The sequence below is a fragment of the Mytilus californianus genome, unplaced genomic scaffold, assembly GCF_021869535.1.
Source record: "Mytilus californianus isolate M0D057914Y unplaced genomic scaffold, xbMytCali1.0.p SCAF_3, whole genome shotgun sequence".
NCBI lineage: Eukaryota > Metazoa > Mollusca > Bivalvia > Mytilida > Mytilidae > Mytilus > Mytilus californianus.
This window is the reverse complement of record NW_026262679.1, coordinates 119746670-119818758: the sequence shown is the minus strand read 5'-3', so window position 1 is coordinate 119818758 and position 72089 is coordinate 119746670. Positions and strand designations below refer to the sequence as shown.

At 32.8% G+C, this 72089-nt stretch overlaps 1 protein-coding gene across 1 annotated transcript; it reads right to left on the bottom strand.

The window, feature by feature from the left end:
* Positions 1–55601: 55601 nt before the first annotated feature.
* On the bottom strand, positions 55602–60439 carry LOC127736007 (ctenidin-3-like). Its single transcript, XM_052246505.1, has 3 exons — positions 60382–60439; positions 56510–56910; positions 55602–55691 (listed from the first exon to the last, which is right to left on the bottom strand). The coding sequence occupies exons 2-3, from the start codon at positions 56907–56909 to the stop codon at positions 55684–55686; spliced, it is 408 nt and encodes a 135-aa protein (XP_052102465.1). The 5' UTR covers position 56910; positions 60382–60439; the 3' UTR covers positions 55602–55683.
* Between the last annotated feature and the right edge of the window lie 11650 nt (positions 60440–72089).

Below are 72089 nucleotides of genomic sequence, written 5' to 3'. Positions count from 1 at the left end.
CGGTTTGCATGTTGTCTCGATTATTATATTATTTGTTTGTGCGTTTATCTGTGACAAATGTTCTTGCGTGTGTTTGTGTTGTATTTCTGTCGCATAGTGTTGTCATTTTAGTGATATTTTTTAACATTGTCATAAAGCGGGACGTTTGGCTAGCCATTAAACCAGGTTCAACCCACCATTTTTTTTTAAAATGTCCTGTACCAAGTCAGGAATATGGCAGTTGTTATCAAATAGTTCGTTTCTATGTATGTTGGCGTTTGATTTTTTTGCACTTCAGAGTTCCTGTTGTTCATTTGTTTTTTTTCTTATAGTTGATGTGTTTCTCTCGGTTTTAGTTTGTAACCCGAATTTGTTTTCCCTCAATCGATTTACGACTTTTGAACACCGGTATACTTTTGTTGCCTTTATTTATTGCACCTCCTATAGAAAATACAGAAGACCAGGCTTTGTTGTATAGTGAAAATCATCAAATAAACTGCTCGGGTGATGATAGTTACTTAAATGAAAATCATTCATCTGACATCTGGCTGCATAGGTCACAACAATGACGCGATAACTTACACAGATCGATGCAGTTCATATTTCCAGGGGAGACATTACCATTTCGTCGTGATTGTCATTTGCTTGTTGACAACATGCATATATATACAGATGAACACCACATTGTTGTACCATATACTTAAAAAAAAAAATGCTATCAAGGTGCTATTATCACGACCAATGCAAACTTTTCAACGAAAAGACTTGAAAAGGAAGACGTAATCTAGAAATCCCAGCGATGTTCGTACGACGAACATTCTTCAATTATTTTGGCCTAGGGCACCACTGCAGAGACATTAATTGTCGAAATGAGCATCTGGTGCGGTAAAATTGGTACCGTAAATGTTATTGATGATTATTGTGCGTCATATATACAGTTATTCTGACATAATTAATCGTGTAAGTAATGGTTGAAATGATAATCTTCACTATCTAAATAAATTCATGTGAATTGATTTTGCATGTAACAATCGTTGTGATATTGTCAGTTTCAGAAATATATAGATGTATATACGGGTTGAGTTCAGTAAAAACTAAATAACACTTATATTTACACATGAAAATTTAACTCACAGATAATATTGAATATTATCAAGCGATAGTATAAAAAGAAGTTATCATGTGGGAACCAATATGCACGATTATCCTGAAAAATACTCTGTTTGCTTCAAGATGATGAAGTTACAGATGGGTAAGATTTTGAATTAACGTATCAAAAATCTCAGTAGTCTGATTTAGGACGCATGTTTCGCCTACACTTAAATCATCAAGGGCACTCGAGTCATACCAGTGAAAATGCCAAACTGATAAATGATACAGAACGTCATCAAATCTTTCAAAAAAAAAAAAAAAGTATGAACATATTATTTGACAGAAATTATCCTTCTGTAATTTCAGGTATTGTATGCATTTCTGAAAGAATCTACTATTCATATCTTAATCAGTCTTTAATTCTCAAAAGCCACATGTAGGAACAACATGATGGATTTGGGTATCGAAAGGAGAATTTTTAAGATAATTATCCGATAGAAAGAAAGCACACAAAACTAAAAAGTTGGTCAGCAGAATGACCATCCGATTTATCAATGAGGAGTAGAAAAAGTAGTACATGTCCCAGAAGGAGATAGACAGTAAGACAGTGGACCAGTGTTGGAGGCATTACCTTTACTTCAAAATGCACAGACCTGTTTTTGTGTGTCAACAATAACACAAATATGAGTTTGGTTGAAACTTACACGGATCGTTTAATGTCCTTTCTTTTAATTATAAGTTCAGATTGTCATGGAAATTGTTTAGAAGAGAAATTAATTTCCGAATGTCCTTTAAGTCACCTGATTCGAATTGATGTCAATACTTCCGTTATCAAAGTTATAAAACACTCAGTAATCTTATAACCAAACAACAATATTATATCCCAACAACAAGATACCTAAATGAGACAAAATTGGACTGAAAGCCTGGTTTTTATTCCATAAACGTGCACTACAGCGCATAGCATTCGTAATATATAATAAAACTAGTCTAACACTGCATAAAATTTGCTCATTGTTGAAGGTTTCTTAATTAGGTCTAAATATATATCAGTTTCATTGGCAATCATTTCTCCTTTGGTTATGTATCTTGCTCTTTGGATGTGTATGATTTGTTTACCCTATACACTACTCATAAATAAGCTGATAAAAAAGGTTTGATAATCAATTTGAATGAACATACAAGTATAAAAATCATTCTACCTTGACGTGTGTAGATATGATATGGGCTTTAGGGTAGATTAAGTGTATACCACCATCTTGAATTGTAAATAGCAGTACACAATCGGTCTAGTTCTTGGCTTAAATTTGCAAATTTTGAGACAATTTTGGCAATTAATATGGAGACTGTTTATTTGAATAAAGAAAAACAAGTGATTTATTGCATTATTTACACTAGATACTGTTTTAACAAATATTTGCTTTTGTTAGAATCAATTTTTCATTTAAGGATAGCTCTAAAAGTAAATTTTTTATGTAAAATGTTAATGAAATTTTCATTTAATACTTGTAGCAAGAAAACAAGTTAGGAGACACCATTTTTCATTTTTATTTTCTTAAAGCATATTATAAAACATATCTTCTCATATTTAATTTCATAGATCTTTTTTTATTTTCAAAAACGTTTTTTTTTAATAATGTAAGCAAAATTAAGCAATTAGCCTCAAAAATAGCACGGCGACTCATACTTTTTATTATAAGTTTGATAAAAAGCATGGTAAAATCTACATTTTGTTAAAGTATAAGAAAATTCTATCTGAGTAATTTTATACATATGATTAACCTTAAGCTTTGTTATGGTCAAATTATATATTGTGAAATTTTCCGGAATCTTATGACTTACTGTTCACGTCTTATTCTTGATCTTTTAATCTTGTTATGAATCTTCAATAATAGAAAAACTTCGGATAGTAAAACTAAGATTTGTGACATTTTTATCACCTAAAGCTGCAACCTTGATGGTAGTATTGTTTCCTCTGCCGTAGTATCAAACCAGCATATGTGTTCAACTGAGTAGTCATCCTGTCGGTACCTGCATTGTGCAGGGTTTATTTTATTGTGTGAATTACTTCCCTACATATTTTTGTGAAAGTAAAACTGGTTAAACTGATAAAATTTTGTCCCTATACCATGTCAGGAAATCTTGCCCTCGTGTTGTATCTTGTTGTTTGACTCTTTTTTTTCCCCGGAAAAGTTAGTGTGGTCTGTTGTTTTACTTTGTGATTCCTGTTATCTTTCTATATGTTAGGGGGAAATCAAAATAACAAAGAGGAAACCTATTAAAAAGAACATTATCTTACTTTTAATTGAACCAATATAATCACCGCCGGAACTACCGCTGCCACCACTGTACCCACCGTATCAACATCCGTATCCACTACCGTATCCGCCATATCGACCACCGTATCCACCACCATGACTTTCCCATCATTGTGCTCTAACAACATATATGTGTCCGACTCTTACGTAAGATCCATCATATCTTACTCCATATCCACCACTTTCGTAGTATCCTCCACCGTCATAATATAAGATTTTTTTTCAAATATTTCTAAACATCTGCACTGTGGGAATGTAGTGCTTTCAGAAACCAATATATCCTGAAAGAGAGGCGAAAGATACAAAAGGGACATTCAAACTCATAAGTCGAAAAATAAACTGACAACGCCATGACAAAAAAAAAGAAAAAGACCAATAGACAAACAAAAGTACATAAAACACAACATAGAAAACTAAAGACTGAGCAATACGAACCTCACAAAAAACTGGGGGTGATCTAAGGTGCTCCGGAAGGGTAAGCAGATCCTGCTCCACATGTGGCACCCGTCGTGTTACTCCATTCGGTACGTCACATTTGGAGAAAAGGGGACGGGATTGTAGTTACGACATTTGGAACATATCCGCTTTCATCTTTGAAACGGATATTCCATAACGGTCACCAACTCATGATGGCGTCTGTCAAATTTATGAAGAGATGATTTCAACTTCACCACTTGGAACTCTTGGTTTAATAGCTTCCTTGTGAGCAGCAACCCTGTATGAAGGAAATCATGACAGGAAATACAAGTACTGGAATATCGTATCAATTGGGAGATAAAATCCGTATGCAGGCACTGCTAGACTGTTGCTAATTAGAAATGGAAAGTTCACAATTGGGAAGCTGAAATCATCTCTTTTGTCGTAAAGTTCTGTTTTCAACCGACCCTGATTGTCAATTTTTAGATGTAAGTCAAGATATGAGGCAGACTTAACTGCATCTGTTGTATCCTTTATATCAAGTTCGTTCGATGGAATAGATGCGTTCAACATAGTCACCAAATTTTGAATAATGTCGCGAGAGAACATCAGCTATATAGCGGAAAGTAAAGTTAAAGGATACTGCTAACTTCTTTTTTGTTTGTTTCTAAGAAGTTTCTGTATGAAGTCAGCCTCACATGAATAAAGGAACAAGTCGGCAAGAAGAGGGGCACAGTTGATTCCCATGGGAATGCAGATTGTTTGTTGAAAAACACGTCCTCAAAACGAAAGCAAAATTTGTTGTCAATCAAACGTTTCTTTTATCCTAACACCAAATACTCAACTGCATTTAAACAGTCATCTAGTAGATTTCCAAATTGATGCTTAAAATTACATTATAATACGTTTTCTTTATAGTTTAGTAAACCTGATTTCTTTTTTACTTAATTAAACGTTGATATTGATCGGTGTCCTTTTTAATGCCTTTAAAATTTTTGAAAGCAAAGACATTTTATGGAAATATGCCAGAATTGACTGATATTATTTGTGACACGTAAATACGCAAATTTATAGTTTGAAACAGTACACAAATGTGTCTATTGTCCTTCTGTGTGGTTTGTTCTGGGCAATGCAAATGTGTTTGTCTATTCGGTTTATGACTGCTGTAAGAAATATATGAAGAACAGCAACCGATATAAAGGGGTAGGACGTTGTGATTTCTTGTGAAGCAGGTAAAGTACTGTGGATTCATTATTATTATTTGGATACCAATTTGTTTTCGTGGAATTTGAAGATATAGGTGAACCACGAATTAAAATGTTCAACAAATATATGCTGGTATGCAAACTTTGTCAAAACCACAAAATCAAATATCCACGAAAATTCAACTTTTCCTCAATCCACGAAAACTGATACACACGAAAATAAATGAATTCACAGTACCTTGAGCTTGCTTTCATTGAATCACTTTCAATAACTGCGAATTTAGAAAAAAATAGTTGTGTATTATTTTGTGTTCGGTGTTATCTATACATTAACGCAAAATATTTAAAGGGTACATCCTGTTTGGGTTTTCATTTTTGTTTGTCATTTTATGTACGTTTTATTGGTCTACTGTTCGAAATCAGTAAAAAGAACTAATTTCAAAAACCTCGACACATATCCATGCGCCTGTCCTATCCCTAGACTGACGAGTTCTGCTCCCTGGCTGCTCACCCAATGTTTGTCTAGGAGTTTGGTATTTTTGTTCTACTTTATCAATACAACCGATAAGAGACAGATATCGATCAAATTTAAGGCATATATATATATATATAGGAAAAAAAAAAAAATAAAAAAAAAAAAACAGAACTCCAAGAAAAATTCAAAACGGAAAGTTCCCTCTCAAATGTATAAGTTTTGAGCTAGAAATCGATCAGATTTAAGGCCAGAGAGCAATCAGATTTGAGACAGATTTATCAGTCTAATTATATAACAAGATCCCCGTTATCTGTTGTCTTATGGCATATATCATAGTGAATATTTGCAGCCTTTAGTTTGATGCCAGATCTCTGATTTTGTTCTGTTTAACTTATTCATAAACTTTATAGATTCGAGGCGATTTAGAGCTTGAAATATGTTGTATAGACATTTGTCTGTCGTTGAATAAAATTGAGAATGGAAATGGGGAATGTGTCAAAGATACAACAACCCGACCAAAGAGCAAAAACTGATTGAAAGATTATGTCTTCATCATATGAAAATCAAGCACAACCCCTCCCGTTAGGTGTTAAGTATCATACCAACATAAAATATATGAGACGAACATAACCCGTATCATGCCAACCACTGGTTTTAGATGCAAAGATCCTATGAGTGAATCAATATTAATTCAAAAATATGCCATCTTTAATGAACTGACAACAGTATCGTAACTATATCCCTTTTGAATAAGTCTGTTTAAAGGTTTGGTTAGCTTTTGAGGTGAATGACGACATTTTTGTGCTTTTTTTTTAGAATATTACCGTGAAAGATTGATGTGAAATACCTGAACGTATAAGATGTCTGCATGTTGATTTATATTTACTAATGATTTCCTTGTACCGATGATAAAATTTAGTAAATGTTTTGACTAGTTTGTGATATCGAAAACCCTGGTGTAATAATTTTTGTCAGTAATACAGAGATTTCTTTCCTTAAAATAAAATACGTTGTAACATACACGAGCGAATCAAACAAGTTGAGTAACACCATGAGATGTTGACAAGGGAACGTCACCATCTAAAAATGGGTAGTTAACAAAAGAAAATGAAAAATCATCTCTTTTCGCAAATTTTGGTATTAAGCTTCCCGTTAAAGATATAGATATCAAGATCCAGGAAAGGGCAGTATTCATTGTTAGTATTAGCTTCACTTAAAGTCAGTTCAGCAGGATAAATTTCTTTGAGAGCCAATATAACATCCAAATATCTGAAAGTTTTATTAAATGTTTGTATCAGATGTTGTTTTCATGGATCTTTGCTAATTTTAGTCATAAATTGTAACTCATAACAATACAGAAACAGGTTCGCAATAAGTGGTGCACAGTTAGTCCCCATTGGAATTCCGATAACTTGACGATATACGGAATCTCCATAGCGAACAAAAATGTTATTTAGTAAAAATTCAAGTGCATTTATCGTATCAAAGCAGGTCCATATGACATAGTTCTTTTGTTTGTTGTTACTAAAAATTAACTTAAAGTGTTTGAACATATATATTCGCATTCTGACCTTTTAAATGCCCATTTGATTAGGTGTGTAAATTTTTTCTTAATGAGATTATGAGGCAAAGTGGTATATAGGATAGAAAAATCAAACTTTGAACAGATTCGAAATCACCAATATAAGTATGCAATTAATCGAACTTCCAACTTTCAACTATTATGGTAAAGAAATCACATTACACAATTCGAGTCAAAAAGCAGATGAAGGATGATTTAGAAATTTGATTAGAAATTTTAAAACAGTACAATAGCGTCACTGTTATCAATTACAATATATGAGTTTCGAATGTGAAGATAGAGTTTTTTACTGATAGTGCAGTGGGTCCAAATTAGGCTATGGAATCTATTTTGCAAGTCAGTTAGCGCAGGGCTTATGACCAAAGCATTAGGTTAGCACTGGAGTAGCCAGGGATGTGACACTGTTAGATTTATTTCCAGTAATAGCAGCTCTAATGTCCTGGAACCATACTTTTTATAAAAAAAATATTTTTCATGTTGATAATCAGACGGTTGTTCAAAACATTAATATGAAAACTAGCAAATCAAATTGAGTGAAGAATTTAGTGAGACGAATGGTTTTAATTAGCTTAAAAAATAATACTTCAGTTAAACTGTTTATATTCCTCCATAACAAAAACAAAATTGCTATTGGTAGTTTTCGTTCTCAATGGGAAACATTCAGAAACCTAGTCCCAGAAGCAGACCAGTGGCCAACTAAAATTTCAACATAGATCTGAACATTAACGTCGGGTTGCGGATTATATTGTCAATTAAGGTGTGTTAAAAATTACACAAAGTTCATACAATTTAGCTATATTTAAAACTTTAATGGCAAATAAAAACTAACACAAGTTATGACGATGCAGGCCACAGATGTGACAGTTTATGTTTCAAAATCAATCATATCGAAAGATACATGCATAAAATTTGCATACACTACAATTATAAGTACCAATTGTGAATTTAAATTTACAATAATTTTAGTACAACCTGAACCCATAAGCATAGTATGTAATATATGAAAAAGATAAATGTCATCAATTATTAAAATGGAAATTTTTGAAAAGTTAATTAATTTAGAGTTGTCTCCCCTTGACTATAAACTTGTTAATAATAGTGTAACATCTCCACTTTTGGGAGCAAATACCGCCTATTTTCATCACATTTACATCTAGAAATGATAGAAACTCTATTCTAGTTGGAAGAAGGGAAAGAGGAGGGGATTAAAATATTTTATTAAATTGAGTGTCACAAAATTTCTGTATGTTCTTCCTTCAGCAGCTTTTTCAAAAAGAGGCTGCATATTAAAATATGTGCTTGAAGTAGCGCCCCCATATTAATTACAAAAATGCCTTAAAATTTCATGTGAGATATAAACATATATGTACAAAACAATTTTCTGCATATTTCTAGAATTTACAATCATGATATCAAAAGACTTACAAATAAAAGTTACAATAAGTCACTTATCCTGCACATAAGTGTATTTATTTCAAAACATCTTACAAATTGAAACAGATCTGGCCAGAACCGGTAAATGCTTTGTAAAATTTTATAGCATAATGTCTTTACAAGGTTTTCAGGTTTTCTGATATCATCTTATCAGGAGTTTTATATCATAAAATCCAGGGCATTCAGAATACCACAAATTCTTTATAATTGGCAATACATTAGGGAGTATTCTAGGACGAAAACGCATTGACATTAAAGCACCAGTTTGTCTGCATTTTTGTCAGATATAATAGAGTGTTAAGATAAAGTTTGGAAGAATAAATAAGAAGCTAACTTATTTTCATTAGCATTTTCAATTGCCTTCTGTTGTCTACTTAAAGTTTGAGAAGTTACAACCACAAAGAAAAAGTCTTTTAATGGTTCAAACTTTATACTTGAGTATATTTCAGTTAAGAAAAAAAGCCCTGAAATTGAGAGTACGGTGGTTAAAAATTTCCAAAAGGATAAATCCGTCAAATTATTGATACCAGAAAATAGAAAATGCCCTGTCCGCTAAAACTCACAAAAGACTACCTTAGAGCACAACCTAGCTGTAATAATGAAGACCTTTTTAAACATAATAGTGGTATAACAAGGTACCAATTCAACTAGTAGTATACTGGAACAAGCTTAAAATTGTTTACATGTGAGTAAAGGCCATTATAGGTCACATAGTTTTAGAATTAAAGTGCCACTGAGCTTGTCCGACAAGGGGTCTCGGAGGAGGTATTATGAAATTAAGAAGATGGAAATCGCATTCACGCCTTAATAGATTGCAATTTTTCTAGTTACAAAAAGGTTACCAAACTACAAGTTATCACAGGTATATGAATTGATGGAAGTTCTCTAGTTCATTGAACCCATGTGGAAGCAAAGCAATATTGGAGGATCAATCTTGTACTGGAGTCTAAAGTAATCATTACTTACTAATCTTATTACTTAAAGATTTTGACTCTCTCATCGATCCTATTAGAAAACTTTTATCTTCTCTTAGTTTCATTTTTGTTCACAGCGAAGCTTATGATTTGATTGAAATTGAACTAACAGGGAAGGGTTTAATAGAAAATTTTAAGTGCTCAATTGATGGAAAAGCTATATTAAATGGAATAGTAAGGCTAGGGAAGTTTCCTTATACAGAACAGATGGGACACATTTCTCACAAATTAGCAATCAGGTTTTTCTAAATAATCTACAGGGGGTTTTGAGATTTTTCTAAGCACAACAAAAGCATTATTTTCATATTGCTTCAACAGTCAAAATTTTGTGGTCATATCAAAGGGTAGCTGAGTTAGGTTTCCATGTGGCTGTCCAGGGAGACTGGTATTGATTGGGGGGATTATTTCACTCGGCCCTTGCTTTGGACCTGACAAGTTCTACAATTTACAGGTTTGGTAAATGTGGTTATTCGTAACAATGGGGTCAACAGATGGGTAACTCTGTGACCTTATTTTTTTAGAGGGGAGCCAAACACCTGCCAACAGGTAAGGCACTTAAATCTGGAGGATTGATGAAAATATTTTCCCCCCTGTCACTCTCTATGGTAGGTGGTGATGTTTAACTTCTAGTTTTTCATGAAACTATGTCGAAATAGGTCAGCTGATAGCCATTGTCTATGTACAGTCTCCAATATGTGTACTTTCCTCAGTTCTGTGTTCCATGGCGTTATGACACTCAAATCTGTGGCCCTTTGTCAAGACTCAAAAATATGTCATTTTCTCTGTGGCCCGTTCCATGACGTTATGACACTCAAATCTGTGGTCCTTTGTCAAGCCTAAAAAATATATCATTTTCTCTGTTGCACCTCACTTTATGAACCCGAATTGTTTAGCCGTTTGTGTATTCTAATCCGTAAGTATGTATTTCAATGCTTCGTTACTTATTTGACGACACCAAAAAGAGTGTCCAAAGCTGCTGATTTATCTGTATTGAGAGAAAAACAAATTTTAATATTCTAACTGTTTTCACTACTACTGTTTAATTTTATGAAAAATAAAACTTGATAATCAGGCTTATTATACTGTCTGAAAGCTAGAAAGTATAAGTTATAAGAAGGTAATTCTTTGTTCTTCAATTGTAATATCCAATCCAAGAAGTTTTCCACCCTCATCTTTTTTAACTTTGTGAATTTGAAGATCAAAGTTTTCATTAAAAAAGATGGCCACGCCTCTCTGATTTGATGTAAATGAATTGAAAAGGCATTCTCCCTTCCACTGATTTTTAATGTTTAATTCGTCTTGTTCTGTAAAATGTGTGTCCTGAAGACAGTAGATATTAAAATTCTTTGACTTTAAATAATTCAAAACATCTCTCCGTTTCTCCTTACTATAAATACCTTGACAATTATAAGAAATTATTTTAAGAATATCACCCTTCATGCATGTGTTTAGTTTTATCAATATTTAAAACTCTAATGATGAGTGAGTATGCATGAATATACCATGATATTTGTGAAATCAAGGGACTTTTAGAATTCTTTTCCTTTAAAACTGTACAATTTTTCAAGATCTGTGACACCTTAAGACATATTTGTAATTTACAATAAATACATATATATGAAAACATAAAATACAATAGCAAGACAGAATCCAACATTAAAATCAAATATTAAATCTGCACTCTGAGACATTCACTGTTGTTGTGTAGGATATTCATTCTAAATGGTCTAAGGGAGATAACTCAGAATAAATTTTAATAAATACATTGGATTCAGATGGAAATTTAATTTGAGCAAACTCAACAGTGAATATCTGTATAGTTCATGTTATGTACATATTTTGAAAGAATATTTCATTCCTATAATTTCATAATACATTAAATTTCCTTACTGTCATTTTTTCCAACACACAAAGACATTTTTTCCATTCTATGTGGTTATGGCAAAAAAGAAAAGATCACACAAGAAGCACAAGTATACAAATGTCCATTGTTTTGCCTTCAAATCTGATCCAGTCAGATTTGTCAATATTTTTATAATAAGATGTTGTCTGTCTAACACGTTCATTCTTTTTGAAAAACATTTTTAGTTAAATGAACTATATATAATCTAAATAAGCCTATTATGTACAATATTTCAAGACTGTCAGAGTTGTTCAATTAACTACATGTAGATATTGGAGTTTCTATGTTTGTCCTTTGTATCTATGTATTAAAAACTCCCATGTCAAATGTACAAATTTATATAATCCTTTGTCTATTTAAGAAGGCAGAGATTTTTTTTACTCATTATATCTCTGATTAGTCTGCTTACTTTTATATTTTGTGAAACAAAATAGTTGTAAACAGTTGCTGCTACATGTATTTGAAGCTATATTGTTCATCTATGTATGACACAGGAGTTAAGTCGTAGATATGGCTCTTTACTCAAAGTTATGTATACTATATATAATTCATATCAAGTCGTCACGAAAGTCAAGCGTAAAATACAAAAACATTTTCAATAGTCATGATTGTGTACATGTAACATTGACATCGTAGCGATTGGGAATATCATTGAAAATCGTAAATTATGTCATTTTTTGTACTATATTGTTTTAACACGCACTGCCTTAACTGCACACAATGTAATCTAACAATACAAAGTGCCTCTGCCCCTCTCAACAGTATAAATGCCTCAAAAAATAACTCTTATAAAAATATCATTGGCGCATCCATTACAGGGGCGACATTTATTTATATTTTTTCCTAAAGAAACTGGATTGCCGACACTTAACAAAAAAAATATCTTTTGTTGCCAATAGCTGACATAAAACAGTAAATGTAAAACTGACAGGGAAAATGAATTTGGAAACGATACGATGACCAGTATGTTGCTGAATGATTGATTTTAAAAGCCTTGTATATTGTTTATTTGTTGAAAAATCAAGATGTATGAGACGTGTTGCAATAAACAAAGGGAGATGCATTATGGACTTTAAAACCACATATTCATAAATAAGACTTTTGTTTGTGACGGTAAACAATTGATCAAATTTGATAAGGGAATCATTTTCGGAAAAATAGTACGTTTTTGCCAAATAATAAATGTTTGAAATTCACAATCTGACGGAGATTGTAGTTTGTAAACATTTGATACTAATAATGCATCATTTGAAAAGCCACAGAAACATTTCTTTGTCCTTTATTACATAAAAGAAAAACGAAATCATAAACATACACACAATGAATCAACTAAATTTAAAACAAGTTTTGCATGAAATGATTTATTTATTATTTGTAATTCCCGGCTTTGAACTAGATTTAATTAAATGCAAGTACTTTTGTACTATAAAATGTAAATAACAAAAAATACCGAACTCCAAGGAAAATTCAAAACGGAAAGTACTTTATCAAATGGCAAAATCAAAAGCTCAAACACATTAAACAAATGGAAAACAACTGTCATATTCCTGACTTGGAACAGGCATTTCTTGATGTAGAAAAAGGTTGAATAAACCTGGTATTGTAGCTAGCTAAACCTCTCACTTGTATGACAGTCATATAGAATTCCATTATATGTACAGCAATGTGTGTTCAAAACAAACATACATAATAGGTAACAAGTTTGAGCTTTCTAAAAAGCTGTGGACTGCTTCGCTCTATCCTAGTTTAAGGTAATATGGGTGCATGAGGTTATTGATTCAGTATTGAAAATGTGGTATTTTTAGATATTGATTGATATAAAATGGATGTCTTAGACATGGAATATTAATTTTGTATATATATTAAGATGAACTTTCTGAAATTTGAAACTGGCTGTTCAGTTTTTAGTTGTCAATGTGTTTTTGTGGAGTGTGGTTTTCTAGTTATTTCAGCTGGTCATTGACTTGCGATTTTGATTGCTAGTTCTGAATAAAATTTATTTAGCTATATATAAATGTTTAGGTATGTTGATTAAGAGTAACATGATTTAGAGTGATGAAGACAATAACAATCAAAACCAAGGAGTAAACAAAGACTTGTACAACCAAAAGATATTTACAACAGTTAAAAATAAATAAGAAACAGTAATAAATATTTAGTTTCAGTGAAAATGATGATGTTTTAGTTTAAGAGTGTGCGTTATACATGTACACCAATCCTTTTAAAATTTTGTTCGCTTTACCTGTTGAAAGGAGTAGGTCCGGTAAGGGCCGATTTTGGCCTCAAATTTCAGGTTCATCTAATGAAAGAGTTTGAACACTTTTTAAACACTTAAGTGTCTATTTAAGTTGATTCAATTAGTTTATGTGAAAGATTTTAACTGATTTAGTCATTAAAAACGCTCCGATTCAAGCTTAAATATGAAAAATCTATCAAATATGCCAAAAAATGTTACTTTTCAGATGGTTTTTGTAAAAAATGAAAGTGGCCGCATCCGTGTTCATCCTCAACCTTTATATATGTTATGTATTATCATCAAATACAACTTACATTTCAATATTAAGAATGAACACGAATGCGGCCACTTTCATTTAAGCAGGAAACCGTCTACAATTTAACTAAAATACTAAAATTGTGAAGATTTCAGTAATTTAGCATGATTTAATGATGCTAGTACCCGATATATGTGCATTGTATTGTCAAAAACAGCCCATATTTATGAAGAAGAAGCATTCTTCTTTCCAATAAATAGCTAAAAGTTTACATTTTAACAATTTTGTAAAACTGCTATATTTTGGGGCCAAAAAGGGGTCTTACTGGACCTACTCCTTTAAAATATTTACACGTAGACACGACTCTGGAGGTGTGCTTCTCTGGAGGTGTGCCTAGATTGGCAGAAGTTATACAATACAGATAATGCATTTTTGTAAACATTGTATAAGAACATTGTTTATCAAAACAAATCGTGCATATTGCAGATTAACAAAGCAAATAAACACGTATTAATAATTGATATTTCAATATTGAATTTCAGTGTGCAATATATGCATAATAAAACGAACATGAATTAATGACAGTTGATCGGAACTGAAATACACATAGTTAATTTTCCGGCCTTTGGTGTCTTATCCTGAGACGAGAAAAGTCTGAAATTCTTTATCTCATTCAAGCCAATAGCTGTTGCTGTATCTCAGCCGCATCATAAAGCGACCAACCAGAATCTATATGTGATTATTTCAAGATGGCGTGTAAATCGACTGAAACTAATAGCTCCGCACCGTGAGGCGAAGCAAATATATCAAAAATTGGGGTACAGCAGTCAACATTGTGTTATAATCTTAAACACTATAAAAACAAATACATATTTCAATAAAGGAAAATAAAATGGCAAGTAGGCAAAGTACATAAGCAAAAATGAAAGACAAATATACAAAAATGATCATAGCACAACTAAACAATGGCTGAATGCTTTTGCCTTTACTTAGTTTTTATTTATGCCTCGTGCCAATCAAATAAGTCAAGCCATTTCCAACGTTTTTTTACAGTTCATTCGTTGTTTTGTTACACCACTGTTCCACTGGGCCATCACAAAAATGTTTAACCACTCCACATGTTTGTAGTTTTTCAGCAACAACATATGAACATGAATAGACGCTTTAATGAAAGTTTACAATCTTCTGCATGAGGAAAGTTGCTTTACCATTTATACACTCTGATTGCCTCTATTAAAGAGAAGTTGTGAATAAATTACAGAGACTAAAAAATCGGCCGTGAACCACAAATTCGTAAAAAAAGATCCCAAACTTAAATAAATAAAGAAAACAATTGTTCATTCTGGTCTAAATATCCGATGTTTTACGATACTGCTTAAATGGGGAAATTTGCTAATTTTTAAAAGTTCATATTTTCTCATGTGGCAAACATATTGGAATGCCATTTGGTTTTTCTTAAACCCTAATCATATATCTACAAAATATAAAAATCCAATTTCGGCAAATGATCATATAACTTAATGTAAAGTTATTAGTTTGGAAGGAATTGTGGTGTAGCAGGTGATAGGTGTTATCCTATATTAATGATATTTCTCCTATTTGGACCGGTCAATAATCCCCCCTCTGAAAAATTCATAGAAACTATAAACGACAATCCTTCTGCAATATATAAAAAAAATAGTTGTCAAAACTGATTGTTGCAAAACCTTTGTGCTCATGAAAATCAGCTACAAATGTCTGAGCACAGAGAAGTTTCACCTTGTAGAAAATACATTTATGAGGCAAAACTAAAATATTTATCTAGTATCTCATAAAAATTTCACGTTAAACTCTTTAGTAGTTGCGGAGGAGTTGCTGGCCGCAGGTAGTTACACTATAAAACTACTGATTTTTCTCCTTCTTGGTCCAAAGTTTTCCCCATAAACCCTCAATAGATAAAACATACATACGGTGCATAATTTCAGAACCCTTACAAGAAATATCATTAGTTTGGTTTAAATCCATCCTGTACTTTGAGAGGACTTAATGATTGTAGATATATAACAAACAAATAGACGAATGGACAGACAGACATACTGACATTATGATTATATACCTATATGGAGTTATTGCCTTTCAGAACGACAGGTCATTTTTGTTAAGAAACAACCTGGACGATACCAAATTTCAAAGACATATGCTTCAAGGCATAAAAAGATGGCGTTAGGTCATTATTTACCCTGATTAAATTGCAAGATACGGAGTTCTTCAACATTTAATTAGTGTATTGTCAATTGAGTTATATTGTAAAATTTTCTATCTTGAACAATTTTTTAAAGATTAGACAGAAACAATTTTACCTCCGTTTATTAGGCTGAAATAAATATCGTTTACTCTATAAAATGACAAAACTTATAAAGTGACTTGTATTTTTCGTAAATCTTAACAATTCATTTGCTTCTTACTTCATGCAACAACTGTAACATTTATATAGTAACTTGACAGTCATTTCGAACGTTTATATCTAGATTAGTTAGTGAGTTTTATTTTACATTAAAATAAGCCGTAGAGTGTGTTTTTACCCAAACGGGAAAGAAAAGAATATCCCACTTCAATGTGATCAGTAAAATAAGATACAATTCCTGAAAATCTTTGCAGAAAATAAAATGTTTTGACGGTATAAAAAATCAGATAATCCATATTTCAAGGTTTTTCTTGACGTATAACACACCTCGTGGTGTCAAGATTGCCCAAGGAAAGACCAACTTACGGTATTTCTTTCATTTGAACAGTCCTGACACCCCTAAAAGTCACAGTAATGCTTTCAACATTTACAAAAAGCTCACACCTCACTGAAAGTTCAAAATGGCTTCTTAGCACTGTTTAAATTCGTCTAGAAATCAACTGTCAGATTTTTATGTATACGAAATAACATGTTTCAATCATTTTCATTTGATATTAATTCAAAATACATGTATCTAGTCAATTAATACTTGAAAGTAAAATACTAATGCAATGACGGTGGCATTTTTTATAGTTACTAGTACACTGTACTGTATCTGCAACACGAATAAATGTAAAGTTGACATATCTATGCTCTTTGTATAATGATATATGTTGCCAAGTCTATAGAAACAGTATGTATCGGTATGCTATCACTTGACATTCTGCCAAGTTGTTTTGCACATCTTCATCATCAACTACATTCAAATTATCAATTTGAACTAAAGACAACTTTGCTGGATCTTTAGATCCAAGTTTGACATATTTGGCAAATACAATTTTATTGTTCCATCATCGTTCCTTAATAGTTTCAAATAATTTAAGGTTTGATAAAAAATTGTTTTTTTTCTGTAGCACTGCAGTTTACGTACGCATGCATTAACCCTTCTATTAAAACGTTTCAATGACTAATAGAAACTGTAAAAGAAATCCTTTTGCAATATGTAAATTAGTTGTCAAAACTGATTGTAGCAAAACCGTTGTGCTCATTAAAATCAGCTACAAATGTCTCAGCCCAGAGAAATTTCTCTTGTAATTGCTTTTGTCTTAATTTTTATATACATGCTTACCTATGCATATATAGTATTCTAAGAAGTGATGTTTCTGTTTAAACCTTTATGCAAATTTGTTCAGAAAAAAAGCAACTCATGGTTCATCATCTGAATTATGAAAGAAGTGAAGTGAAAGAGTGCAATAATATATCGCTTTTAGCAGCCAGTATGGTTAAATTTTGTCAAAATAAGCTAAGAAACATTGATGATAAATTACTCACTTGCAAGTGAATAATTCGACCTCATTGAATCCGTTTTCATGTGAACTTCAATATAACACCTTACCTAGAGTTGGATACCGCATGCTTTGTGCGTGTTCAATTATTGAAATGAAAAGAATGTCAACATTGAAAGTGAAACAAATGTAAATCATTTGATTGACTGATTCAATCCACAAAAAATCATTCTTATAAGGTAAAAACGATGATTAACATATATTCTTAATCTATAATATGAAATTAAACAGACCTAAAAAATCCAAATGCACGAGTCTGATATCTATTTATATCTATATTTATGTTTATATCGCTTATATGGCAACCGGAGGTGTTCGGAGGTCAACTCGATATTTAATTAGATGGCGTTTAGACTAAAATACACATGAAACAAAGCTACATATTGTCGAGCCCATGCCCGGTATATTGTTTATTTTAGACTTTTTATAATTTGGATAAATGTTTTACATTGTTATAAATCAAGTATGAGAATTTGAGTCAAATCGGTGAACATGAATTTGACAGCTAGTGCCCCTTTAAGCAGTACGTATATGTAAGGAAATATTGACAACATGTTAAAAGAAAAGTGTTCTAGCCAAATACAAACATGACCTGAGACATATTGTTGTCTCAAACAGGAATCATGGATCTGCTCAAGATTTGTTATTTTTGTTTGACGATTCTATAATAAAGTACAGTTTGACATGTAACTGCTTTTCTTTCGAAAAGGTATCCATGCTTCCAATAGCAATTTGTTACAATTTTAAGTGATCATTCATAAAATATACAGATATCTAATAACCCATACCAAATTTATGAACGTGTGCTAGTAAATTTTATCTTGCCCATGTCACAGTACTGACCTGGTGCAGAATATAACCATAGACAAAAAATCATCAAGAATTTGGTCCACCAAGGTTATGAAGACAATGTATATTTTCATTGACTATCCGAATAAATTAAGTTTTCTCCCTTTATTAGTTGATGTTTCTAAAATATGGCTCAAAGTATGAGAAACAGGGAAACAAATTTTAGTTTTGTCATATTCTATTGAAAATGAAATCAAAATCATACAACTCTTGTTATAAAAGTGAATAACAAAAATACCGAACTCCAAGGAACTGTCAAAACGGAATGTCCTTGATCAGATGGCAAAACAAATCAAACGAACTACTGTCATATTCCTGATTTGGTACAGGCATTTCCTTGTGCAGAAAATGGTGGATTAAACCTGGTTTTATAGCTAGCCAAACCTCTCACTTCTATGAAAGTTGCATATAATTCCACTATATTGACAACAATGTGTTGGCAGATTTTTACAGATCATTGTGATGTGAGGCTGGTCCTAGATACTTCGTTCACATGATATATGTAGTATAACACAATGAGAAGAAAAACTGAAAAGCTATAAATTGAAAATTGAAAAAAAAAAAGAAAATGTATGATACTAATATGTCTATATGGTTTATATTATTCCTAATATAAACAATGCAATTTGCCCCGTTAAAATGATAAAACCGTATTTATAGACAATATACTGACTCAAAGGAGAAACATGAATATAAGCCTATGGTATATGAAAATAAATAAAAAACAATTCACGGGAAAGGGTCGTCAAAATACACATTCATATGCACATAAAATGATTGTATTAATTAGAAAAAAAATTCAGAGCAGAGAAAACTTGTCAATAACCTTAAAGGGTGGGATTTTTTTAATATAAAGAAATACTGTCAAGAAATAGGAACCGTCTTAGAAAAGAGTGAAAAACCTTTACTGCCAGTTATGCAGTACTTTATTGTCTTTTCTCAATCATTCTGTAATGAAATTCAATCAAAATGTTATGTATGAGGCTCGTTAGAGAAAATGATTTTCGACATTTAAACATACACAAATTTTCAGACACACCAACAAAAAAATACCAGTCTTTTTCTTATAAAAGTTTTAGGGGAAAGATTTTAGATTATTGAGGGCAAAGGGAATATTTTAAAGAAAATTTGTAACATAATTTTGTTGAAATAAATTTTTAGTTGCAGAAGGGTTATAAGAAAATAGACAATTTCTTTGCCTCAGATTTTAGCTCATTTCCCAATTTGAATATTTAATTTATACCAGCCTATGGCAAAAATAAATTTTTTGGCCCCGAACACACTGAACATTAATATTTGATCCAAAAAATCTTCCAAGCTCGACCACATGCCCCCCTTTTCCCCAAAAAACAAATGGTCCCTAGGAATCTATCTAATGTGTGTGTATGGAGAGATAGTGTATTCTTACCTGTTCCTATGTTGATGACCTCTCTTGTCTTTCACTAGTAGGCCTTTCAGACCTTCGGAGAGGCACCTCTGTCTTCTGTTGCCTTGCTGGAAGCTGGATGTTTTAGGTAGGAAAATTTTAAGTTTATTTACGTTTCCTCTCTAGTAAATGCCCAATAAAGGCAACAGTAGTATACCGCTGTTCAAAAGTCATACATCGATTGAGGGAAAACAAATCCGGGTTACAAACTAAAACCGAAGGAAACACATCAACTATAAAAGGAAAACAACTGAACAACAGAAACACTGAAGTGCAACAAAAACAAACGCCAACATACATAGAAACGAACTATTTGATAACAACTGCTATATTCCTGACTTGGTACAGGACATTTTAAGAAAAAATGGTAGGTTGAACCTGGTTTTATGGCTAGCCAAACCTCCCGCTTATATGGCAATGTTAAAAAATATCGCTAAAATGACAAAACTACGTGACTGAAATACAGAACAAACTCACGCAAGAACACTCATCAAAGAAAAACGCACAAACAAATAATATAGTAGTCGACACAACATGCAAACCGCAGAACAACAAGTAACATCTTCCACCAACGACAGACACCACAGGACATCATAAACAGTAACACACTTACGGAACGAACATGCAATCTCGAATTTTATACAGTTATTTTCACAGTACCAGTCCAAACAATTTTGATGACAATGACAATAAAAAGTAAAATCACAAAAATACTGAGGAAAATTCTAAAAGGAAAGTCCCTAATCAAATAGCAAAATCAAAAACTCAAACACATCAAACGAATGGATAACAACTGTCAAATTCCTGACTTGGTACAGGCATTTTCTTATGTAGAAAATGGTGGATTGAACCTGGTTTTAAAGCTAGCTAAACCTCTCACTTATATGACAGTCGTATCAAAGTCCATTATATTGAAAACGATGTGTGAACAAAACAAACAAAAACAATAGGCAAAAATGTCACAAATAGGGGTAAATAGTCTAATTCGGTAATTCATTCCAGATCAACAATCTTATAATTGTGTTTTGTAGGATCTTTATATGAGACTACTGTTATTTTGTCGAAGTCTTAAGACCTTTAATAAAGAATCCTTACAATATTTACAACCGAGTGCTGTTACAATGATGCCTATTTCCACCCGGTTTCATATGTACCGATGACCCCAAAGGATGAATGGAGAATACAGATATGGTCACTTTGGTCTTCTTCCGACCGGCAGGGAAACCCTCACCAGTTGTTAGCCCGTTTAGCTGTGCGAGATGTACAAGTACGCAGCATCGTCTAGAAAGAATGGGAATGTTATATCTAATGCCTCGTGTAGAGAGAGTGCCACGCTCTCTGTACTTTAAGAACCCTTACAAAAACTCTATGAGAGGTCCGAAGTGGCCTGTTGCAAGGCAAAATGTGTGTCTCTATCCAAAATACCCTCATTTTATCCAGTGGCAGTCCAAACTTCCCCGACGTAATTCTGGACAACCACCATTACAGAACATACCTATTGTATGCATTGTTTAATTGTGCTCATCCTGAACAATCATGGAATATTTGCATGTTGACAACGTTAAACAACCAACAATTAACCATTACGTACCGGTGTCATTGACAAAGGGGCTCCAGAAAATGTTCATCAATACGAACTTTGAATTTTTTATTGATAATTATAAACACACGAAAGCATCAACAAACCAAATGTCTACGATTAGGTAAATGATTGATGTTTTACCCAACCGCATTATGTACCGATGACCCCATGGGTAACTGGGGAACATAAATATCGGTAGTAAGACTCTCGCTGAAGTGGCGCGTCAGTTTGGTTGTGTTGAGTGTCTTAATTAGCGGCCATGCCGATAAGATTTTGGACGTTCACTCCGATGCCTCGTGTATAGAGTGCCATGCCGTCTGCACGTTATGAACCATTGCAACAACTCTTTGAGGGCCCTTAGGTGGCATTTTGCAAGCTTAATTTTATTTTCCAATGCCAGTCTTAATCCTCCCCAACCACCACCACCATCTCATCCCGATCAACCCTTATCATAGGACCTACATATTTTATTTATTGTTAATTAATAATGTACATGCATGCAATATTTGCCATATGACGCTAGGAAAACAACAATTAATCATAGTGCACGTGCATCAGTCAATCCCTTTAGTGATTTCTGTCCTATTTTGTAAGTTAAAAATATATGCTGGAACTTGAGCTTCCTATTTAAATGCTAACATACTTATCTTGCTGACAATTTTTAAAATGGCAAATGTTTGGAAAGTCAAACTTTTGTGTTTCTAAATGCTTGTATTTGCTAACTTTGGTAACACTGAATTTGTGTTTCACCACAAATACAACCACACTTTATTTTCGAATGAAAGTTCACTCGGATTAAGCAAGTTCGGCTGACAAAAATCAAGAAATACTGAATTTGTCGGGGTTCTTGATATCCATTGCGGTAGTATAGATACGATCTTTTGTTTTATCATTTTTTAAATAGATCACGTATTTTTATTCTATACGTTCCTATAAGGTGTGGGATTTGCTCATTTTTAAATGTTTTTGGGTAAACATTTAGAAAAATGCTTTCAAATTGGCAGTCGGACGCGTATATCTGTCGAGCAATTGTATTTTCCTACCAATTTGCACTTTCAAATAGATAATAAAACATCTTACGTGTACAAAATACCTCCAAGAGTATTTCAACAATACAACGGATAGTATATGTTGCTTTATGCATGCTATGGTGGTAAATTATTTTTTAAACATGTATATAGGTTAAAAACACATGAAAGCATACTTTAATACGTACAAAGTTCATTTAACAAATACAATATTGTCGCAACGAATCGTACACTATAAAACAGTGTAACGATAACGAACATGAAAACAAATACACGTTTAAACATGTATTTCTTTGTTTCCAGATAACACATAAACCTACGATCTTAATTAGTTTGTTAATTTTAAATATAGTTTGGAAAAAAATGTTTTAAAAAATATGAGGCACGAGAAACTTGAAATTTTGATCATTTAAAAATAAATAGCAAGCATGCTTTTATCAGTGGCATGGTCGTGCGTTTCTTAATATTTCCCTTTAAGAACATCACATATTTGAAATACCTTGCAGTAAGTTATGAATAGTACGGCAAAGAATATATTCGAGCAAAATATCCGACGAATAAATATTGGACTTTCTTTAAAAGTGTAAATATTCCTCTGTCTGAACTCAGTGGTACACGGTGTGTTCGTTTCGAACGCGTCAACGTCCGGATTCATTTTTATCGAGGTTATACTGGTTGATAATAGTCACTGAAAAAATGTCCCAAATGTATCCGTTCGTTCATATTTCCTGCCACTGTTTCGTTAGTAGTGCGTAATTTGCATTGAAGCAATTTTTTAAAGATGAATACAATGTATTTTTTTTTTATAATTTTGATAGTTTATTCGCTAGTCTATAAAACCGTTGTAGTTAACAGTTCTTTTTTTGTTGGATCTTTTTTTACTTAATTTTTTAGGGGGGAGGAGGGAGGGGTTGTATAGAGAGTATAAATAAAAACATGATAAATTAATTGAAAAAGTAAGTCAAATTAACATTGAATATGATGTTTAATTCTGATAAATAGAAAAAAGTAAGCATCAGTAACGGGAATGAAATGATGCATTGTAAACAAAAGACACTATTTAAAATATAGAAAAGATAAGCAATTATTATCTACAAATTTGCATCAGCATGGAAAAGGATTCACCATATTGAACTAACGACACGCGAATTCACACAATCGAAAAAGTAATAAAACCATATTACATGTTCAATTGGAAAACAATTAATCGAACAATATCACAATTTGAAGTAATTTTATGAGATTGGACATTGATACGTATCTATATACGCTGCGATGTTTCAACTGGCTACCTGACAGATTAGTTTTTGAATATTGAATGACACTTTCATTTTTCTTACAGCTTATAGACATTTTATACAATTGCTAATTGTCTCTTCAGCTACGTTGTTTCAATAAGATTCAATTAGTAACAAAGAAAAGAATGTATATCATTTGACCAAATCTGTCTTTCAAGCTGAGAAACGGAGAGGAAAGGGATTATGAAACTATCACATCTAACTAGGCTGCTGTTTTTTTCAAAGTTTGTGATAATCTCAAAAGACGAAAGCTTAAAACGTTTCATATGATGCAATAGAACGATAAAACGTGAGGTTTTCATTTCTGTTTTAATGTATGCATAGCAAACATTAATATCTAATCTAGCTATTTTATACCAAAAAATATGTTTAAACTCCTCTCGAAATGTGATAGAAAAAAAGATCTCCAATGAACCCCGATTCTGAATAAATCAATGCATCGAACAATTTATATGCTACTTTTTAATACTGAAATGGATAACAATACATTATATTAATGTCTTGAATATTTTAACACACACACATTTTGATTCAAAATTATAAATCGTATAATATTTTTTATAGGCAGTGTCTATTGTGACGGCTCTAGGTAAGCGGAAGTCAAATTTTACAGTAAAAATGATTTAATTTACAGATATGCAATTCAAAGAACTGATTCTTACTTCAAAATCTAATTTAATTGAAATATTTTTGATTAATTTTGTTAGATTTTATCATGTGTTATCAAATTTATATGCAATGCGATTTTTAACTTCTAGTTTTTTTACAATATACTGTTAAAAATTCTGAGATTTTTATTTTATGTAGACATGTAGCATTAGACAGTGACTGATTTTAGAAATTATTTAGACATGAACTACATGTTTTTATACGATTTCATTGATACAAATCGATGCTCAATAATTTTATTTTTATTTCTTTTTTTACAATTTCCTTATTTCAAGCCAATCGTGCAAGACCCTCATGGGTAGTCAGGTCTTTAAAAAAAAAACTCGTCGTTATTTTCACTTTAACTAATAAATGATTTTAACGATTATATCTGGGACTATTATAATACAATGTACTGGTTTAACAGTCCCAGATTATATGTATATCAAATACTGTTACTGTTATCTTATAATATTTAACTATATGAGTAATTTATGTTGACAATATGAAAATAAGAATTGCCTATGAGATAATTCTCCACCAGAGATCAAATGACATAGAAGTTAACAACTATAGGTCACCATATAGTCTTCAAAAATGAGCAAAAACCATACTGCATAATTGATATAACTTAAAACCGATTTTGTTATTCAGCTTGTTGATATTAAATTAAATTCTAATATGCTGTTTTCTTTTTGTGATTCATGTTTACTGTCGAATAATGATATTAGACTTTCATTTTCACGGTATTAAACATTAAAACATAGCTTGTGTACTACCCTCAAAAAATTGTCGCAATGAAGATTTTATGAAATTACTTGATTTTTACCCGTTTTATCTTTGCATCATTCCATGTATTTGGTAAATAGCATAGCCTAATGTAAACAGTGCATAAACACACCCCAATCCCATAAACTGTCTTAAATGAAAGTTGTCTACCTAAAATTATTGACTGATAGGTAATAAAAATTGTTTTATGATCATAACTGAAATATTGATAAATCAAAAGTCCATTACTGACGACTGATGAAAAAACGGAGGTCAAAATTCCTTGACACTTCAATACCTTTATTTTTTTTTACTAAACTCAATGTTAAGGTTGTGCAGTCTTTAAAGCAGTAGGACAAACAAGGAAAATCAACCGAAATTGATCGTGATTGAAAATTTCTCTTCCTGTAGTCTGATATTAAATTTCATGTATTTTTCTATTAAAGTAATATATTACAGTCAGTTTAAATTGATCTGTGAAGTCGAATTATGCTCAGATAGTTTTTTTAAACTACAAAATGACCAAGGATTATTAATAAAGAAAAACAAAAGACTTCCTATAAACCACCAATTCACTCTCTCCAATTTAGAACGTATGTAAAAGTAGCCCTACTCTGACACAAAATAGCGCTTTTTAGGTCATTGTTTGCTTAAACTAACCAACAAATTTGCAGAAATGAAACTTTTGATGAAAGAGGAATATATTTAGACCATTTTGAGCCGAAATTAACTTGTCTATTAGTTTGCATTAACAATTAAGGATTATTACGCATTACTTTTCAATGTACATCAGAATACATCCACGCTCAGGAAGTTGGATGTGCCAATCTTCTAATACCATTATATGACTTTTTAGTGGACATCAGAATTAATCCACGCTCAGGACGTTGGATGTGCCAATCTTCTTTGACCATTATATGACTTATTAGTGGACATCAGATTTAATCCACGCTCAGGACGTTGGATGTGCCAATCTTCTATAACCATTATATGACTTTTTAGTTGACATCAGAATTAATCCACACTCAGGACGTTGGATGTGCCAATCTTCTATGACCATTATGTGACTTTTCAGTGGACATTAGAATTAATCCACGCTCAGGACGTTGGATGTGCTAATCTTCTATGACCATTATATGACTTTTCAATGTACATCAAAATAAATCCACGCTCAGGAAGTTGGATGTGCCAATCTTCTATGACCATTATATGACTTTTTAGTGGACATCAGAATTAAACCACGCTCAGGACGTTGGATGTGCCAATCTTCTATGACCATTAAATGAATTTTCAATGTACATCAGAATAAATCCACGCTCATGACGATGGATGTGCCAATCTTCTATGACCATTATATGACTTTTTAGTGGACATTAGAATTAATCCACGCTCAGGACGTTGGATGTGCTAATCTTCTATGACCATTATATGACTTTTCAATGTACATCAAAATAAATCCACGCTCAGGACGTTGGATGTGCCAATCTTCTATGACCATTATATGACTTTTTAGTGGACATCAGAATTAAACCACGCTCAGGACGTTAGATGTGCCAATCTTCTATGACCATTATATGACTTTTCAAAGTTCATCAGAATAAATACACGCTCAGGACGTTGGATGTGCCAATCTTCTATGGCCATTATATGACTTTTTAGTGGACATCAGAATTAATCCACGCTCAGGACGTTGGATGTGCCACACTTCTTTGACCATTATATGACTTATTAGTGGACATCAGAATTAATCCACGCTCAGGACGTTGGATTTGCCAATCTTCTATGACCATTAGATGGCTTTTTAGTGGACATTAGAAATAATCCACGCTCAGGACGTTGGATGTGCCAATCTTCTATGACCATTATATGACTTTTCAGTGGACATTAAAATTAATCCACGCTCAGGACGTTGGATGTGCCAATCTTCTATGACCACTATATGACTTTTCAATGTACATCAGAATAAATCTACGCTCAGGACGTTGGATGTGAGTAATTAAGTCTTCTATGAATAATTATATGACTTTTTTAGGACATCAGAAAAAATCCACGCTCAGGACGTTGGATATACATAACTTCTATGAGCATAATATGACTTTTCAGTCGATAACAAAAAAAAAAAAATCATGCTCAGGACATTGGATGTGTATACCTTCTATGACCATAGTATAACTTACCAGTCGATAGCAGAATCTTTTTGTACATTAATTAGGCCGTTAGTTTTCTCGTTTGAATTGATTTACGTTTCGATTTCGGGGCCTTTTATAGCTGACTATGCGATATGGGCTTTTCTCATTGTTTAAGGCTGTACGGTGACCTATAGCTGTTAATTTCTATGTCATTTGGTCTCTTGTAGAGAGTTGTCTCGTTGGCAATCATACCACATCTTCTTTTTTATATTCACAGTATATGACTTTATAATCAATTTTTAAAGGACATCAGAATAAATCCACGCTCAGGACGTTGGATGTGCGCACCTTTTATGGCCATAACAAGACATTTCAGTGGATACCGGAAAAATCAAAACTCAGGATGTTGAATATGCATCCCTGCTATGAACATTCTATTACTTAAAATTATAACAAAAGAAAACAGTAGTCCTCTCAATAAATCCACGCTCAGGACGTTCGGATAGCATACATCTTGTGAACATTTATGGACTGTTTAGTGAAAATCAAAATAAATCCATGCTGAAGACGTTGGGTGCATACCTTCTATAAGCGGAATTGACCTTTCAGTCGAAATTAAAAAACAAATAAAGCTCAGGAATGTTTCTAATACTTGTAGAAAAAAGTCTTAATTTTGACTACCCTGTATCATTAAATGATTGAATTTTTTGGCATAAAAAAATAGATCATCGCGCAGGTTGTTGTTTGTACATTGTTTATGGTATATGAGGACATTCTATAAAATTGTTTAGATATTTTGGCCAAAGGACGTTTTTCAAAATTTACATTTAAAAATTATATTGGAATTTATAATTTTTTTAGAAGAAGAAGATTTACAAAAGCTAGCTGGCATATTTATGCTGAAATCGCTGTCAAGTGTAAATACAGTATATATTTGTTTTCTTTCTTTGTAATCTTAAATATTACATAACATCTTTTTCTATTGCATTTTGGTTGCTGTCTTATGGAAACTTTATTTAGAGAGTTATTTAAAAAATGTTATAAAACCTCATGTTACTTCAAACATGTTAAAATCTCTTGTTATAAGCAGTCAACCTAAAACTTATCTAAAGCGAGATAACTATGACACATCTCAAATATATAATATAGACACAGTTATCTCTCCTTAGCGTCCTCTCCGTGGGCTTACGTGCTCAGCGATGACGTCCCCAGCGATGATTAGCTGTTGACCCCTTATCGATCATTATGCTGTTGACCACTGTTGAAATATATATTCAATAATATTGCATTCTGGGTAATATTTGTAATTACAGATTTTTTGGCTGTTGATATTTAACGAGTGCGGCCCAACTCGGCCCGGAGATAACTCGGACCGACTAATAAGTCAACTCGGACCGTCTATAATGACAACTCAGACAAATCATTAAAAGAGGATTTGAACTATATAAATGATTATAAATCATTAAAAGTTAAATTTAACATCTTTTTGTACTTGACAATATCATTTGCATGTTTCTGAATTTGCAAAATATAATAGAAAAATATTTTATAATGTGAATTCAAGTTTTTAATTATCTTTACAAATATATCAGTCCTTAGGGATGCTGTTTACCACATATAGTAAGCATGCAACCAATGACATGACAGTCAGTCACCTCCTGAAGAAGTGTGCCCGTATTTAAGGACCGTCAGTTTGAATACATTTTTTCAGTGTTCTGAGATTAAGTTTACATAGTAAAAACTTTAGTTCTTGGCTATATAAATGATTAATTCATAGCTTATGAGATGATTCGTACTGTTTAACTTTATAGTGCTTTTGAAATATGAACTTCATGAGATCACGTTTCTTTATTATACATGTCTTATGTTTCACTCACGTGTTATACTTAGTGCTCAAAGCATATGCATCTTATGTGAATGACATACTAGTTACTTATGTTTACTTGATTTGAAATTATTTTTTTGATTTAGTGTACGTCGTAGGTTTACTTAGTGCTTAAATTATGTGTTTCTTATTTAAATGAAATACTTGCTACTTGACTTGAAATTATTTAATTTTATTCTTTGATGAAATAAAGATATGTATGTATTATATATTATAGTTATAGTTTTATTTTAAAATTGAAGCCAGTATGTTTGAACTAATAACATCTATACTACAAAAATAACGAGGTCCAATTTGTTAGCCGGCATGACGTAAAAACGACGAACCAAAGTATTCAACTTTATATATAACTAATATAGGACAATGATGTCGTTTAAAAAACAACACCATTCCATGCCCTTTTGTTTACCACATAATTAATATTACCAATAATTAACAAGTTCCGGGTCGAATCCGATACCGATGACAATAGTATATGTCACATGTAGCTTCTTATCTGTTACCTTCTGTAATTCCTACCTCTATCATGGTAACATGGAATTCTTCCAGTAGTTGTTTTGTATCTATGTTACACTATAGTACACTATTTAACAAGTCTGTTTTCTTCCACCTCATTAACAAGTTAAAAAAAAAATTTAGTTTATAGTAAGTTTATTGTAGTAAGAAAACCAGAATGGGTTCAAACAGAAAGATTATGAAAGCAGATAAAACTGTGCATCTTACAATCAGCATGACTTTATTAGATGACAATACGAATACTTAAAATCCAGGCAAAAAATAAGGCATAGGTACTTTGATTCAGTCACGGATCCGTGACATGTCGCTTGTGTGTTCTAGTATTTCTTTAAAATAATCGATGATATAATATATATCAAACAAACAAACAAACAAAAGAAACTACCAAAACATTATAACGATATTTACTTATACAGCTTTCAAAGAACAAAATACAATATCTTTATACCCCCACCGTAGCAGATAGGGCATTAAGTGTTACCCTTATCCGTCCCGTCCGTACGTACCCAAAATTGGTTTCCGTTCTCAAACTTTAGTTTGCCTAAACCAAATGTTATAATACTTATACACAATGCTTATTACCACAAAACACAGATCAAGTTCGAAATTGTGTGTTGTCACTTTTACCGTTCATGAGTTAATGCCCTTTATAAAAGGAAAAAGATGAAATTTTCGTTTCCGTTCTCTAACTTTAGTTTGCCTCAACCAAATGTTATGAAACTTAGACACAATGCTTATTACCACAAAACGGTCTCAACTGTATGTGGAAGTTGACTCATGCATATTTAAAAGCGGGGGCATCTTTGGCCTATAGACAGATTCTCCATTTATTTTTATTATGTTTTGCAAATTCAGAAACATGCAAATGATATTGTCATGTAAAACATAACATTTAATGATGTATGATCATTTATATAGTCTATTCAATTCCTCTTTCAATACTTTGTTTGAGTTGTCATTATAGACAGTCCGAGTTGACTTTATAGACGGTCCGAGTTGACTTATTAGTCGATCGAGTTGTGCCGCACTCGTTAAATTGCAACAGCCAATGAAATCCGTAATTACAAATATTACCTAGAATGCAATATTATTGAATATATATTTTTTACCACATCTATATATAGAATATTGCACATAATTTTTTTATTTTTTGAATATATATATATAAAAATATTGCATGTATATTTGAAAGTTTTGAACATAATTTTGTATTTTTTTGAATATAATTATAAAAATATTTCTTTTTTTAATCAATATTTTGTTTAATATTGAAACGTTTGACGTGCCATAAGAAACTACGACGGTAAATTCATCTCACTCTCTACAGAAGAAAACAAAATTCAGCAAATTACCGATACATTTCAAGAAATAGTAGAACTTTTGAAACCATATCCTGCCTGTAAAATTACTTTCTTAGAAATTCCTCCATATTCAATAGTTGACACAGTGAGGAAAACAACATACCACCCGATATAGGCATAAACAAAAACCGGCAAAATCAGCAAATCTAAAACAACCTTTTAAAGAGAATGCTGAAGAACATCTAAGATTAACAACAATTAATATGGAAGGAAAGGGAAATGCATTATTTATAAACTCATTAGAATCATCATCTAACATTATTTGTATCCAAGAACACTGGCTAAATGAATTTCAAAAACAAACATTATGTAATGTTATACCTAATATGGACATGTTCATAAGATGCAGCGATACAAACGAGGAAATCTCAAATTTTATTCGGCCAAGAGGGAAAGGTGGTGTTGCAATAGCTTTGAAAAGATTGTTAACTCCATCCATCAATGAAATTCCATCTGGAAACAACAGGATAATTGCAATTGAGCTGAAATCACCAATGAAGATTTGCATCATCTGTGTATATATGCCTACAAATAACTCTGGGGATTCATATCTAGAATACACAGAATGTCTTGATATTATTAGCTCACTTCTATCAATGTACTCAGTATCTCATAGAATCGTTATAGTTAGAGACTGCAATGGCACTTTAAAGCCACCCAGAAACTATAACAAAAACGATTTACTTCTGCAAGCCTTCGTACAGGAAATGAATCTTCAATATCATCTAACTGAGGAATTAACCTTTTTTCATCACTCTGGAATGTCAGCCTCTCAAATTGACTATATTTTGCACAATGCCACAATTACCTTTCTTTCGGACTATAAGATACATGACCAATGTCACTCCAATACTTCAAGTCATGTTCCTGTGAGCGCAAAGATGAATGTTAAATCAAAACCAATGAATAAAGCAATCAAATCCGGCTATGTCAGTGAATTAAAACTCCAGTGGAAGGATCTAGATAGTGAGACATATTATAACCATATCAGTAATTAACTCTCTCGGCACAATATTGAAAGTCATTCAATAGAAGAAAGCATTCACTTCTTCTGCAACTGTCTTTAAAAAGCTGCTACAGTTGCTGTTCCATCAAAGATTATCAAATTAAAAGGTCCACAATTCAAGGCATCTCCAACCACTCTTACGCTGCTCAAAATAAGTAAAGAAAAATATCAACTCTGGAAATCTCATGGCAAGAAAAATGATCATCTCAAAACAGACAAAGTACTGGCTCAACGAAATCTTCGCAAACAACTCCGAAAGGAGCAGTATTTGGATAGAGCTCAATTCTATGATGAATTAGTGGATAATCCAAGCAATGATATGTTTCATAAGCTCATTCGACGAAACAGAGGCTCCAAAAATAAAGATTCAATCTGTATAATGGAAAAGGGAGAGCACCACTACTCTGCAACTGACGAAACAAACAGCTTCTCTAGATACTTCGAGAATCTGGCTGTTCCCAAAGACAATGGATATGATCCTAAATTCTTAGATCTCTGCAATATCCGTCATAACTTCTTCGATGAACTTTGCAAACAAAGCAGCAACGGACCACAATTTAGTTTTCAAAATATCTGTGATGCAATCCAACAGTTACATTCTGGCAAGGTGACAGATGAATAAGGTCTTGCGGCTGAACATTTTTAAAAATTCTCTTACAACGGTAATTCAATTTCTTACAAACTGTTTTAATAACATATTCAACAATCATCATTTACCTGATACATTTAAATCTGGTATCGTAACACCTGTACTCAAAAAAGGGAAAAATCCAATGCTAATGGACAACTACAGAGAAAAAACTCTTCGAATGTACCATTCTTCCTCGTCTAACAGTGAACTTTAATCAGTCAACACTCCAGTTCGAGTGAACAAAAGGCTTGTCGATGCTTATGGCCTGTCTCATTATCACTGAAGCTAGAGCAGAAGCAAAACAATGGAGCCTAATTACTGTGGACAGTCAGAAGGCCTTCGACGTGGTAGATCACACATCATATTACTAGATGCTTTACATGACCATACTCAGAATCATCCTCTTTGGTCAATAGTGAAAAATCTTAACTCAGGGCTAGTTGCAAGAGTCAAATGGAAGAGAAACATCAGTGATAGCTTCAATATTCATCAGGGAGTACGACAAGGAGGCATTCTTTCACCTTTTCTGTATAAAGTCTATGTGAACAATCTGCTTGAGGATCTTAAATTGCACAGCCTTGGTCTTAAAATCGACACAAATTATGTTGGCTGCCGAACTTATGAGGACGACATAGCCTTCTTAAGCAACTGCAGGAATTACAATGCATGATCTCTGTTGCAACTCATCATGCCAGACAGTCTAGAGTTTCAATAAATCCTACCAAAAACAAAGCTGTCATCCTCAAAAAACCGAAAAACATAAACAGGTCCGACTTAAATTGGACACTAGGCAATACCCCTGTTTATCCATCAGAAGACACAACACATCTTGGCTTGATGAGAGCAGAATTAAAAGAAAATAATCTTAATATTGATGCTCGCATCAGCATTGCGAGAAGAACTCTATACTCTCTGATGAATACTGTCTACATGGTACAAATGGACCAAACCCGCAGACATACTACAAGATACACCAGAGCTATGTTATTCCTCGTCTGTTATATGGAATGGAAATACTCCCTCTTAACCAGAGCCAACTTGATATTATGACCCGCTTCCACAAGAAAACATTGCATAATATTCAGTCTTTGCCTACACGAATAGCCACTGGATCGGTATTTATGCTGTTGGGTGCTCTAACAATTGAGGCAGAAATACATAAAAGGCAACTTTCATTCCTGTACAGTGTTATTTCTTGCAACAATTCGACAATTCAAAGCTTAGTAGACAGACAAATCATCATGAATATTGATAACCATCTCAACTTCTTCTGTAACGTCACAGGTGTGCTAGCTTTACACGATATGCCAAGTATCACTACACTTAGTCAAAATTTACCGTCAATATTAAAATGGAAAGCAACAGTAAAATTAGCAATTCAGGACTCCTGGACTAAAATCTTCATTAAAGAAATAGAAACAAAATCTTCGTTAACACATTTGGACAAAACCTTATTAAGAGTTGGATCTACACATCCTGTCTGGACCATCCTAACTTCAGCCGTCTCGGATGTTAAAAAGGGAGCGATAAAGTTCGGCTACTAACTGGGACTTTTTAACTAGAATCTCAAAGATCAAAATTTAGTGGTGGCAGAGAGTCAGTCTTATGTAAATGCTGTGGAACGTCGGATGAAGATCTAACCAATTTCCTGTTGTTGTGTCCGGCCTTACACCAGCAGAGAAAAGAAACATTCAGTAAACTTAAGTCTTAGGTAATAACAGTAATTGGCTCGGGATATTGGTCTTAAGAGATTAAGGGACATTTGGATGTGATAAGACTTATTATCAACAGCTCTTTTCTGCTGCCATTGCTTAGAAATAGGACCGAACTGGACAAAATACAAAGATTAGCTACGGACATGTGCTATAGACTCCATACCCAGCGTGTATGGAAATTACAAGGAAAATAATAACTGTCTCGCTAAATATATAAATCGTACAATCTGTGTAATAAAGAAAGATATGAGATTAACGTTAGTAGTTGTCGTTTGTTGATGTGGTTCATAAGTGTTTCTCGTTTCTCGTTTTTTGTATAGATTAGACCGTTGATTTTCCCGTTTGAATGGCTCCGTGTTGAAGACCGTACTTTGACCTATAGTGGTTTACTTTTATAAATTTTGACTTGGATGGAGAGTTGTCTCATTGGCACTAATACCACATCTTATATCTATATATTATGTACATATGTGTAAAGGTAGAGGCAGGGGTGTCCTGCTTTCCATTGTATAAAGCACCCTATATTTTTAGATTTTAGTAGTGTACAGTAAATATTAAAATACATATTGATAAGGCCCAGATATTTTTACCTTCTAATTGTGTACAAAGTTATTTTATAAGTCCTTAAATATTTGTAGATTTTATCCGTGTACAATGAATCTATTTTTTTTAGTTATTTGTGGAAAACTTTTAGTGCGTAATATTTAAATTATAATTAACTCCCCACTTGGATAATATCCATTGAGGAGGTGTTCCATAATTGGAAGGAAATACATAAAGAAGAAGAAGAAGAATGGTGTGAAATAAGCCATAAATAAGTTGATTTAATCCAATATAGTTTGTGATTACAGTAATTAGCATGATATATCGTTTGTTTTATTAATATTTTCATAACAGTTAATAATTATTTCCGCTGACTACTTGAGTTATGCCCGAGCCTTATACAGGATATCTTGGTAGTTTAAAATATTTTCATAAAAATAAATAAACATTTTCGCAGATTACTTGAGGTATGCCCGCAGGAGCGGATCCAGGATTTTAGGTTAGGGGGGGGGGGGGGGGGGGCGCAAACTTAAATTTTTTTTGAGGTAAAATTATCGAAATATTTTTTATATATTAAGCAGCAGGGAGTCGCACGCACGCCACGCCCCCACCTGAATCCGCCCCTGTCCCGAGCCTTGTGCAGTATATTTTGGTAATTTTGAATATTTTCATAACAGTAAATAATTATTTCCGCGGACTACTTTAGGTATACCCGAGCTTCGTGCAGGATATCTTGGTAGTTTTAAATATTTTCATAACAGTAAATAATTATTTCCGTGGACTACTTGAGGTATGCCCGAGCTTTGTACTGGATATCTTGGAAGTTTTAAATATTTTCATAACAGTAAATAATTGTTTCCGCGGACTTCTTGAGGTATGCCCGAGCCTTGTGTTTATCGTTTGTTAATATGTTTGATATTCGTTTACACGCATTACCTTTCAGCTATTCTTATAGGCAAGATAATTTCTATCCAATAATTTTGCTTTCTTATGCTTTCAAACATGGACGTAGTATTTTTTATTGTGATCTTTACATTTAAAGTTTACTTTTTTAAATTTTTTTACAAGTACATTTTTAATGATTTATTTGCATGTTTAATCCTACTTATTTTTTTTATTTCAGGGTGGGGTACATTGGTAGCTAGGTCTTCGTCCTGTACCCTGGGATGACTATAAATGTCATGCAGAATGCTAGCAAAACAGTCTGAATTATTCTACAGAATCAGTATTAGATTATACACAAATTTGAGATTTTAATTAAACGCTACTTTGACACGTCTTTCGGATATGCTCTGTATCTTCCTCCTTTATTAGGAGCAAATGTTGTCTCCCAAGACATTATTTCATGATTATATATCATAATATTTTCAAAATTCGTCCACATCTATGAAAAATGTAGCCACCAGTTTCTATAATTTTTACAACGAATTAACGTTGTGTCCACTTGTGTCCGCCTGTATTCCCCTGTTTCTTTAATTTGTATATAGGAATTGCAGTGTCCAGCTGTACTAGGTCGTCTGTAGCCACCAGTTTCTATATTTTTGATACAGATATAAAGTTGTGGTCACTTGTGTCTGCAAACTGAATAATCATAAGAATGGATGACAAATGCGACTATGCTTGGTACCTATAGGACACAAAGGCATGATGATTAATTTATTGGGGAAGGAAGAGAAGCGACACACAAAATGAGGTCTTCTCGTTTAATAGTATAGATATGGAAATAGCACGGGGTCCCCTGTTTCTTTAATTTTTATACAAATTTAACGTTGTGTCCATATTAGTACTAATTTGTTTACACAATACATCGATTGGGTTAATACGTGTCCGTGTGTTCCTGGACACAAAATGCATGTCAACTATATTTTGTACCGAAAATAGGACATTATAGATAGATTTATACTTTGTCTCGTTAAATTTTGCCTCGTTAAAGGAGGTTTTCCAAAATCACATTTTGGATTGAGTGAATTTTGTTTTCAAAATTGTCTTTAATTTGGTCATATAAAGCTTCTGTCCAACTTCCATTAAATTCAAAGAAGGTTTGACAAAGATTGATGTTTAGCTTTCCCTGTTTCAATTCTCAATTTTATTTGACAGAAAAAAAAAACCCAAATATGATACCATTTGATTAAAAAGTATATTTCGTCACGTTTTTCTCCAATTACAAGTCATTGAAGAAAGAATTAAAAGATTCCTGTGCTTTTAACTTCTTTAAATTTATTTATTAAAAAGTAAAATAACAAAAATACCGAACTCCAAGGAAAATTCAAAAGGCAAAGTCCCTTATCAAACGGCAAAATCAACAGCTCAAACACATCAAACAAATGGAAAACAACTGTCATATCCTTAAGCTCTTTTTTTTTCTAAATTCATGTGAATGCCCTTGCGTTTTGACGTAAACGTAAGTTGCTACGAGCCTTGTAACGATACGGTAAATTAAATCTGCAAAGTGTTGCAAAACAAAAACTAATCCTTCACTTTAATTATAGCATTTGTTTACCTCCCTCCCTTTCATAAGACAAACTTGAAAAGATTTCTTTTTATTATACTGATAAATGGTTTTTTTTACAGTTAAAATTTTGATACAGTCTAAGATTAAAGTTTTTCAGACATCAATCACTTTTTAAACCTTTATGAAATTTTACGGAAGTTGGACACAATCTTTTTGATGACCAAAAGTCAGTATCCAGAGAATAATTAAAATACATTTTCTATTTTATCGTATTTTGCTGATGAAAGGACTTTGCTGTTTTATAGGTGATAAGTAGATACAGTCTGAGGTTAAAGTTTGTTACACATAAATTATCAAACTTTCATCGAATTTATGAAAACTTGGCTGAAGCTTTTTTTATGATTAAGAGATAATGTCTGAAAGAAAATTTTGAAAGTATTTTTTTTATTATTTTTCCGTATTTTATTGACTAATTGCAATTAACAGACGGTCTGGGGTTATTTGTTTATTTTACATAATAAGTTTGTAAACCTTCATAGATTGTTATGAAACTTGGAAATAAACTACCTTTCAAGATAAAAAAAAAAGCATCTAAAGAAATAGATTTATTTGTTCCTAAATCTGTTTTTGACTAATAAATGGATTCACTTTTTACAGTCAATTTTACACTTTTACATAGATAGCAGCAATCCCAGGACAGACAGAGGGTTCCACGAAACTCTTTTGAATTGTTATATTACACCTGACAATCTATGAAAATTAATTATTTCATGTGCACGTGTTCATAACGAAATTTTAGCCTAAGAATGGGAGAAATTTAGATGAGGTCGACATAATAAATAGAACATCATTGAAATGAAGACTTGCTTTTTTACTATCTCTTAAGTTTTGGATTTTTTGTCGATTGATTGTTTTACCCCACATCTCCCTTTAAACATATTTCACTGTAACCGGTTGAACATTTTTCTCTAAGACCAACGATCATTGGATTGCAAATCAACACGATAGATAAACATAAAATGAAATAATTTAGTCTCTAAATTATGTTGCTATTGATGCATTTTAATGACAGAAATAGTATCTCTTTATCGAAAACGAGTCAGATTTGGGGGCTTCGCGCCTTCGAACCCACTACCAGTAGATCCTCTGCGCTGGACCCGCAGGTGTCCCTCAGCCCAATCGACGAGGTTCGGGCGTACACTTAAAAATGGCCTTTCAACGTCACTGGTTACCTATTGAACAAGACCAATACAGTGTCTGGAACTGCGTCGCTGAATGCAATTGATTAAAATAACATGTATACTGAAGTATAACCAATAAATCCATATAATAATTGAATATAAGAAACTTTGATGACAATCTAATAAAAATATAGATCTCTGATTTCATTATCCTTATGTATACGAGCACGCGAGTTAAGATAGATCTGAATTTCATTCATATGCTTTGATAAAATTTGTACAGCGAATGCGGAGCACCTGAGATCACCCCTAGTTTTTGGTGGGGTTCGTGTTGCTTAGTCTTTGGTTTTCTATGTTGTGTCATCTGTACTATTATGTGTCTGTTTGTCTTTTTATTTTTTATAAGTTTTCGATCTATAAGTTTGACTGTCCCTCTGGTATCTTTCGTCCCTCTTTTGTATAATTTCAATCTACTAGTATTTGCAAGCAGGAATTGTTAAGCTGCAGTCAGACCAAACCCAAATAAAAAAAATTCCCTTCCATGAAGGTCAACAATGAGTGTTGTCAAATTTCAAACTGATAAACATGAAGTGGTTGTACGGCAGATGTAAAAACTGTTTACACACTACAAATCAACTTATCAAGCTGGTGTCCAAATATAGATATTTGCCCTTTCATATAGAAATTTTCCCTTTCATATAGAAACTAAGAGAACATTCGCGAAAGTTTTCTGTTCAACGGGTCTTTCGAACGGACGGACTGGCAGATGGACGGGCGATGCAGGTTAAAAGCAAGGTTTAACTTTATCAAAATCTTCTACGGATATTTTATACAATGGTTAGTAAGTGTTACATATACTTTTAACATAATTATCTTACTATTATATACAAAGAAGCTGACTAATCTGGCTAAAAATAGGATTAGTACCATCATATAGAAAGAGCTGACTAATCTGGCTGAAAATAAGATTAGTACCATCATATAGAAAGAGCTGACTGATCTGGCTGAAAGTAAAATTAGTACCATCATATAGAAAGAGCTGGCTGATCTGGCTGAAAGTAAGATTAGTACCATCATATAGAAAAAAGCTGACTGATCTTGCTGAAATGAGGTTAGTACCATCATATAGAAAAATCGACTGATCTGGCTGAAAATGAGATAAGTAACGTTATATAGAAAGGACTGACTGATCTGGCTGAAAGTAAGATAAGTACCATTATTTATGCTTGTTTGATGTATTTTCCAATTCTTACTCGTCCAGAAATGCCTGAAATAACTTATCCTGAACGCGAAGCAAAACAAACATCTTGCTATTTCTCATGCAATGATTCATTTTCGTCTGACATCCTCCTGTTTTGAGTTTTTATTTCTGCTGAGTTGGCTTTTTTCTGTGACAATGATTGACTCATATGGCAAGCCGTTCTCGTCAAAACTATGTTTAAACCATTTTTTTCGAAAAAATTACACACTGAGATTTAAGAACCTAAAATAACACACTTAGAAATCGAAATTACACACTGAGATTTTAAAAATACACACTGAGATTTAAAAAAAAATGAAAAAAACACGTACTGAGAATTTGAAATTACACCCTGAGATTTTAAAAAGACACACTGAAATGAAATAAATTGAAAAACACACACTGAGAATTGTTAATTACACAATGAGATTTCAAAAAAACACACTGAGATTAATATGGAAATTACTAATGAATATTCATGAGATGAATAATTCAACAGATTGATATCTTGGTCTCCCGAACTCTTGTCATTATAATGATATGCGGTTCCTACAACCAACATTCGTAATAAATTTCAAGACTTAACAACTTTTTTTGCTAACCCATATTCATAAGTTTGTTGCCTATAATTCAGATTATTACTAACAGTATATCGGGATGTTTTGCTTAAAACTGTTTAAGCATGGTCCCTTTTCAAAAGTCTTTCAACTATTACCCTGATATCGCAAGGTAATCTTTTATATTTGTGTTACGTTTATATGCTATAATAGGCACTTTGGAAAAAAAATCACTGCATTGTTTGTATTTTTGCAGATTGTTTCAATGTTTTTCTTATAATTTTAATAAAATTTTTTTACCATTTGGTCATATTTTGAAATGATAGTAAGTGGGTATTTTCTTGTTATATTGGTCTTTAATAACGTAGTTTTTCTATACGTTGTATTTTTAATGTTTTTTATAAAGAAATTAGCGCCAAATTGAAGGACTAATGAGTTCTGTCCCCTAGTTGTTTAAAGCTTGTGTGTTTTCCGAGAGTGCAATGTCTGTATAGCCAGTCAAGGTCATTAAAAACTTTCATTTATATATATATATATTGTCCAGAATTCATACTTTTCTAGAAGGTAATTATCAGTAGTCAATACAGCCATGCTGTTTATTATTACTGTTCTGGACCATTTTCTACTCTTAAATGTTTTGGCATTATTTCGGGTTTAAAAGTTAGGACATGGTTATAAAAATGATTTTAAATGATATAGTTTTAAAACCCCTACTTACAATAAGACATTTCCCAACTTTATTTACCTTTTGTATTGTTGTTAAACTTAATGCCATATTAGTACCAAAAAATATTATCATTTATGTATTATTTCTTTAAGACTTCCTTTCCCAGAATGCTGGCTTATTCTGGTCCAAATTAATATCCGGTCGAGTATTAGCTTTGTCCTCCCAGAGAATTGTCTTTTATGTCGGTTGTTGTAGACACTTGTCCCCTAGTGTGACAAGGTGTTTAGGGTAGAACTTGTCTTCGTAGTTTATATACAGTACATAGAACCTGGGTTAGTTTGGTTATTTCGTGGCTGCGCTAACATTAAGTAAAAAGGTATCCAGAAAACGTTACTTTTAGTTGAATATTAGATCAGTCTGTTCACATTTTGGTTAATAGATTCAGATTAAGTATACTAATTAGATATGTGCGCATAAAAATTCTCAGTGTGTAATTTCAAATTCTCAGTGTCAGTTTATTTCATCTGAGTGTGTATTTTTTAAATCTTATTGTGTAATTTTCAATTCTCAGTGTGTGTTTTTCAGTTTTTTTTGTCACAGTGCGTTTTTATGAAGTTTCAGTGTGTAATCTTTTATTCTTTGTGTGTGTTTTTAGGGTTTTTAATCTCAGTGTGTGTTTTTTTAATTCTCAGTGTGTAAATTTTTCGAAAAATCGTTTAAATATATTTGACGAGAACGGCTTGCCATAGACTCACTTCAATAAGATATTTGAATAATATTTTTATCTGTACTAACATTGATTCTGTTATTAATAAATTACAACATAAATAAATATTTATTGCAATACAGTTATGAAAACGTAAGGTCCCACATCCTGTCGATACTTTTATCTTGACATTGCACAAGGTCATGTTTTCTCAGAATGTTAATTACGTCTTTTAAAAAGTTTACACTTAATCCACAATGTTCCGATTGATATCTTATTCTGAGAAACATGATTTATTTATTAGCTGTAATTAACTTTTAAAAAGTTTTCAGCAACTGCAAATACTCTTAGATCGGTACGTCGTTTCTTCAGTCTATTCGTTAATAGATTTTAGTGTTTCGTGTTTCTCTGCTAAGTCGAGCCCCTTTGAACTGAATTTATAGTTTGTTCTTATGTCGTGCTATTGCACCACTATCCCATGTTAGCCGAGGGAGAGTTTAGCAATCACAAACATGTGTACCCCGCCACATTCTATATATATCTTTATCAAGTCATTAGCCTGTAATTCAGTTGTTATCGTTCGTTGGTGTCTACCATATATGTTTTTTCGGTAATTGTTTTGTCATATATAAGGCCGTTGGTTTACTCATATGAATTGTTTCACATTTTTGCATGTCAAAGCCTTTTAAAGCTGATTATACGATATGATACAGTATGGGATTTGCTCATTGTTCAAGGCTGTACGTTGACCTATAACTGTTTACATCAACATCATTTGAACTCTGGTGGATACTTGTATCACTATTTTCTTTGCTTTTTATTCATTGATGTTACTTTTTTATGTCAAAGTATTTTCAACCTTTTTTTTAAAACTAAAAGTTGTTACGTAGATTAATTTTGCAGTCGTTAGTTCACTGGCTCATATATCAATAATTAAAACGTTAAGCAGCCCTACATCCGACAAGTTCACAGAAAAAAAGTCATATACTATAAGGCCGTATTACATACCTTATTTACTTACAGAAAACTCTAAATAAATAGATCGAAGATGTGCAATGCGCAAGAAATAAATTGTAGAAAAAATGAAAAAAAGGGAATGTCCAAAATCTTGTCAGAGTTTTGGTTTAGCCTGTTTGACCATACTTCTTAAAACGACATTTTATGTTGAACGAAAAGATATATTGATCATTTCACCCTGTGTTTTGGTTTTATTTCAGAATGGCAGCCATAAAACAGATATGTATAATAACAGGTTTATTACTGCTCTTCTGTATTATTAACATGATCATTACTAGTCCTAGATCAATACCTGATGACACAAAATTTGAAACGGTAAATTTATCTGATACAACGGCGATAATAAAAGATTCAAAATCTAACGCTCAACAAAACTTAAACGTGAAAACCACAAAAAGACGTAATATTTGTGTTTGGAGCCACGACCTTTTAGGAGTTTGGCATCCAAGAGTGGATGTTTGTAAAAGCTTTTACAAAGACACAGTGACTACATTAGAGACACCATTTGGCAATCGTCCAATGCACGTGCACCACAGAAGGATATATGGGTTTCTAGAAGAATTAAAAAACACCAGAAGTTTTGATAAAGACAAAATTATAACTATCTCAAAGTTTATGGAATCAGACCCAACTTCAAACTTCATAGATATTGGCGCAAATTTGGGAACATAGGCGCTATCAATTGCTAAACTTGGACGAAAGGTTATCACGATTGATGCTTTAAATCTAAATGTTCAAAAATTATGTGCGTCTGTGAAACAGTCACATTTCGAAGATGTTTACCTGATCATGAATGCAGTTTTGTCAAGACTCGAAACAGTAAGTCTAGGAGCAGACGATAAAAACTTTCATTGACCAAATGCAGACTATATAAAATCATTAAAAGGCAAAACTGTTTCTGGAAGACATTATAGTAATATTTCTACAATAATATTAGATGACCTCTTGACACTTCCGTATATCGATTTATTTCCAAGAGTTTTCATTAAAATGGACATTGAGGGATTTGAACATAAGGCTCTAGAAAGAGCATATCAGTTTTTTGATAAAATATTTGTGCAAGGCATACAAATAGAGTGGATCTTTCATCGAAACAAATCATCGGGACAAATTATTGTTATTTTTTATAGAACAACACTCATTTTTTCCTTATAATCCAAAAGACTTGCGACAACTTCGGAAGTCCAGTATGGGAAACTGGCCTACACAAGATGTTATTTGGCTACATAAATAACGCTTGAAAATAAAAACAAACTGTTCATCTTGTCTCAAGAATTATGCTTAATCAAATACAACATGGTTTAAAAATTCTTGAAATTCAATTACTAAAACTTTTGCAACATAATAAGATTGTTCGACTTCTCCACACATTATACTTTATTCGTAATTCGACAAGGACCTTAAACATGATATACACATGTACCGTTTCTGGTGTAAAATGATATTATACCTTGTTATTAAACAGACTGATTTCAATATCATTAGCAAGAACATAGCAGACAATAACACAAAATTCGTAGCAGACACAAATTACCACATCTTCTTATTTATACATACACAAATGTAAAACTTGTGACTTTTCAATTAGGATACATTTTTGCTTTTCATCCAGGTTCTTATTTTAAATCGAGAAAATTACAGTACTTTGTTATGAAACACATTGACTTCGAAAACGTTATAAAACCGACATTATATACAAATTGTTGCCTTTTCAATTGATAGCAAGTTTGTTCAGTTGGAAACATGTGCTTTGGTACTGACATGATTTATAACATATCTTTTTAAATTTATAAAATCCGAAATTATCAAGAAACTTAGGATCCATCTCCCTCAAGGCAAAAAAACCTTAGATCAATTTGGTTATTCATTTTATGTTTCTTTTGGGTATATTGCTCCAAAAGTTTCAAAATATATGTACACCTCTCCCTGGATTTCAAATATTAACTGAGGCTTGAGCGTACTCGATGAAGGTATATCTAGAAATGCGCTTAGAATGGAGGGAATATACAAACAGTTATTTTCATTGGACAGATTGATAAAACGCACATGTACTGATTGTGAACCCTATTCGACAAAAATTCATACTCATAAATTACTTAATAAAGAGATGAATAAAAAGCTATTCTTGATTGTTTGATTTCATTTTCATGTACATTAAGTCGACGCTAGGGGCCGTCTTGACCTTGTTGTAGGGTATGAATGATTCGTTCATTGTTGAAGACCCTACATCAACTGTCAAGATGAAGAACAAGAATAAAAGCCCTGTTCATTGATAAATTTCTATGTTTTCTATGTATTGTGTGCGATTTTGTCCCATGTACATTTACTCCATATCCTTTCATTTTACATTGAGTATAAGCACGTTAAAACCTGGCTCAGTGTTTCTATCAAGTACAAAGCAGAGTTCATTTTAATCTCGCATCAACATGTTCCCGTCCTGAATATACATTTAACTAGACGTTATCCATCGTGCATGCATGCATCCATTAATTCATCAAGGTAAACTTTTCCCTAAGGTGTTGGAAAATTAGTTTCTGAATAATTTCTTAATTTATCAACGAATTCAGAGTTTTAGAAAATATGTAAAATAAAATCATGTCGGTACCAAGCACCGACTACCTTGCTGACGATACCATCGGGGGTTAACAGTCAACCAGCAGTGGTATCGACCCAGTGCTACTACATGAAAGTAACACTTTATGAATTTAATTGTTGTTTTTGGTAATATTGATTGCCGGAATAATTTAGTAATAATGGCAGAACTTTTATAGACTTTCGAAAAGGTATTCATAACTTCGATTGATTAAGAGCTTGACACATTATACTGTGGATTGTTGAATATCGTAGGCGTCATTGACGGTGCACTCGACATCTCCTTTATTCAGATCGTCCTTTTAGGACAAACATCAGTCGTTTAGTCATTTCAATAATAACAGAAGGGATCAAATGTTTATCCAAATATATAATAAAGCAATAAAAATCGGGTCTAAGTGTCGACGGAAGCATTACTTATGAAATCATTGATTACTTCGAATTCTACATAACGGAATGGTTTTTTAAGACACAACAAGAGTTGTAAAACATTATGGAACAATGTAAAGTTTTCTGCAAAAACTGTCATTAGTGCCCTACAAAAATTCCATAATAAACGATTGCTACTAGTAACATAGATTATCATCGGGCATAATTTCATAAGGTATGATCTTATATATGACTTAGAGGTAGCGGATGGTAATTAAAACAATATATAGATAAACAGAACAACATGAATAAACTGCAGATTTTTTTTCAACACCTACCTCTCATTGTATAGTGAAGAAGTATCATTATCCAAAATACCTTCAAAACTACTTATTTGTAGCGAGATCAAATCGACATCTATACCATATATATGAAAATCTCAAAGAAATATCAAGGTGACCTCTACCTGCTCTACCGTGTATATGAGGACAAATAAGCAAAATCGTGGTGATGTGTACAATTTATATGACAACTCTAAATTAAGCAAGACCAATGTGACCTCAATCTTATATGAGACCACAACAAAGCAGGATGATGATGACCGCTGCATATGACGTTTGGTATCGTTCAAAATAGGTTCATCTGAAACTACACGAATCGTAACAAGTCAGTCAAGTTTGTTGCTATATATAAATAAGAAGATGTGGTATGAGTGCCAATGATACAACTATCCATCCAAGTCACAATGTGTAAAAAGTAAACAATTATAGGTAAAAGTACGGCCTTCAACACGGAGCCTTGGCTCACACCGAACAGCAAGCTTTACCTTCTTTAGCAAGGGCATAATAAAATGATTGAAGTATTTATTATAGATTGACGACCGTAAATGCATTTACGGCTGTCAATGATAGATAACTTTTTACGAATTAACGTATCTTATGCACAAAAACCGTAAGCTTTGAGTGGATTTAATCAGTTAATGAGTAAGGCGTGGCTATATATGATTTGTTATAATAATGGGCCGTCAAAGGTTAAATGCTGACCAATAACAGTTTACTGTGCTTTTCATGAATTAGATATATCAATCAAATAGTGGCGTGATTTCTATCTATCGTTTTCAGAAAAGTAACACATGCAGCAGATGTCAGTCATGCAGCAGATGTTAGTAGGATTTTTATTTCAGATACATGTACATGTAAATGAATTATTGCCGTGGGATTTACATAGAAGTTTACAGACTCGAGAGCCATTTATGTGTTATCGAATATTTTCTTCTCCCTGAAAATTCTTGAGGGTGATAGTTGCATGAGAAGGAAGTAAGAGCATTGGTGTAAACTCCTCCTATTCTTTGCTATTACAATGAAAAGCGGACAACGACGGGATTTGATAGTGGTCTAAAAATCTATTCAGTTTATGCACTCCTCTAAAATTATTACTCACCCGATGAACAAAGGAAAAATTGCGGGTAACCGTTCATTTTACAATGACTTTTATGGTACACAGGTTTATCCCGAAAAGCGCCCCAGACCCACCAAATTCATGAAGTCGCAGTAATTATTTTCTTTTTTCCAGCACTGGGTGGATACAGTTTCTGTTCGACTGTTTCTCTCCGAGGGTATCATCATCCCAGTAGTCAGTACTCCGCCATTGGCATTATTTACAACATACATTTCTTAAAAATTTTCCCTTGATTAATTTAGATAAATTAAGTATCTTAGATGGTACCTTTGATAACTATTTACACCACTGGGTCGATGCCACTGCTGGTGGACGTTTCGTCCCCGAGGGTATCACCAGCCCAGTAGTCAGCACTTCGGTGTTGACACGAATATCAATTATAAGGTCATTTTTATAAATTTCCTGTTACACAACTTTGAACTTTTCGAAAAACTAAGGATTTTCTTATCCCAGGAACAGATTACCTCAGCCGTATTTGGCACAACGTTTTGGAATTTTGGGTTCTCAATGTTCTTCAACTTTGTACTTGTTTGGCTTTATAACTATTTTGATCTGAGCGTCACTGATGAGTCTTATGTAGACGAAACGCGCGTGTGGCGTATTAAAGTATAATCCTGGTACCTTTGATAACTATTAGATGACTTTGGCTATTCTTCTTAGGTCTCTTTTTGGTCATTTACTAGCTTCTCCAGTATTTATACATCACGAGTTTTAACTGTTTTGGTTTTAATCTTCCCTGTGGAAATCAAGCTGCTCCAAAGAGTCTGACTGGCTCACTTGGATGCATTTGTTTTCTTCAGAACAAAAAGCGCTTTAGACGCAAGTAATTTGTTAAGTGTTGTGTTTTTTTTCATATATAGGGCAATATGCATACAAGTGAGCGATATAGAGATATAATTTCACCTATTTTAATACTTTAGATGACAACCAAAAATTAGTGTTTTAATTCTTATATGTAAACATGATACGTGTGTGTGCCAAACCTGTTATTTAATTTTAAGAAGTTGTAGATATTTTATTGATTGTAAATCGTATTTATTTTAATATGTTTAATCTAATGTAGTTACCTATGCATTTAAACAGTCTCTTATAATTCTGTATAGAATGACTCTCATTTTATGTAGTATCGATTTACAATTCATAAATATCCATTGTACGTGTTGAGTAATGAGACTTTAATAAAACATTGGAGTGAAGGTTTGCGCCTGATAAAACGTTTAGACCCGCTGCATTTTTATGCACCTGTCCTAAGTCAGGAGCCTGTTGTTCAGTGGTTGTCGTTTGTTGGTGTGGTTCATAGGTGTTTCTCGTTTCTCTTTTTTTATATATATAAATTAGACTTTCCTGTTTGAATTGTTTTACACTAGTCATTTTGGGGCCCTTTATAGCTTGCTGTTTGGTGTGAGCCAAGGCTCCATGTTAAAGGCCGTACTTTGACCTATAATTGTTAATTTTTTATACATTGTGAATTGGATGGAGAGTTGTATCATTGGCACTCATACCACATCTTCTTATTTATACTAATAGCATTAAAGCAAATCATGATTTCCAATTTCAGTTTTGAAATTACTTTGACGTCCACTGTCAGTAATTTTGAATTGTCGATAGCCCTCAATGCACATGTTAAGGACTTAACAGGAACATATCGGCAAGTTTGGTTTCAAATGGTTCAGCTGCTCCGGAGAAGAAGTTTTGACTAAGTTCAACCAATCAGAAATAATAAAAGTACATGAGGCCTTTTCCGTGTCTTAGAAGAGTCTAAAAATGTCCAGATATTCGAACAGAACTTGATACCCCCGACGAACTTAATATGGACAACTAAGATACACTTTCTGCATTTTCGTTTCGATATTATATGTGTGGGTAATACAAGCCGGGTACCACATGTGGAACAAGATCTGCTTACCCTACCGGAGCACTTGAGATCACCCTAACTTTTGGATGGGTACGTGTTGCTTAGTCATTACTTTTGTTTTCTATGTTGTGTATTGTCTTCGACTTATGAGTTTGAATATCTCGTATGGATCTTTCGCCTCTCTTTTTTTATGTGCTTTATACTTGGAAATGATTTTAACTATTTAATAATAATTTTACAACACCATATTATTTAAGGTCTCATGGACTAGCTATAGTGCCATACAAGATTTTGTGAGGTAGACGAAATTGACCTTAAAACGATCGTATTGGATTTTAATTTCCAAAAATAGGCAGATCGGACATATTTTGACTGTATTTATGGACTACTTTTGTTTGGGATTAATTGTAATTATAACATTATAATGAGACTGAAAAATGTTTTTTTTTAAGATAAACAATAATTTTACCTGGCGTAGCCGTGGGTGAAATGTATTTCGGCATTTCTCTTCGAAAAAATCACTTGTTTAATGGAATAAACGTCCGATTTGTAAATTGACTCTTTTTTTCTCGGGAATAAGATATCAAAAAGTAATTTATCTACTCTATATGTGGAAAACATTGTGAAAGTATAGGAAGTGGCAATTCTTACCGTTCACACCTTTAGTTTCATTGATAAAAAATAATATGGACTCTTCCAGTGTCCAGTTTGAAGGTCATTTATGTTACTGTTCACATTCATGCACGTTCTGATTTAATCAATGTACATGTATGAAAAAAATAAAAAGTTTGAAGGTAAACTAATAATAACTTAATCCAATCAAATTGTGTAAGATTCAATACAATGACCGGTCCACATCATAATAATTTAAAGGGGTAAACTGGTAGGGAGAAAATGACAGATATTTTAAGTTCATTTTTTATAATAACGAATAAAGATTTGTCAAACAAAAGTTTGCTATAATTCCAAAAACATGTTGTTCTATATTTGGATAGTTTTCGGATCTTTCATTTGTGCCTTTAAGGCAATAGAACGTTTGGGCATCAAAAGTCTCCATAAGTATTGACTTTATACAGAAAATTCCCCCTTTTAAAACATTTAAAGTTTTAAAAATAATACATGGATACAAAGCAAAGTCATTTCTTAAAACACTCCAAAAAATCATTCTGATTGGTATAGTGGTATTGTCATAAAAAGCGTTGAAATGAACCGTGGTATAGCAAACATCGAATTCCCTCACAAAATGTTATCATCCACTATAATATTCAGTCAGTCAAAGACTCGCCAAGTGTGTCAAGGATATTTGAAGTTTTCTCGAATTAAGTTCAAATTATAAGAAATAGAAATCATATGCTCTGACAAAGTTTAACCTCTTTTTATATTAAACCAACAAACAAAAATATGTCTATTCTGAAGACTGCAATCAAGCTCTTGAAGAAGTTATTTTCACATTGACAATTCATCAAATCAGTCCAGCAGATGAAGTTATCAGCGCTTGTATGAAGTTGAAAGGTTATGATTTTAAACTTATTAAGAAACATGTGTCTCAATCATAGGTTTTATTAGTTCAGATTAAATTTCTTAATATTTTACATAGTAAATGGAAAGAGTAATAGAGTAAACCGTGATGAATTGTCTAATCTACCTTTATAAACAGGATAACAAATATTTGTTTGAGCCAAATTCAAAACACAGGAAATGGTCGCTACTTTGGTGATAGTAAAACTTTGTATAAAGTTATTCTTAATTTCATTGGTACACGCTGAGAAAATAAAGAATAGAGAAATAGATGATGATAGTCAAAAATATAAAAAAAATAAAAAAATAATATAAACATTACAAACATAAAGAAAGGAAAGTCCACCAGTTCAATACTCTTCAACTTCGTACTTTATTTGGTATTTTTTACTTTTTTTATTCGAGAGTCAAAGACGAATCTTTTGTAGACGAAACGCGCGGCTAGCACACACAATTTTGAGTCTGGTATCTCAACCTCCGGCGCAGAGATCATATCCGTTCCGTTCAATACTACGTAATAATACACTCAATATATTGAATGCATATATTGCGGAGCATGTACGGAACGGATATGATCTCTGCGTCGGAGATTGCTGGTATTTATACAAGTTTATTCAGACCCTCAATAAAGAATGATTATATAATTCTGGTCAAAATATTCCAAACTGGTTTTGTAATTAAGTTGTGGGTATAATGTAATATAGATTTAAGTATACTGAGTGGTGTGCATATTAAAAAATCTTCAGATCATGAAATTCAAAACTCTGTTCCGTGTACATTCGGAAATATTCCATGATTTTATTTTCGACCAGTTCATCAGTTGAAAACACACATGTCAAACATGTAGGACCGTTGTGTTTAAGACAGAACAGGTAGACATGAGCTGTGTAGACTGATCACGACCTTCACAAAAACGAAGAGGAGTAAAACACACGAATACAAAAGAAAAACACAGGAACATGTTGATAGAAAAAAGTTTTACCTCGATCTGTGAAAATTGCTAAATCAAAAGAAAAACAGAAAGAGTTTTATCCAGCAAAGAGTAGAGGTCGTCAAAGTGGCTAATGGTACTGTAGGAGACGTGATTCCCGTTAAACCGGAAGTATGTAGAACAAAAGAAGGAGGGAACCGAGAAAAAAGGAACACAAGAACAGAATGCAAAACAGAAGAAAAACTATAGTACTTAGAAAGAAAAAAATACTAGAGAAGACACAAAGACACGGGGTACGGGACGATATAAAAGTGAGAAGATTTAGGAGAAAAAGAAAATACTAGGGATAATACATTTGGATTATTTGTAAATGTGAAGAATTCTCAATGTGCAACCCCGAGGATGGACGTTACCTGAATGAGAGATAAAAACCAAACAAATGTAACAGTCGCTGAGCAATTTTTTCTGCTCTCACCTGATAATCCATGCAAGATAAGTGCTAGTTTAACAAGAATATTAGCAGCTATAAGAAAAGTATCTTTAGTTACTTACACACAACTCCGATGAAGCAACTGAAACTAGATTAAAATACACCTGTGACGTAAATCGTTTGTTCAAACTCCCCATGATTTTTCAGGAATAGACAGTTATTTGGACTTTCTCTATAACCAGATAGAGGAAGGTCGACATACACATTTTGTTCTTATGATAGAAGTAACACATATAAAACCTCTGCATTCGTTAAAAAAAATGTCCGCCTTTATTGGCTGATATAATCAGAAGAGATTTGACCCGCTAAAATCAGACGAAGAAATTGTGCACGTGCAACATTTTTCCTCGCTATAGAGAATAAACTCTGGGTTGTACTTTATTAAAATATTTATTGTCAGTACATTGTATTTGTTTTACAATCATGAAATGGACATTGGGATGGACTTGCTGATTGATTTGTTCATCGCTGAACTGTTTCTGCTATGCATAGAACTCATCAAAGATAATGATTAAAATGTATTCTTAGAATATTACAGTATTACCTTAGAAAAGCCAAATGACATTCCAACTGATGCGTTATTTTAGTTCTATTCCCAGGTTTTACTGTTCAATATTTGATTATTTAATAAAAATTGTCTGATCCAAGTAACCAACATATAAATTTAGACAACAGTAGTTTACCGACGTTCAAATCCTGTAAATCGATTTAGAAGAGACGAATTTAGGTAACAGACAAAAACTTATTGAATCGCATGTACTCCGAAAGGAACGAGACTGGTTGGTGTCGACAGAGTCAGCGTCTCATGCTATGCATGTACCATCCGTCATGCGAATCAACATTCAGTCAAACTTTCACAATCTGTAACAGACGACTTACATAGTATCTAAAGATCTGAGGCCTCAAAAACATGGCACCAGTGAGTTGAGACACCGACAAATCGTATCGGTCGCCAAATACGTGATGTAAATATTTTCAACATCACACTACATTTTTCAAATTAAGTATAAAATAAAATATTTCAATAAATGTATGATTAGTCTTATGCATTTGGGGACAAATGCCTTATGATTAGTGGTTTATTTTGATTCACGACGGTTGTAACAAGTACGACAGTACCTGCGTACCATTACTAAGCACTTGATATCACACTCACTTTTTGAAGCGTTGCTGTAAGCAATTTTATTTTGCAGTGTACTGTTATTTTGGACTATTTCTCTGCCCATGTTGTCGTTGACTTTCGTCGATTTTCTTTTTTTAATGCTCCATAGTATCTTCTATGCCGTTTGATTGCTTTTCGTTCCGTATAAATAATATTGAAATGGTAAACCTTCTGTCATATTAACCTTAATATCAACCTTCAGAGAGGATCAAACTTTCCTTGACCTACCTTTTCGGATGATTAATATAAACCTTGTATTAAATTTTATATAAATGCATAAAACCTAGTTAGTAAATCAATTGCATAGCATTTGAATCTATAGATACTACATGATTTGGTAAGATATAAAAGAACTCCCTATTTTTTCAGGAGAAAATTACGTCTTTATATATTCGAATTTCTAGAGGTCACTACATAACAAAACATAATAAAAAATTAAGATTGATTTTATTTTTTTCTCTTTATACATCTACAGTTCTTTCAGAAACGAATATATCTTGAAACGAATCTATTATCCTAATATCTAATACTCGTCTGCATTTAAGCAGATTGCAGAAAAATTTATTTTGATTTCCAAATTTATGCTTCTAGCTACATTATGGATTTGTACACTTTTGTACAACTTTTGTAATTGTTGTTTTGCAAACATAGAAATTTATTATGGAAGTATGCAGGATTGATTGGTATAATTTGTGATACACGTTAGTGCGCAAATTTAAAGTTTGAAACGAAACTAAAATGTGTTCTTTGCCTTTCTGTGTGGTTTGTACTGGGAACTGCAAAAGTGTCTTTCTGTTCGGTTTATGACGTAGCTGTATGAAATCTGTGAAGAACAGCAACAGATATAAGGGCTTGGGACGGTGTGATTTCTTATCAGCAGGTAAAGTACAGCTTTAGGTAAAAAAAGTTTCACCTTTCGGAAATTCCCCTATTATTTGATATAAAAACACACTTTTAATAAAATTCAACCGAAGATATTTCAAGTCTAAATTGATTGATTTGTTTTCATTAAATGCATAAATATCTGCAGTTTCTTTCAATGTTTATGAAAAATATTTGTGATTTATATGTTTAGGAATATCACTGTTTAAAGACAGATATGAAATTCTACACGAAAAAATCATATGGCTATATAGAAAATATAACACTTTATTTCCATATTTGTATACAAATAATGATTTCTTAATAATGACATGTTATAAAAATATCTCATAATAACCATAAAAAACTGTACATATTTTTGAGTTGAACTTTCATTAAAATCAGACCTAAAATTATTTTTTGACAATGTTTTTAAAAAATGTGTTTTTATATGAAATGATAGGGGAATTTCCGATAGGTGAAACACTTTTGACTTAAGACTGTACTATGAGTTTGCTTTCAATAACTGTGAATTCAGTAAATAAAGTTGTTTATTATTTCGTGTTCGGTATTATCAATTGTACCGCGAGATATATAAGGTTTTTTTCTGATTGGAAAATCATTTTTTTTTTCATTTTATGAACGTTTTATAGGTCTACTGATCGAAATCAGTATAAACCTAATTAAACCTCGAGTGGCCGAGTGGTCTAAGTAGTCGAACTACTGTCAACACTGAGATTGTGAGTTAGAATCCCGCAAGTGGCAGGTGCACTCGACTCCAATCTTTATTAATTGGATTGTCAGTTTTCCTACCGAAGGTTGGTGGTTCTCTGCGGACACCCCGGCTTCCTCCACCAATAAAAACTGACGACCGCCAGGAAATAGCACAATAGTGCTGAAAGTTGCGGTAACCAGCAATCAATTAATCAATCAATCGATCCGATTTAAGACAGATATCGATCAGTTTGAGAGAGATTTATCAGTCTAGTCCTATCCCAGAATCCTCATTAGCTGTTGTCTTATGTCATATATAAATGAGAAAATATATTTGCAGACTGCAGTTTGATGCAAGATCTCTGAATGTTTCAGTCTTATTTATTCTTAAATTTTATAAATTCAAGATTTAGAGCTTTACATGTATTGTATAGACATTTGTATATCGTTGAATACTGTATGTTTCCCTCTAAATGTCTTGATATTCATTGTCATCGAAAGGCTGTTTCACATGCCCCACATCTACTTGACGTGACGTGACGTAATTTTCATTTTGAGTACGAACAATGAAATTGCCAACAACCCGTTAGATTCGGAAACGGTGAATATTGACGGTTTGATTAGAATGATATTTTGGGACTAATGAAATGAGACGTATTCGATGGAAACAGATAAAACATGAAGCTGATAACATTTTACTCAATATAGCCTACCCTCTTCCAAACGTCAATTCACTGCCTTTTGAATCTAGGTGTGCTATAGTCTAAGAAGTTACCATACATTTGGAATAGAAAATTTCAACATGAATTGAATGCTAAGACAATATTTAATATATTAAATGTTAAAAAAAGAACATTATCCGTTGTCCGTTGTGGGAAAGAATCTGCATCTAATATCCTACAAAAAAAAGTAAATAGAAAAAATATTTTAGTAATTTTACTAGTTGTATGTTAACTTCTCAAGTCTAGGAATCAATCAGTATTTTTGATATAGACAAACTTTTTCCATTCTTTGAAAGACAGAATTTTTAACCCCGCCGCAGTTTGCGCCTGTCCCAAGTCAGGAGCCTCTGGCCTTTGTTAGTCGTGTATGTGTCTTTAATTTTAGTTCAATGATATATTTGGAGTTTTTCCACTGAACTAGTACACTTTTTGTTTAAGGGCTGTTTTCTGCTCTTTGGTCGGATTGTTGTCTCTTTTACACTTTTCCCATTTTCATTCTTAATTTTGTTTCTTTACTTATTGGTTTTGTTTTGTCTGAATTTTGTCTCATAAACCTTTATCTATATGTCCTTTAATTCGTATTACATATAAACGCATCTTACAATGTTATAATAGTTCACTTTTAATAAGTCTGGAGTCTGTTACTACCCATGATGCCATATTTTTGTTTTGATTAGATGTAGTTGTATCGGATTTCAAAAAGAAAAAAAACCTTGGCATTCCTGGAACTTCTGTTTCAAACTAGCGTAATGTGAAAATGAGCTTCGAAGACAACTTTTATTGATTCATATATTCCTTTTGAGAAAGCATGTTATCTGGTGCAGAAAAACTGGCACCGTTTATGTTATTATCCATGATGATTCACAGTGTGAAACAATGGAGGAAACGTAAGTGAATAACATATCCTTATATTTGTTAAAACCAAATAGACAAACCACAGCGGTGCAGCTTTTATTTATCTAAAAAAAAAATATTCAAACAAAATTATCATACCTTTACGACTTCCGGAACCACCCCCGCGTCCATATCCACCACCGTATCCACCACTGTAACCACTATATCCACCATATCCACCATATCCACCATAACCACCATATCCACCGCCTCCACCACTGGAACCACCATATCCACCATATCCACCACTGTAACCACCATATCCACCACCATATCCACCACCATATCCACCGCCTCTACCACCATAGCTACCCCACCAAGGCTGTCTTTCAACATATACATGTCCGGATCCTACGTATCTTCTACTACCTCCCCATCCATCACCCCATCCACCTCCCCATCCACCACCGCGTCCTCCGCGTCCACCGCGTCCACCAGACCATCCGTGGGTACTGACTGCGCTACAGAGCACAAACAGCAGACAAATTGTAATCTTCATTCTACCAAAGAGGAAATTTATTTATTAGTTATGCATATTAGTTCTGACAAAAACCTTTGCACATGGATTTCCAGGATATCAAGAAGAAACTTTATTTGACTGTATTTGAATAGAGATCGTTTTAAGGTTACGAATACGATATAGTTTTAGGTGTTTGTCGGCTTAAACCTTTAAAAAGCATGTGGAAATCAGTTGATCGTATGTATAATTATTAGCATATTAAGGTCAGTCAACAATAACTTACAACCAAATGTTCTACCGTAGAAATAGATTAGCACAACCGTATTTGTCAAATCTTTCGGAGTTTTGGGTCCTCAATGCTTCTTAAATTCGTACTTTATTTGGCCAGTATTTAAACTTTTTTGATACGATTGTCACTGATGAGTATTTTGAAGACGAAACTCGCGCCTGGCGTACAAAATTATAATTTGGTATCTTTAAGGATGTTTTTTTATAGAGATGTTCAAATCTCATAAATCGATTAAGAAGATACAAATAAAGAAAAAAACAAAAACTGATTGGATCGCATGAATACCGAAAGGAGCAAATTATACTATATTTCCTATGTACAAACATGCAGATTATAGATATGCACCACTGCATATTATTTTACATCCATTTTTTGGTTTAAAAATCCATTTTGTCAATCTCAAATGTAATGGGGCTTTTTGATACTAATCTGAGTTATAAGAGAATCTTTTTCGTTTTTACGATTTGAGGCTTGTCGTAATTAGTATGATTTGGGATCATTAAAGCTACAAATAAAGATCAATCTAGAGAGTCATTGTGTTTTAATACTCAGAATAAAAAAGAAGATTGTCTTAGCAAACATAATTGAGAAGTTGGTTGATAATGAGGCTTGCTGACATATAGATATTTTGAAAGATTTTAATTCATACCACAGCTATCAAATAGACATCCACTTAACTAAAACCAATAATTATTATAATCATGAGTTCTTACACTGGAATTTGAAAAGCTGCGCAACGAGCAAGTACTATTTTGAGGGGAAGTAGCTATTACATGGACACACAAGGAACTAAATAACACTTCACTTATGAACAAATCTTAAAATAAATACTTTAATATGATGCATATGTTTTGTCATTGATGACAAAGTAATTTTTTTTATTTAATTTGTAGTAGAAGAGATCCGATAACCATATCCCCAAACTTTCAACTATTCAAAAAAAGGACGTTATCTGTATAGAGGAACAAAAATTAAAAGCTAGTTCTAGTTTTTTTCTTACTTTTGTACACATATTTGCATGTAATTCGCCTCATTTCAATAAAGAAACCAGTTGAGGATACTTTGTTCCCAAAAATGTATCCCCCTCTAATGAAAAGCACTTGTATTCTATCTTTAAGAATCCTCTGTTATGCTACGTCTCAGTTTCACTGTTACCTTTATATAGCATTTTATTGTACAATCTGGTGTATGAAGGCCGTGAGGTGATCTATAGTTGCTTAAATCCGTTTAAAGTGGACTCTGTTGGATAGCTGTCTCATTGGTAATCATACCACATTTCCTTATTTTATATTTAACTATATATTCTGCAGAATTGTGAGTGTTCAATAAATGTTCATATTTGTGATTATTAGAATGCAATATCCGGTCTTAAAATAACAAACACAACTTGTTGACGACGAAAGGAACACTTTAAAAAGAGATTGTTTAAGTTGAAATATAAAGATAGAAAACAAACATTACTATCGTTTTCAGCAATATTCTACAACAAAAAGTCCATCTTTAATTTAAAATGTGTAGCTATCTGATATATAACCTATTCTGCATGATGATTATCATTTTGAGAAAACGTTTTGAAATGTATTACAAAGTAGACGGTATGGCTAGAAAAGAGTCATTATTTGGCATTTGAAATTGAAAAAATGTATAGTTCTACAACTTGTTCAAAATTATGTCGGTTCTACTGATTAAAAATACGGTTATATAATCTGAACAGTTCAGCGCTATGACCCCAGGAACATGCTAAAATTAACGTATAAAATTAGTTATGTTCCAAGGCTTTACCTAAAATTTATATTGTTTATCCGCGTTAACATATATCAATGTGATATCTTGCAACAACATATTTTTGGGAATAAAACCTTGGTCTATATCTAAGATTCATGAATATATCTCAAAACGCAGATTTTGAAATGTGCAGTCCTAAAGCAAATGTCTAAGATACAATTCAAAAATATAAACACTGAAATTTGACAGACTAATGTCTTATAAATATATAGAGTATGTAACTTGAGATATTTATAGTCCTTTTTGATTTTCGCATTTAGGCTATAAAAAATTTGGTACGATCTCACCCTTCCCTTTACAAAATTTCCGCGTTTTGAAATTAATTGTTCATGTATTCTGCAGACAAAAAAATAATCTGTTACATCTTTTAAACTTCATACAATGTCTGAATGGCTTATTCTTTCAAATAATATGGAATGTTTACAAAAACAATCCTTTCAAACAATATACCAAGATATGTATACTCCTTAAAAATTTTAATATCATTTTTAACGTTAGATTTAGAATTGCTATGTATCGTTCTACTGGAAAATATTAGAATATATCTTTAAAACTCATGTTTATTTTCATATGTCCATCAAAGTTATTTAAGAAATTGCAAATTTTCATGATCTGAGGACACAGATGTTTAATCTGCATAAAGAAGTTTGAAGATTGTTTTCTGAAGAAAGCAAAAGTCAAAAAAATAATTTATATCTAATCACATCGTGTGATCTGATTGAGAAAACAGTGGTTTATCTATGTTCTAATCTAAATAAATCGATTACGAAGACAAATCAAAGTAACAAATCGCATGAATCCAAATGGAGCGAGACCGTGTACGTCGTTATGGTAAGCGTTTACGACTATGCATGCATCACCCGCATTGCATATCCACACTCAGTCTAAATGTCACAATCGGGAATAGAAAAAACAATCTGTAAAAATAAAAAAAATACTGTATATCTATTTTGGTGTCTAACGATCTACGACTGCGAAAACTTGTCGATAGCGAGTTAAGAAACAGACATATCTAAAACGTATTTTAAACTATTAACATATTGTTATGATGAATCTAAACATTTAAAAATTTGGAGGATTGGAGTAGTTAATTTATGAATAATTAATATTCCCAACGATTTTTATTAATACTGTTGTCTGGTTATTGTATTAAAAATAACAGTTCTGATCTATGTAAAAGATACAACCACAAAACTAATCCCCTGTAGTTTTAGAAACATCATTAATGGTAGCCTAAATTTTTGCTCTTTAAGAGATAAAAAAAGACCTGCAAGTAATATAAATGTTTACTCTTATGCAGGCATCTGCTTATAGTTTTCCCTACACAATCGACATTGCCGACAATTACAAAAATTTTAACTGTTGTTGACAATAGCTAACATTATACAGTTAATGTAAAACTGACAGAGAAAATGAATTTGGAAAATAGAAACTTACTTGATTCTTATTTGTTCAGCTCCGATAAGATGACACAGTGTGGTGCTGAATGGTTGATTCTTAAAGCCTTATATATTGTTCGTTCGGTAAAAAAAATCAAAACTTATGAGACATGTTTTGATAAACAAACGAAGATAAATAATGGATTTTTAAACCACAGATTGATAAATGAGGCTTTTGTTTGTGACAATATACAATGGATCAAAACTGATAAGGCAATTTGTTTTTTTTGTAGGAAAAACAGTATGCTTTTTGCCAAACGATAAATGCTTGAAAGTCAAAGACTGATGGATATTGTAGTTTTGTAAATTTTGTTGTAAACAAATCGGCTAAAAACCAACATTTTATGCTAATAATGCGTCTTTTCAAATTCCCCAGAAGCATTTCTTTGTACTTTTTGTAACATTAAAAAAAAATGAATTAATAAAAATAAACAAAATGAATCAACTAAATATAAACAGGTATTGCATAATATGATTTATTACTAATTGCCTGCTTTGAACAAGCTTTCATTAAATGGATTACTTTTGTATATTGAGTCTTTTGTCTTTATTTAGTGGTTACTTATGTTTCGTGCCAATCAAATGAGTCAAACCATTTCCAACTGATTTTATAGTTCCTTTGTTTTGTTGTTACACAACTGTTCGAGAATAAGGGGTTGTTTGAGCACTCACAAACATGTTTAACCCTTCCACATTCTGCTTGTGGCTGGCCAGCGACAGGCGGCTTTAATTTTAGTGGCTTTTGATGGTTCATATCTGTCATATTTGTTTTTCCTTTATTGGTTTTCCTAAGTCAGGAGCCTGTAATACAGTGGTTTTTGTTGGTTTATGTCTCTCATATTTGTTTTTCCTAATGTGTATTGTTATTAATTAGGCCGTTAGTATTTTCTTTTGAATTGATTCACGTTTTACATTTCGTGAATTTTAAAACTGAGTATGTGTAAACGTGAAAAATCTGATAAAAAATCTCTAGACAGTTATTTGAATAAAATTAAGAAACTGTTGATATTCGTATATCTCATTTTGAAAACAATTCTGAAATTAGTAATAGGGTCCATGAAATTCCCATTTGTAGAATAAAAAATAGACTCCAAGTACTCGCAAAGCGGTTTGTGTTCGTACCGACAGACAAAGCAGCCAATAATGTAGTGGTGGTGTGACGCATATACTACACGGAAGTTCTCCAAAACGAAATTATCGATTCTTCTACATTCAGGTCCGTACGCTCTTCAGAGAGTCAAATTGTAAACAAGCATATCACTGCCACTACCCAGCTTAAAGCCTCTTCCGAACATTTGAAAGTCCCTACTATGTACTGGTTACCTAAATTGCACAAAAAAAAACATTTAAATTACGTTTCATCTCCGCATCTAGTAAGTGCTCTTAGACTACTACTAATCTATCAGTGCTTCTAACTACCTCCCTTAATACTATCAAACTTGTTATTAACTTTTGTAATAAAGCTTATGAAAATAATGGTTTTCGATAAAATACATGCTTTTGATGGTCCTTTTAATTCTGTTGACAGTTATGATTTTTCTACTCTCTACACTACACTTCCACACAATCTTATCAAGAAAAAGTTTTCAGATTCAATTAACTTAATTTGCTGTAACTCGTTTAAAGCCTTTTTCTGTAACGAAAAAGGAAAGTATGCTAGATACGCTTACTGGAAATGTGAAGATATGATTGAAGCTTTAAATTTTCCCCAACATATATGTACGTTTCGGCGATAAACTGTATCGACAAATAGTAGGTATTCCTAACTGCGCCCCTTTAATAGCAGATTTATTCCTGTATTGCTATGAATCTCAGTTTATGACCAAACTCAGTAAAGACACGTCATTGTTACGTCAATGTACGTTTCGGCGATAAAGTGTATCGACAATTAATAGGTATTCCTATGGGCACTAACTGCGCCCTTTTAATAGCAGATTTATTCCTGTATTGCTATGAATCTGAGTTTATGACCAAACTCAGTAAAGACACGTCATTGTTACAATTAGTTGATACATTCAACAATACCTACCGTTATCGTGATGATATTTTTTCGTTAAATAATCCAGAGTTCTCTAAATTTACTACCGAAATTTACCCAAAGGAACTTACTTGAACTAATTATTAAGTCAGGGATTTCGTTACCATAAATTTACTTTTACTAAATTCATTCATAGATACAAAGATTTGATTAGTAAAATTGGCTGTACCTGTAGAAAACTTATTAAAAACGGTATTTCACACCCTAAAGTTTACGGTAATATTGTACTTAAAGCGCGGAAATCACTTTGTGATCCGTGTAAACTCATCGAACCTTTAAACAAACTTATTAGTAAAGGTTATCTTACCAATGTTGTAATTAGATCTTTGAATATAGTTTACATTGGCCCAAATTACGATTTTGTCATCAGCAAATTAAAACATAACTCAATTTGTATTCTTTTCAAACGGGATGTATAAAGACACATCCAAGTTTATTTTTTTTCTATAAATTCCTAAATACTACTGCCTGTCGATACATTTATTTTTGGCATTGCACAAGTTATTTCTTCTTTGACTGTTCATGACGTAAAAATACTAAATCCCTGGGATGTGTTTTAGTTGATTTTAGTCGCTGATGCATGATTTTTTATTATTAATTGTTTTGGATTTTAACTAGCTGTCAGTAACTGCGAGTATTCTTAAATCGTACTTTCTTGTTTATTTGACCTGTTGATACTATTTGTAATGCTTTTTTGTTATTTAATGTTTACTTATTCAGGGTTATATCTCGTCTATATACCAGCTTTGATAAGTGTTTGGTATGACTATAAATTTTCACTTCTTCGTACTATGAACAACAAAATTATTTATTTTGTAAAACATATTTCCGTTCTCCATTTAAAATGTATACCTTACAACAAAATTAGTTTCATCTACCTGTGTATATTATTGTATTTGGCGGCTTTTTGTTCAAGGTTATTGTTGTTTTTTTTAAATTGTTTAACATTTCACAGCGGTATACTACAGTTGCCTTTAGTTATTCACCCCTTATTTTATTTTATTGATTTTGTATTTACATTGTATTATAGATCGAATTTATTCGTTCAGTGTATGTTCACTTGTGTTAAAATGTCTTTTGATTGAGTTAAGCCATTTCAATTGATATTTTATAGTGTGTCTTTCTATGTTGTGATGTTACACTATTGTTTCAGATAAGGGTGAAGGTTGGTACCTATTAAAACGTTTAAACCCGCTGCACTTGTTTGTACCTGTCCTAAGTCATGAATCTGATGTTCAGTAGTTGTCGTTTGTTTATGTGGTTCATATGTGTTTCTCGTTTCTCGTTTTTTATATAGGTTAGACCGTTGGTGTTCCCGTTTGATATTACACTAGTCTTTTTTGGGACCCTTTATAGCTTGCTGTTCGGTGTGAACCAAGGCTCCGTGTTGAAGACCGTACTTTGACCTATAATGGTTTACCTTTACAAATTGTGACTTGGATGGAGAATTGTCTCAATGGCACTCATACTACATATTCTAATATCTATATTTGCTCTTTGTTGAAGGCCATACGGTGACATTTAATTTCTTACATCCAAGATTTGTGTATGGATAACCAAAGATCTTTTGTATTAGCTTATAAGTCAGCAACAACATATTAACCTGTAAAGGCACTTAAATGTAAGTATATAACCTTTTGCATGAGGCATGTTTGGTTACCATTTATTGCCTCTATTTTGGAAAAGTTGTGAATAAATTACAAAGACAAAAATCTGCATTGAACATAAAATTCTTAAAAAAAACACACTTATATATAAATAAAGAAAACGACTGACGGAATTCCTGACTTAATACTGGCACATTTAGATAGGAAGAATGAACAGAAGCTTACATTGCCCTTTACCTTTAAGTTCCGCTATATAGATAATGTACTCACACTGAATAATTCAAAGTGAATATGTTGAACGCATCTACCCCATTGAACAGGAAATAAAGGATACAACATATACATTTAAGTATGCCTCATATCTCGACTTACATCATAAAATTGACAATGAGGATCGGTTGATAAACAAACCTAAGACAAAAGAGTTCAGCTTCCCAATTTTGAACTTTCCATTTCTATGTAGCAACATTCCAGCACCGCCTACATATTATATCTTACAGTTGATACGATATTCCAGGGTTTGCGTTTCCTATCACGGTTTCCCTGATAGATGGTTGTGCTCACAAGGAAGCAAGAAACCAAGTGGTGAAGTCGATGTCATCACTTCGAAAAGTTTACAAACGCCATCACAAGTTGATTGACCGTTACGGAATATCTGTTTCACAGATGACTACGGAAATATTCCCCTTTTTCCCGAATGTGACCTACCAAACTAGACTGATCACCGGTGTTGTACTTATTCGAGCAACACGACGGGTGCCACATGTGGAGCAAGATCTGCATACCTTTCAGGATCACCTGAGATCCCCCAGTATTTGGCTTGGTTCGCGTTGAGCAGTCTTCAGTTTTCTGATTTGTATTTTGTGTGCTGTTGTTTGTCCATTGGTCTTTTTTCTTTTTTGCCATCGCGCTATCAGATTATTTATGACTAATGAGTTTAATTGTCCCTTTGGTATCTTTCGCCTAACTTTTAAAGAAAAATGTTTTTCGACAAATTTATCTGGTGTAATACAATTTGGACCGTTTAATGTTATTTTAGCTTTAAAATTATTCTTATTCGGCATATTTCAAAAGGATATAAAACATATGTGTCTCTTGATCTCCGCAGTAGTTAGCACAGCCAAAGTTGCAGTTCTAACAAGAATCGTCTTTGAAACTTTTCCATCCAAATTTTGTTGTTTTCAACTTCTGCAACGTTACCAACAGTTATTTCATGTTTTCTTAAATCAGATGAGAGAATTATCAATATTTGTTAATGACTAAAAAGAGAGCCAACGTTTCTGACAAATACTATTTTATTGTACAGTTATTCTTAAAAGGTTGTGTTGATGAAACTTGTAATGCACTCAATCATATATATCACTGTAAGATGTAACAATATTTAGTTTTTACTTGGGGTTTGACAATTTTGATGATTATTTGTCACATAACCCATATCCTTTTTATTTCACATTGACAAAGCTAGTGTTATTTCGAACAACGTTATAAAATATACTCTGAAGTATAGCCACCAGTATCAAAGTGAGGTATGATTTCATCATATCAGCAAAACTGAAGTTTGCTTTCAGAAACTAAGTGCTTTCCTTAAAATTATATTTATAGTTTGTGTTTTTGCTATCGATTATAATGTAATTACATAAAAAAAGTCATCATAGATAATTTTGTTCCCTTGTGCTGCTTTTTATTGAGTAATGTTTTCGTTACGTTTTTTTATCCACTAATTAACACTAAAATAGAGCGTTAAGAGATATTATAATATTTGTTAAACTTGTCACATGTTCATGTGTTTGCGGTACTTATTTGTCACTTCTTAAGGTTTGTTTTTCTGTTTGGAGAATATTATGTTTAAGGCAGACCTATTCTTAGAGTTAAGGATTTTGAGCTTGAAATATTGTACAGACACCTGTCTATTGCCTGTCTATTGCATGTTGACCTAGCGAAGATTTCACCTAGTTGGTTGTGTTGTTGGGTTGCTGTCTCATGACGGTACACTCCACATTGTCTTATCTAACCTTTATTTTGCAATTAAGATATTCAAGTATATAATGTGAAGCATTCATTAAATATATAGGATTTATACAGTGTAACATATAGGTTTGGGATAGTTTTATTCATTAAAAGTTACATGGTCAGCTGAATTCATTACAAGGCGGGAAGACGGCATTAAGCCAGCTCTTGTTATCTATAAATAGTTCAGATGAAATAGTTTTTTTATCGCGTTTTTTCCTAAGATTTTGGTTTACCTTCAACAATGTCAACAATACAAATTTTAACCTTAATACAATACCTAAAGAAGAAAAAACTGAACATACATTATAAATGAGTGGTGTAACAATTATTGTAATAGATGGTTTCTTTTTTTTTAATTAGATGTTTTGAATGATTGCTAATTAGGATATTACAGAGATTTTAGTGTGTTATCAGCACATATACATCATAAAAATATCAGTGACAAACATCAAGTAATTTCACTAGCAATGTCTTATTCATTAATTCAGAGGAATTAATCAATCAATTCTTTGGCATATATGGTAAAACATGTGCATGCAAAAATACTCGTTTTCAAAGTTTTATAAACTTTTTGTCTGATATTTAACATTTTGGTATTTTGATTATATGTTTAATTTAAGTAAATATGATATGAAATTATACATTACAAAACTGACAATTCAAGGTATTTAAACATGTACAAAAGTTTGGTCTAGTATTTATACATTATTGGGGTTTCTACACATTGAATATCGAAAAATGTCAGCCGCGAGTCACAATGTGAATCTTGTTTTTAATTAGAAACCCCGATAATCTTTTTATCGTTCTATTACGCGTCTTTTCCCACTCCCTGAGAAAGTTTTACGCTTGGCGAAAGTAAGCATGATAACGTCTTCTCACACATTGTGACGTCACCCCTAGTTTTTGGTGGGGTTTGTCTTGCTCAGTATTTAGTTTTCTATGTTGTGCTTTGTTTACTGTTGTTTGTCTGTTTGTCTTTTTCTTTTTAAGCCATGGCGTTGTCGGTTTATTTTTGACTTATGAGTTTGAATGTCCCTTTGGTATCTTTCGCCTCTCTTTGATAACTTCTCCCCAGATATGGTGACGTCGCCGATTATCTGATAATGGCTGCTCACGTCTCAAACCGTGATACGAAAATTACGGAGAGACTCAGCAGGGCGAAGGGAAGAACGATAAATAGAGTTATTGAACAAAAGGAAGATATGGAAATTTTATTCCCTGAAAATGACTTCAACTGGTTGTCTGCTAATGTTTTATCATATATTTTACAATGAAACTATAAACCTACAATATATTTCAAATATTCTGTGTATAGATAAGATAAATAACCATATTACCCAGTATTGCCCATAACTACAATTTCTAGAAGATGTAAAGCCGTATCCGGGTTCTACCGCCATTGTAATACTCAATTAACTCTGAAAACGAAATATGTTAGATTGTTACTTGTCTTATTTAGTTTCTAACAACCACGTTGTGACAACCACGAGAAAACGGTCATACCTCCTCTCGACCTATGACGTCCACCAATCTGTAAGTCATCGCTACTTTTTTGTCACCAAAAAAACGTCACTTTGTAGATATAGTATTCTCTTTTAAATATCTAATCGAGCATAAATAAATATATGTGATGATGTCCACATAAAATGTTTTGGCTTCCCCAAAGGTTGAGCAAAAAAGAAGAAAATGGAAAGGCACAGACTAATGTTTTGTTTTTGGCATTATATAGTTGTTTTGTGATCACTATCGATATGAGCAAACAATTAATGGCCAACTGATTTTATATTTGTCCTGTTACACCACTGTTCAATAGTGGGGGGATTATTGGGCACTTACAAACTCCTTATCCCTGTGACTTTTTTTCACCCATTAAAGGCCTCGAGCCTGAGGTGTATTGATCGTCGTTGGTTACCATCAGTCATAATGGACTTTCTTTCAATGCTAAAAACTTAAATCAGACTGTTCGTTTTTTCTTTTCTTGCTATAGCTTACTATGCGATCTGGATTTTGCACATGGGTTAACCCGTACCGTGACCTGTAGTTTTAGACAACATTTCTGATTTTGATAGATAATAGTTTCATTGGAATTCACCCAAAATCTTCTCATCCTCATTTTAGACATCTTCATTATTAAACAAAACTGATATCGAAACCGAAACAAGGGATAGTTGAGTAGGTTGAAATTCACTTATGTAAATATCAATGTGAAGTCAATCAGTCTATTCCTTTATATTATTCTAAATCTGAAGTATAATATCTATGATTACTTGACACATCATTCCCATGAATCGTTTTAAGTTGTGAGGATTAATTCAACCTCTACTGATTACACTGGTACACGTTATATATAATTCAAGATGTCGATATGTCCTTACATATTATATACATTTATCATTAGGCATGTGTCTTCGAAATGACTGTGCTTCAAGTTAACTTTTCATTCGGATTATGGGACGTTTGCCATGAAATCTTCTTGATCGAGTCTTATCGTTGACGTTCTTAAGTTTGTGTTGATCGCTGATTATCCAATCTTGATAGTTTAACCGTCTCATGGCTTATAGCGTAACAATGGGTGTTCAGATATATATGTGGTGTCAATAAGAAAGTGACAACCACGAGAAAAACGGTCATACCTCCTCTCGACCTGTGACGTCCATCAATCTGTAAGTCATCGCTATTTTTTTGTCACAAAAATGCCAATTTGTAGATATATTATTCTCTTTTAGATATCTAATGTAACGGAGCATAAATAAATATATGTGATGATGACCACATAAAATATTTTGGCTTCTCGAAAGGTTGAGCAAAAAAGAAGAAAATGGAAAGGCCAGGCTAATGTTTTGTTTTTGGCATTATATATCCTTTCATGTCGGGGCTTCGGTGGCCGAGTAGTTTAAGTAGTCCAGCTACTTTATTACTAGGCTTTTAACACTGAGGTTGTAAGTTAGAAAATCGCAAGTTGCAGGTGCGCTCGACTCCAATTTTAATTGACTAGGATTGTCAGTATCCTTCCGAAGGTCGGTGGTTGTCTCCGGACACTCCGCCTTCCTCCACCAATACAAACTGACCGCCACAAAATATCACAAAAGTACTGAAAGCGGCATTAAAAAGCAATTAATCAATCAATTCTTTCATGACATGATCTTTCAAACCCGGTACATATCTGATCAAATTACTTATCCTTATCAAATAAAAATAAATAAAAGCACTCTATAAATATGTTGCGTCCGAAGAACGTTTTTTTATCTACTCTTGAATACTTTCAAACTTAAAAAGTGAAAACCAAGGATTATAAGTACCCGCATTTGAGGGGTGAAACAAGTGGAGGGGTATATCATCAAAAGAGCCCCCCCCCCCCCCCCACCCCAACAAAAAAATAACTAAAAAGGAGACGATGTTTCCTGTGAATATACATAACACCCATTTTACATGTTCTGAAAAAAACATGCGTAATGATTGATAAAAACTATTGCAATTTCACGACAGCGCTAAAGAGGACAAGAGACTAATAAATTATAATGATTTGATGCATTTGATATGGGTTAAATGTTTACCTACGTTTCAACAATTATCATTGATGTTAACCAAATTTTAGTGCATAAAACTATCACCAAATTTGGCCAATTCTTCATCAGGTTTTTTAATCGATAATTACTGAGCTTTCTGCTGAAGAATGATTATAATAGAGGATAGGCAGGAATTAAAAAAAAAATTAGATCTGTTTTAATATTAAGGATACTACTGATACAAGAAGGATTGCTTCATACCTTGATCTATTCCTCAATATTGATACAGATGGAGGACTTCACACTAAAATCTATGACGAACGGGATGATTTCAACGTCCCAATTATCAATTTCCCATTTTTCAGCAGTAACACACCCTCTGTTCCGTCATATGGTGTTTACATATCTCAATTAAAATTGAGAATGGAAATGGGGAATGTGTCAAAGAGACAACAACCCGACCAGAGAGCAGACAACAGCCGAAGGCCACCAATGGGTCTTCAATGCAGCGAGAAACTTCCGCACCCGAAAGCGTCCTTCACCTGGCCCCTAAACAAATATGTATACTAGTTCAGTGATAATACGTTATGCTCGAGCATGTTCACACTATACTGACTTCATATACAGGAGTGTGCTCCTTACGCAGAAACTGCTCCAACAGAGTTGTCACGAATTGGTTGATCTATACGATGTGTCTGTGTCTAAACTAACTAATGACATTTTTACCACGTCTTAGATTGTGGTTTAACATCTATGTCGTCTGTCTGCCAAGTATTGAACGTGACCTATTCCCGAATATGACTGTTATACCGAGTGTGAATTTGCATTGCTATACGACTTGTCTCGGTATTTTGTACATCCAACATTCATGTATTTATTTTTGAAGTTTTTGTTATGGTTTCGGTTGAATAATGTTTTATGTCTTATCGTTTGTTGACCAAATAATTATAAAATTGCCTTTCAATACCATCATTGTCATATTCCAGAATATGACTGTTATACCGAGTGTGAATTTGCATTGCTAAACGACGTTTCTCGGTATTTTGTACGTCCAACATTCATGTATTTATTTTTGATGTTTGATGGTTTCGGTTGGATAATGTGTTATGTCTTAATGTTTGTAGTCCAAATAATTACAAAATTGCCTTTCAATACCATCATTGTCATGAAATTGTTTGGACGAGTATTGTAAAAATAATTGTATAAAGTTCGAGATTGCATGCTAGTTACGTAAGCGCGTCATTGTTTGTGATATCCTTTGGTGTTTGTCGTTGATGGAATATGTTCGTCGTTGTTCTGCGGTTTGCATGTTGTCTCGATTATTATATTATTTGTTTGTGCGTTTATCTGTGACAAATGTTCTTGCGTGTGTTTGTGTTGTATTTCTGTCGCATAGTGTTGTCATTTTAGTGATATTTTTTAACATTGTCATAAAGCGGGACGTTTGGCTAGCCATTAAACCAGGTTCAACCCACCATTTTTTTTTAAAATGTCCTGTACCAAGTCAGGAATATGGCAGTTGTTATCAAATAGTTCGTTTCTATGTATGTTGGCGTTTGATTTTTTTGCACTTCAGAGTTCCTGTTGTTCATTTGTTTTTTTTCTTATAGTTGATGTGTTTCTCTCGGTTTTAGTTTGTAACCCGAATTTGTTTTCCCTCAATCGATTTACGACTTTTGAACACCGGTATACTTTTGTTGCCTTTATTTATTGCACCTCCTATAGAAAATACAGAAAACCAGGCTTTGTTGTATAGTGAAAATCATCAAATAAACTGCTCGGGTGATGATAGTTACTTAAATGAAAATCATTCATCTGACATCTGGCTGCATAGTTCACAACAATGACGCGATAACTTACACAGATCGATGCAGTTCATATTTCCAGGGGAGACATTACCATTTCGTCGTGATTGTCATTTGCTTGTTGACAACATGCATATATATACAGATGAACACCACATTGTTGTACCATATACTTCAAAAAAAAAATGCTATCAAGGTGTTATTATCACGACCAATGCAAACTTTTCAACGAAAAGACTTGAAAAGGAAGACGTAATCTAGAAATCCCAGCGATGTTCGTACGACGAACATTCTTCAATTATTTTGGCCTAGGGCACCACTGCAGAGACATTAATTGTCGAAATGAGCATCTGGTGCGGTAAAATTGGTACCGTAAATGTTATTGATGATTATTGTGCGTCATATATACAGTTATTCTGACATAATTAATCGTGTAAGTAATGGTTGAAATGATAATCTTCACTATCTAAATAAATTCATGTGAATTGATTTTGCATGTAACAATCGTTGTGATATTGTCAGTTTCAGAAATATATAGATGTATATACGGGTTGAGTTCAGTAAAAACTAAATAACACTTATATTTACACATGAAAATTTAACTCACAGATAATATTGAATATTATCAAGCGATAGTATAAAAAGAAGTTATCATGTGGGAACCAATTTGCACGATTATCCTGAAAAATACTCTGTTTGCTTCAAGATGATGAAGTTACAGATGGGTAAGATTTTGAATT

Coding starts and splice junctions, on each gene's coding strand:
- LOC127736007 (XM_052246505.1), bottom strand. CDS start 56,909: ATGAAGATTACAATTTGTCTGCTGTTTGTGCTCTGTAGCGCAGTCAGT.